This window comes from Cannabis sativa, chromosome 1 (genome assembly GCF_029168945.1).
Source record: "Cannabis sativa cultivar Pink pepper isolate KNU-18-1 chromosome 1, ASM2916894v1, whole genome shotgun sequence".
NCBI lineage: Eukaryota > Viridiplantae > Streptophyta > Magnoliopsida > Rosales > Cannabaceae > Cannabis > Cannabis sativa.
The window spans coordinates 71368294-71440382 of NC_083601.1; the positions used below are offsets into that span (position 1 = coordinate 71368294).

Genomic DNA, 72089 nt, shown 5'->3' on the forward strand with positions numbered 1-72089 from the left:
TTGCTTTCTCCACCATTACTTCCTTTGTGTTCATAAAACATTATGCAACATCATTTTCTACATGTATTACTCATCTAGGGATACTAAATTCTTTACTGTTTATTAAGTGCGTCAGAATATACAGAAGACTTGTCTCTAATTCTATCCAAAATAGAATAGAGATAACATAGTAAGAACTTTCTTTATTTGAATAACTTTCCAATGCTTTTCAAAAGCAACTTAGTTATGTATCTTCACTAATGGAGCTTAAATTATTATAGATGGATTTTTACATCCTTTTAGAAAAATTCCTCCACCCCCAGAGTAACCACCATCTCGAATAGGTTATGAGGTTGTGTAGATATATGGATTCTAATATACACCCTTATAATCTAACATATAGGTAACTTACAGAGATTTTTCTTGCCTGTCTCCTAATGTTCCTTGTTTGATTACATCTTAGATGGCTCCCACTCAATAGTAGGAGTCTAGTTAAATTCATAAATAGAAGTACATTTAACGTCTTACTATTATTTCTCAGGGACATCTTGTTGTGACACATTATCTTAGTCTGAAACTATAAGTTTCTTCAAGACTAAGTTATCAACATAGCATTCTAGTATAAATATTAATGTAAAATACATGCTTAAGATTAAGTAATCATTAAAGATACCATAAAACATTTCATGAGGACTAGAGATTTTGCCTAAGTCATTGGAATAGACTTTGCAAAATTTCCTATCTTATCCTCAAAGTTCTGATAAGTTATTTTTATCCATATGAATGGTTAGACTTACATTCTCAGTTGTATTCTAAAGTTCATATCATGAGCATAACATAGTTAGCTATCACAAGTGTCATCCAAATAAAGAGGGGCTTCGAATTTTAAAATTCTCCCACTCAGATAAGATACTGTAATACTACGTCCAAGAACTTTATTGGTATCAATTTCTTTTACAACAGTAATATAATAATTGGAACAAAAATACAGGATCAAGAATAAGTTCTAATAAATTTTCTAATTTGTTCATTATATTACATCCATGTTTAATCAAAATATGTGTGCCATAGAGATACTATGATGTATTAAGTATAGTCTAAAGTTCAAAATGAACTACATATGTCAATAGTTTTATCCACCCCTAAGTGTTATAGAGATCATGTGGAGTTATGAATATAGTCTAGAGTTCAAAAGATATAAAAGATCATTGAATTGCATATATTACTCTTAAATTTTTCCACCCCTATCAGATCAAAAGATCCTTTACATTTTCTTCGTCTTTCTTTACATTTTCTTCTACCAAGATCACCATCAACTGATGACCGACTTTTCTATGCTGTAGCTCAATGGATAGCAATCGCGAGCCAGGATTTGGTCGCCACGCACCACTCCCACGCCTTCTAGTGTTTGGAATTTTAAGGATAGGTGCTTGATCAAACTGACTGCCCCTAGTCTGATCAGTGCTGGTCGACCCAACAATATTTTATAAGTTGGTGGCAGGTCGACAACTAAGAAGTCTTGCGTAACAGTGGTAGATAGAGGTGCCTCGCCTAAGGTTAATGGGAGCTCGATTATGCCAAGACTGGCAGTTCTGTCTCTAGTGAATCCGCAATGATTCGCCATACAAGGCCTTAATTTGGATTTTTTTTTAGCCGTATCTTTCGTAGAGTCTCCTTATAAAGGATATTTATCAAACTCCCATTGTCTATTATCACTCTCTTGATCCTTTTATTGGAAAGTTGAATGGTAATCACCAATGGATCGACGTGAGGATACCACACATTTTTCTCGTCTTCCTCCGTGAATATAATGGGAGGTTCCTCAGTTTTCACCTTTTTTGGAAGATTCTAAGGCAAATGTCGACTGCTCGTTCTTTATATATTTCACATATCTTTTTAGGGCATTATTGCTTTCCCCTGCGATATGTAGCCCTCCCAAAATAACAAGGATGTCCTCTCCTTCAACAGGAAATGGATGTAAGCCCTGGTTGTTTGGGCTATTGGGCAGACTGGGCTGGTTGTATCCATGACCCTGTCTTTTCACGTACTCTTTAAAATGGCCTCGAGCGATGAGACTTTCTATCTCGTCTTTCAATTGGCGACACTCATCGGTCGTATGCCCAATATCCTTATGGAATTTACAATACTTGTTAGGATCTCTTTTGCTCCTCGCATTCCTCATGGGCTCAAGCTTGTCGAAGGCAACCTTTTGCTCATGTGCGAGGTAAATATTCTCCCGAGTTTCATTAAGCTCGGTATAAATAGTATACACTGGCACGTACTTATTGTGCTTCTTCTACTTCTTTTTATCCTTCGACGGTTCCTTAGTACCATCCTTTCTCTTCGAACCAGAAGCCCCCGAGTATCAATTCTCGTGGAAACAGTGTTGGGTTTTGTGCCCTAAATAAAACTCATTTCAATATAATCAAATTTACATATTAATAAAGTTCAGAAATAACATTTTATGTTGCATGGTTCACATGATTTATTTCATGATTATATGTATATAATGTATGAATTCTTTTTAAGTCTAGAACATATGAATTTGTTAAAGATTATAGTGTTGTCAGCACAGTGGAATATAATCTTAATTATATGTTCAAAAGTTTATTCCCTGATTTGTCAGAACACTGGATTTAGACTGACATGGTATAATCAGCGATAGGTATTCTTACACCTTAGAAAAGTGTTATGTCCTTTCCAGGACATTGGCAAAGTTTACCAGATCGGATGTATGGAGTATACATCGGAAGGGACCGATATTGAACTTTGATTAGATATATTAAAACTTACCGTAATATCTATTCAATTAAATATCACCAGTTGATCCTAGATCAAATGACCTTAATCCTGATATGGTTAGGTTCGATCTCAAGAGTACTATACATGTTCTTTGATTTGTTAGTTAAGCCTACTTTTGGGTCAGGGTGATACGTACATTTTGGGAACATGATAGTATAATTGAGTGGGAGCGCTACCATAAATATGGAATCTATAACTTCTATAGGAACTTAGAAGTGAAACGATGATATCCTTCGAGCTTGGCTAGATAGAGATAAATGGTGGAGATCTCATATCACTTTGATGAAATATCATTTATACAGAGCTAAGTGTTTTAAGGATACAATACATTGAAGGTGTAACGGTAACTTAGTGCCTTTTCAATGTAGATCATCTATTAGAGGGTCATTGATCACATTAGAGTTATAATAATGGATAACTAATGACGTGTATATTATGGAACATAAAGAGCGTTCTATATGATTGAGAGTGCAATTCCAATTTCTAAGTATGGATTCAATGAGGAATTAATAAGTTAGGGAATTTACTTGGTAAATTCAGTTTGACTTATTGGAAGTTCGGTTATATAGACCCATGGTCCCCATACTAGTTGAGACCATACTGCTTGTAAGACTCAGTTAATTGATTTTAATTAATCAATTATAATTCTAAAAGTTAGACTATGTCTACTTTATGAATTTTCACTAAGCAAGGGCGAAATTGTAAAGAAAAGAGATTCTATGTTTATTTATTGATTAAGACACTTTATATGTCTAAATTAATAAATATATTAAATGACAATATTATTTAATAATTATTATTTAGTTATTAAATAATTAGAATTGGCATTTAAAAAGGTTAAATTGGAAAATTGACATTTTTGAGAAAATGGAAATGGAAAATAACAAAATGGGAAAGTTGCAAAGTGAGGCCCAATACCCATTGTATGGCCGGCCACTATGCACAAGAAATACCATTTGTAGTTTCCATTATTTTAATGCCATACAATTCTAACCTAAGCCTAGAGGGTATTCTATAAATAGAAAGTGTTGGCTTCATGAAACAAACAACTTGCACACAACTTTGAACATTCGTTTCTTTTAGAAAAGCTACAAGCCCCTCTCTCTCTCTTTTCTTCTCTATAAATTTCGAAACACTTGAGTGAATGAGTAGTGCCCACACACATTAAGTGGTATCTCAATCATAGTATGTAAGACTATGGAAAATCTGCATCAAAGAAGGAGAAAAGAAGATCTAGATTCAGATCTTGATTATGCTCTACAGAAAGGAATCAAGGGCTAGAGATCTGAATGGAAGGAGTCATAATATTTCTCTGCACCCACTGTAATGTTTTCTAAACTTTATATGTGTTTATTTTCATTGTTTTAGATTTCATATTAGGGTGTTAATGAAACATACTTGTTAGTAAATCTAGATCCTGGTAAAATAATTTCCAACAACTGGCACCAGAGCCATGGTAATGATTTACTTTCATGTAATATGAATTAAAACGATGTTTTATATGTTTTTGTGTTGATTTGGATGGTTTCATGTGGTTTATGTGTTAGTTGATGAATGTATATGTTGTACAGTACCTTTTTCCATGAAAAATATTTTTTTGATTTTTGAAAATATTTTATTTGGATTCCTTGTGAAAAATTAAGCAATTTTTGTTTTTACAGAACTCGATTCTGATAAAAATTGAGAAAGTTATGATTTGGAAAATCGGGCTTTCAGGTATGCATGGGAGCTCAATCGCACCCATCAGGTGCTTCGGACTGGATGCCCATCCGCGCGCGTGACACGCCCGTGTCACCCTGCAAGCGTCGGGGTTTGCTGCCCAAGCTGACCCGGCCTGCGCCGAGTTTTCTCGGCGTGCATCCTTCCTCCGCGCGCGCATGAAGGCTGCGTGCAGCCTGTTGCACGCCAAATCCTGGGCAGCAACCCGAAATTGTAAATTTTGGGATTTTTCCCCAAAAATCTAATTTTTTCATGGGATTGTTTCCCAAAATTCATTTTTCCTTTTTTAAATATTTCCAATTTTAAAATATTTTCAATTTGGAATTCTTTCCAATTTTAAATATTTCATTTTTGGAATATTTCCAATTTTAAATATTTCCTATTATGGTTAAATTTTAAAAAAATTTGTTAACTTCTTTGATATTTATTTATTCTTTAATTAAAAGATTAGATATTTCGATACTTAACATATTTTAAATTAAAAGATAACTTTGTCTTTTTTATTTAAAATATTATATTAAAATTATCTTTTATGACAAATTAAATAATTAATAAATTTGAAATTAACATGGATATTTTTATATATATACTTACCATAATATTTTCAAATTCAAAATTTGTTATTTTGTTAAATATTTAATTATTTATAAATTATAAGTTTAAAAATGATATTTTTTCTATATATATATCATTTTTTTTATTGGAAATTATAAATCATATCTTAAATATTTAAATAACTTAGATATTTTGTAGAAATTTGAATATTGCTTAATTTAGATATTTTGACATATAATTATGGTAATTATTATTCATTTATTATTTTATTCCTAAAATAATAATTATCTAACCAAATCTATATTAAAATTTGTTTATTTTATTAAATTATAAGATCTGAAAGCGATATTGAAGATTCTTTCCTTTCAAATCATTGATCTTATTAGATATTTAATTTAATTTGATTCAAATAAACCTAGATATTTTAAAATTAGTTTCCTTTATTTGGTTAGTTTAAGAATAATAATTTAATTATATTAATATCTTATTTCACATTTGTTACATGGACAATGTTTGTTTATTTATATTGTTTATTCAAAAATTTTTAATAAACCTATTATTTATTTGATCTAAATTGCTATGATTAACTTGTTGACAGATCCAATGATCTGATTTTAATCATAGTCCAATTGTCAATAGATCTTATAAATAATTTGTAACAGGTAAATTTTGTACATCTTTCATCTGTGTAAACCTAGTAACATGATATGGCCCATCCAAATCATTTGACCTGTGTGAGCCTATATGTTTGCTTTTGGGCTTAGATGCATATAGGAAGCCCATTTAAGTTTTACTAAGTAAATGGACTAGGTTGCTAAAATAAAATTTGACATAAGTAATTTTTAGGCCCAATTAGATTTGGGCTTATTCAATGAATAACAATTATTTATTTTAAGGTTAAATTCCTCTCTTTTGGGCCTTGTGTGAGAGTTGGGGGCCAATAGAAGTGGGTACGACATACTGAACCCAGCTCCCCCTCACATGAACTATCCCAATTGTGAAGGCCCATTTGCCTTATTTAAATAATTGTATTAGGTTAATTATATTAGTCTAACCTAATTAAAATTGAATTACCAACATAATTAACTTTTAAAATATATGAAATTTATTTTTCATTTAATATTTTAAAGTTAATTTTAGAAAAACACTTAGTTAATGATATATATTCTAGATAGTTATTTCTAGTACTAATTATTATTTATAATATTAAATGGGAAAATACCATTGATTGTGAAATTAATTGTTTAATAATTAATTTTGGTACAATCTATGTTTAGTATATTTTCCTAGTATTAGACTAGAATTAATAATTAAGTTTCCTCTATATTTAATTATTTATTTCTTGAATTTAATACATTTAATTAAATTGAAAATTTCAATATCTAAGTTGATTTTCATCATGATACTTAAATATTGTTATTTTCATGTTATTTAATTAAAATTGGAAATTATTTTAAGTTTGGAATCTTAATTCAGAATAACTTAAGTTTGAATAATTTTCAAAGTATATATTATTTTATTTTATTAATCTTTTTCCCAAAATTTCGAAATTGCATTTTTTTAATGCAGAAATTTGGAATTTTATCTAAAAAATAGATTAAAGTTGAAAATTATTTATTTTAATTTTGGACCAACTTAAATCAATGATTTTTGCATTTAATGATTAATTAAAATAAATAAACTAAAATATATTATAATTAAAAATTGAATTAATTAGTGTATGAAAGTCTAGATAGTTATTATCTGTTTTGCTTGAAGTATTTTTCTAGTGTATTTAATTAAATAGAAAATTAATATTTAAGTTGATATTCATCATGATACTTAAATATTTGAAATTTTTCTTAAATATTTAATTAAATAGGAAAATAATATTTTTTGTTGAAAATTAATTTTTATTAATTAATCTTTGGCCAACATAAAATTAGAGTAATTTTCCAGGATTTATTTTTATTTTATTTTAAAGCATTTTCGAAAGTAGTATTCTTATACACTTCATTTTTTTAAATGTAATATATATTTATAGAAAATTAAATTTGAAGTTGTAAATTAATTTAAATTAATTTTGAAACAACTTAAATTGAATAATTCTCTAAATATTTATGGAAATTATTAGTAAGATGGAAATAATTCACGTTATTTTCATATCCATCTAAGTATAATTTATAAATATTACATTAAAATTTATATTTAGAATTTTTCATTGTAAATTAGAAATTTTAATTAAATAAATATATTTTTAAAATAAATATTAGGAGAAAATACAACCTTCATTAAATAATGAGCTTTATTATTATTAGGATATTCGATCTCCATTGTTGGTTTTACATAGCTATTGTTTTAGTGAGTAATCCTCCCTAATGGAGGAACGTTCATTAGCAAGTTAGCACCGTTTAATCTCGAAAGATAAGTATATTTGTAAGTATTTTATATGGTATTGATCACCCTAATGGTGACGACTGTATTTGACTTACAAAATATGAAACAATAAGCTCATGAAATAGGAATGACCTTGACTCTCGCCTAAACGGGACAACGTCGGATTCTCTTTTCGATCAAATAAAAGGTTGCTAGAATAATTATCATTTTAGATGAATTGACAACTCTATTCAATGGATGAAGCTTTGACTCTCGCCTAAACGGGACACTGATATCAGTTTGTTGAAGACCTTGGAAATTATTTAGGATTGTATGTTTTAGTATTTTCACTTGTCATTCCTACTTGCTATATGCTTAATAATTTCTGAATTGTGTATGAATTTATATTGAACTATGTTATTTTCTGTTATTAAATTGTAGTTTTATTTCGAATCTTCATTGTTGGTCTAACTTGGTTTGTTTTTCTAATGAGATAAATCCCTAATGGATTTTCACCATTAGACTAAGATAATAGTGTTAGATCTCGAAAGATAAATATTGTATATGCAACATCTAGCTGTTCATCAATTGATGACTCCTTGGACTAGTATTTTACAATATGAAACAAGAAGATTGTATAAATAAGATTACTTTGACTCTCACTAATCGGAGCATCGTTGGATTCTTATTTAAAATGAAATTATCGTAATTCCTCTTAGCTTAGTCATTTCGAATTAGCTCAATAACATATCATTGGATGAATGGTCTATAAATCATTTCATGTCATTTTATATTTTCACTTAATAAATTAAATGACAAACTTGATTATACTCCCGAAATTCTATCCCAAAATGATATAAATCCTCAATCTTAGAAATCTCCTACTTGTATAGGCAAATCATAGAGTTAGATTAGTAGTGGTGGTCCAAGAAAGAATTACTAATTATACAGTTACACTTTCACAAGTGTTTCATAACTATTTTCTTTCAATGGATTTAAACTGTATGAGTTTAGTATTCTGTGACCAAAATCCACTTGCACTATTCTAAGAACTCTTTGTTGTAACTAAAAGATACAACAACATTTTTTATAAATCTATGGCATTTGTATCTTGTTCATAGTGGTTTTGACAAGATCATTCTCTGCAAAGAGTTAATATGCCTATATCCACTGAAAGTATAATCATCTCATTCGTAGATGGATGTACATTCAATGGTGGATATGAGTTTTCGTTGTATTCTTAAAACGATCACTCTAGATTTTACCTTATGCAAAAGAAATTTGAAATGTTTGCAAAATTTCATGAATTTCTAACAATGGTAAGTGGTTAAAGATCTTGCGAACTGATAGGGGTGAAGAAAAAATTAGTAGATATGCAGTTCAAATATCATTAATTTCATTTTTGAATTATATCCAAACTTACCTCCCCAGAAATTCGAGTTGCATATTGATGATTAGTTACTAGTTGTTGCCTAAATCCTTCTATGGTAATATAATTTCAGAATGATGCAATGGTTGTATACTTAATGTAAATCATTACTAGATTCATGGATGACCTAATCGAAATTTTAAGAAAAGCTAGAACTGCTAACCCTGGTTTGCATGTTTGTTAGCTATTTTAAGTGATTAGGGGTGGATCATCCCATAGTCATTAGATAAGAAAGTATTTGTTTAAACAAATACTACTTTTCTAAGAAAATGACTAAGTCTGAAAATAAAGTAGCAAATAAAGGAGATATTTTTTTCTTGGTTCCATAAGTGTTCTATCATCTTATTCGTTACAAGATGATCCCACTACCTCTGTTGTCTTAACACAACCGAAGAGGTCAATACCATTTAGTTTTCTTAGACATGATTCACGGTACCTTGTCATAGTGGGAGAGTTTCATGGAACTTTACCTTGTTATGACTTGGAAGACACTAGTGATTAAAATCCATTGTGAGTTTCAACAAGTAATGGATTGTCAAGGTAAGAAACTAAGAAGAAAGCCAAGAGAACTATGGTTTAATCCATTCACATGGAATAACCTAAAGTTTTCTATTACAAGGACATAAAAGGAAATTTTCATTAATAAGTCTATTCAATGGACTTAACAAAACTTCATGTTCCTAGTATTATAGGTTTGAGTTTATCTAAACCTATGGCTTGTGGTATACCTGGTAATTACTTACTCTAATGCAAGCATCTTACTTTAATAAGATGCTGAAGCATTTCCTTTCCAATGGCAATCTATAGAAGCTTCACAACTTCTAAGCATAGATTTTATTTATCTAAGGAAAAGTTTCAACTATTCCAGAAAAGATAAAGCCATGAAAGAATTTCTTAAATCAACAGTGAGAGGTCTCAGATATGCTTTTGTATGCCTTAGACCAGACACCTGCTGTTGAGTGGGAGTAATGAGTAGATATCAGATTAATCCAGGAGAGGAACATTGGAAGACAATCAAGTAAATCTTAAGATTAAGAAGAGGAACTATATGTTAGTCCATAAGGGTGTGTTTAAAACTCTTAGACTACACCACATCAGATTTCGAGACTTGCCTTTGTGCTAGAAAGTCTGCTGATAAGATGGTGATTACTTTGGGGGTGGAGTAGTGATTTTGGAGAAGTGTAAAAACCTATCTGAAGTCTCTTAGTCTACTAGAGAGAGACTGAATGTTAAAGTTGCAAGAAAGATACTTATTCAGTCTATATACAATTGTGGCACCGTTCCAACCTGTCTTAACTACTAGTGTTATTTCCTGAATAACCAAAAGTAGTTTCCAAAGGTATAGAAACCAGTATCCCAAAAGAGTAGACATATAGAGAGGAATTTCACAACATCAAAGATTTTGTGATTAAGGGAAAGTAAATGTGGAGAAAAGGTTGTTGTTAATTCAACCTGTCAATCCTATTACAAGGAGTTTACTACTAAACTTGATTTGTATATCAAGGTGTTAATAATTATTTGAAATGCACATTTTGTTTTATATTAGTGCAAGTGGGAGTTTGTTGGGTTTTGTGCCCTAAATAAAACTCATTTCAATATAATCAAATTTACTTATTAATAAAGTTCAGAAATAACATTTTATGTTGCATGGTTCACATGATTTATTTAATGATTATATGTATATAATGTATGAATTCTTTTTAAGTCTAGAACATATGAATTTGTTAAAGATTATAGTGTTGTCAGCACAGTGGAATATAATCTTAATTATATGTTCAAAAGTTTATTCCCTGATTTGTCAAAACACTGGATTTAGACTGACATGGTATAACCAGCGATAGGTATTCTTACACCTTGGAAAAGTGTTATGTCCTTTCCAGGACATTGCCAAACTTTACCAGTATGGGATGTATAGAGTATACATCAGAAGGGACCGATATTGAACTTTGATTAGATAGATTAAAACTTACAGTAAAATCTATTCAATTCAATATCACCTGTTGATCCTAGATCAAATGACCTTAATCCTGATATGGTTAGGTTCGATCTCAAGAGTACTATACATGTTCTTTGATTTGTTAGTTAAGTCTACTTTTTGGTCAGGGTGATACGTACATTTTGGGAACATGATAGTATAATTGAGTGGGAGCGCTACCATAAATATGGAATCTATAACTTTTATAGGAACTTAGAAGTGAAACGATGATATCCTTCGAGCTTGGCTAAACAGAGATAAATGGTGGAGATCTCATTTCACTTTGCTGAAATATCATTTATACGGAGCTAAGTGTTTTAAGGATAAAATACATTGAAGGTGTAACGTTAACTTTGTGCCTTTTCAATGTAGATCATCTATTAGAGGGTCATTGATCACATTAGGGTGATAACAATGGATAACTAATGACGTGTCTATATCATGGAACATATAGAGCGTTCTATATGACTGAGAGTGCATTTCCAAGTTCTAAGTGTGGATTCAATGAGGAATTAGTAAGTTAGGTAATTTACTTGGTAAATTCTGTTCGACTTATTGGAAGCTCGGTTATATAGACCCATGGTCCCCATACTAGTTGAGACCATACTGCTTGTAAGACTCAGTTAATTGATTTTAATTAATCAATTATAATTCTAAAAGTTAAACTATGTCTACTTTATGAATTTTCACTAAGGAAGCGCGAAATTATAAAGAAAAGAGATTCTAGGTTTATTTATTGATTAAGAGACTTTATATGTCTAAATTTATAAATATATTAAATGGCAATATTATTTAATAATTATTTTTAAGTTATTAAATAATTAGAATTGGCATTTAAAAAGGTTAAATTGGAAAATTGGCATTTTTGAGAAAATGGAAATGGAAAATTACAAAATGGGAAAGTTGCAAAGTGAGGCCCAATACCCATTGTATGGCCGGCCACTATGCACAAAAAATACCATTTGTAGTTTCCATTATTTTAAAGCCATAAAATTCTAACCTAAACCTAGAGGGTATTCTATAAATAGAAAGTGTTGGCTTCAGGAAACAAACAACTTACACACAACTTTGAACATTAGTTTCTTTCAGAAAAGCTACACGCCCCTCTCTCTCTTTTCTTCTCTCTAAATTTCGAAACACTTGAGTGAATGAGTAGTGCCCACACACATCAAGTGGTATCTCAATCATAGTATGAAAGACTATGGAAAATCTGCATCAAAGAAGGAGAAAAGAAGATCCAGATTTAGATCTTGATTATGCTCTGCTACAGAAAGGAATCAAGGGCTAGAGATCTGAATGGAAAGAGTCATAATATTCTGCTACACCCACTCTAAGGTTTTCAAAACTTTATATGTGTTTATTTTCATTGTTTTAGAATTCATATTAGGGTGTTAATGAAACATACTTGTTAGTAAATCTCGATCCTGGTAAAATAATTTCCAACAAATAGTACTTGTTGAAACATTGCTGGGTTCGCTTCCCTAGCTTGTTTTCAACAAATTCATTTCCTTTCGGGCATCTTCCTTCTGAACGAATCACTGAGCCGTTTCTTTGAACTCAGTGATGCTTTTTACTGGATGACCTTGTAAGTCATGCCACAACTCGCCCCCTGTGGTTAATGGATCAGTAGAGATCCCCGCCTAAAGGGCTATAAGTTGTGTGCTGTCATCCAAATTCATAACCCTAGCTGAAGCCGTGCTAAAACGACTTAAGTATGCCTTAAGTGTCTCACCGGGGTGCTGCTTTATATTGGTTAGCGAGGCCGCTTTGGGTCGTTTATCCCTAGCAGCTTGGAACTCTTTCTTGCAATTCCTGGACAAATGCTCCCAGGAAGTTATTGAATGATGAGTAAACTTGTTAAACTAGCTGCTCGCTGCTCCAACAAGTGAGGTGGGGAACAAAATACAGCGTAAATTGTTCGTCACATTACTCCCTCGCATTATTGTGTTAAAGTTATTCAAATACGAGACCAGATCAGTGGTTCCATCATATGACGACACATGCGGGTTTTTGAATCCCAAAGGAAAAGGGTATTCATTATATTTGGATGATACAGCTCAAGCTTCTCATCTAAGTCGTATCCAGATTGTCTCCCTAGTTCCCTCGCTTGATATCTCCTGAACTTGTCCTTCAGCTCGTTTATCCACAATTGGATGGGATCCTCTTACTTTGGACCAAGCTCTTGGCAAAGGTCAGGTTTCTTGCGATTCAAGTGCTCTCACTGATCCAGTTGGGAGTAATTGCTGCCAGACCTCATCTTACTCACAGATCGCGTACTACTCATACACTTTGTCTTCGAGTAACTCACAGATTTACTGGTTCCCATACTTTCTCGATCATTAGCTCATTGAGTACTTTTGCCTCTTCGAGTTGATTGACTGTGGGTTCTTGACCGCCTTAAGGTTACGCTAGCTTCTTCATGCTCTGTTCTCTCCCCCTGAGTGCAGTTCGTTGTATTTCCCCCATTAGGGTCTATACGAGTCCTCACTCTATGGGTTTGGGAAGAACGTTGGTGATTTCTCGCAGGTGACCTACGTTCTCCTGATTGAGTCCCAAGATCCTCCTCATTGTCATGAGAAATTTCTCGTTCATCAGTTTCTGGTTTCCTTCCATCTGGTTGTTCGTTCTGATTTTTAGGGGATATCTCATTTTCCCTGGGTTGTTCTTCCCAGGCATCTTCCTGTCTCCTGGTTTGTGAGCCACGAGGCCTACCTTGAGGTCTTCTCACTCCAGGTTTAGGTTGATTTTGAGCATTTGTCCCCTATGCCACCCTGGCAAAGGCTGCATCACGCTCTAATTCAGCGTTTTGACGCTGCGCCTCTTCTAGACGGCATCTCAGGTGGCAGTTTTCCATTTCATAAGTACCTTCTCCCATAGACTAGACACCTCCACGATTGAGCTCTTTATCCCTTGTCCCAGGGTTCTGGCCACTCCCACGTTGAGTTCTCCTCGAGCGTGTTGTCTACGTACTAGGACCAACATTGGGTTGGGTCCTCTGAGAACGTGTGGTCCGTGTGCTAGGGCCACCCTCACGTTGAGTCATAACAGAACCGGTGGTCCATCTGGACCGCGGGTTGGTAGACCTTCTGGAGCCCATGGGCTCTTTCCCAGATCGATGATTAGTTTCCCCATGTGGAATATTAACATTTTCTAGATTTTCAGCCATGAAGGAGGTGGTTTTTCTTCAAAAGAATGGAGGGTTTTTCTGAGCATTTGCACAGAAGCTCTCATTGAAAGCACCAAACTGTTAACGCAGATTTTCGTTAACTAAATATGAGGCTAACCATTAAAATCTCACACAGAATAAAAAGTTATAAAATAAAAATTACGAACACACAAGGCTTTTTACGTGATTTTGCAGTTAAAATTCTGCATAGTCGACGAGTCAATCTTATTCAGATTTCTGATTATCTTTCAGGGCCTCTTTTGTATGAGTTTTTCCCCTCCTCCTTTTTTGATCTTGTTTGCCACTATTTATAATTACATAGTGGGCAGCTAATTACAAAGTTGACTGTAATTTGTCTACAACGATCATCCCCTAAAATCACGGGGTTTGATTACATATCACGTAGTTTAAATACGGTTATGATTTGAAAATCACATAGCTGTGATTTTCCCGCTTTTACTAGGTCAAAATGATTGTGTATTAAACACATCTTTAATTGTTGTATCTGCAGATGTCTCGACAGAAGCTTGGTTCCAGTGATCTTAATAGCGAACTGGGGCCCTTTTTCCTTCCGAGGTCGACGATGCACGTCTTGTGACAATCGTGGTTCTTATTTATAAAGAGTCGTTCGAAGCTCATTTGAATGTTAGCTTCTGATTCGCTAGGGTTGTAAGCCTCGCTGACGTAACTAGATGCAATTATAGGAAGCCTTCCCATAGCGAGACGGGCACCTAGCTTACTTGGTCTCGAGTCGATCCGAATGTTACACTTAGTTTGTAAATTATACACTAAGGACTTTTGCAATTGATATGTGTCGCTGTCCTTGATGCCTCGCTATTCGCATTCAGCAACATATGGTTACTCGATAATATACTAAGTGCCAATTTGTCTATTGATTCCTCGCCTAAGACCTTACAGTCAGCAAGTTACAAATATACTCTAATACTTACGTAATTGATGAGTTATTCCATAAAAAGCGATTGCATCGATCTATATTCTCTTTATCTTGACACGTGTCCACCACTGAGATGACAGTCAAATTTCAGGTGTAACAAATATACCCACTTTTATGTGTGAGTTACCCAATATACCCTCACTCTCTACTTAAGGCTAGCATAATTTATATTAACTTAAGGGATCTAATGGCGACATCATCTATAAAAGTTAGTATATCTTACAGAATATGAAAATGAATGTAAAAATTAAAATAAGTAAAGTAAAGGTAGCATACAATGTAATTTCCTCCAATTTGTTAGTTAACTATGGATTTATTGTACTCTATTTATTATACAACCCTTTGAGATTAGTGAAATAATTCACATTTTCACTCCTATTTTTCCTGTTTAAAATTTTCGCTAACTGTCATCTTTTATTAATAAAAGTAATTTGCAATTTTTATATTATTTATAATAATATAATATATAGATTAAATATGTATAATAAACTAATAATATGTAATATATATTAGTTATTATCTTTTTGTAACATTTGGGAGAGTTACTTGTTACTATGAGTAACCTCAACTATTTTCACCAACATTAAGAGTGTAAAAGGTGTTACACATCTTAATTTGAAATTCTTAATGATATATGAGTTATGGTATGTGTATGAGTTACATCTCTATTGGAGTTATGGTGTACATGAGTGTGTGCATGAGTTACATCTCTTTATTGAGTCCATAACATTCATGGAGGTTATGACTTATGAATTCGAATTTTAAATGGTGATATCTTAAACATTATATAAAGAGGTCTAAGGTGATCATATTAGAGGATCAAGATTTCTATCAAAAAAGTCCCCTCTCTCTATGCACTAAGGGAACTCTCTAGAAAATAGCTTTGGGAATTATCAAAAAGGTACTTTGGTAGAAAACCGTAAGGCTTGATAATTCCCAAAGCTATTTCCTAGAGAGTTCCCTTAGTGCATAGAAATAGGGGAAATAAGCTTTTGGACAAATGTAATACCTTGTTCAAGTCATGGTGATCCCCACTAATGTACACTCAAGGTTGTGAGTAAGTGTATATATATTATATATGTATTATATTATATGTGTTGTAATCTTCTTCTTCTACCATTCATATATATATGCAATATATATTATATATATATGTTGTTGTAATATTTATTTAATCTCTTTGTTGGTCCTTATATTATATTACAATAGTGTTGTAATGTCTTAATTTTCTTCTATTGTAATAAAATCTCTAACAATTAAAAGCTTTTTTTTTCCTACTTTGCTTCAATGGAAGGTAAGAAATTAACTTGTAATAATACAAGGGTAAGAATTGTGATATTTTGTGATTTACAATTTTTTATATAGTAAAATATATATTAACATATTTTCTTGTGTTGTGATATGGGTTTTTTTATGTTATTATATCTAAGATATATATAATATATAACGTGTATATGAGTTATATATATTATATATGTTGAACATATGATAATATATATTTATGATGAGAATATTTATGTATGTGATACATATATAATATATAATATGTGGAGATAATATATATTATGATATGTATGCATGTTAAAATACATATCTTATATATATATATATATGGGTGGACTCTTAATGGGTATTACTCATGAATGGGTAATATTAAAAAAATTTGAGTTTTTATGCGTAATTTTTCTATTAAATTAGAAAAATCTCTCATTTTTTCATTATATGGGCTGAGGTTAATCCATCGGCTAAAAAAAATTCGGCAAAAAAATGATAGAAAAATATTGAGTGTTTTTAATATTTTTCATATAAATTTATATTTGATATAGTGTAAAAAGATGTATTTTTGATATTTTTTTTAATTAAGTAGTTAATTTAAGCGTAGAAATTCAAATTTATCTTTTATTTTTCGCCATCGGATCAAAATCTAATGACTTGATATTTTTAAAATTAATATTTATAGTTAAATTTATTTAGTACCCATCAATGGGTCTACCCATTAAAAAATGTTCCATATATATATATATGAGATATGTAACATATGTATTTGTGAATTTAATATTGATATTATGTGTATGTTACATATGAGATTATATTAATATATGAGTTATATAGTATGATAATAATATTGATAGTAATATAATATTAATATTATTTGTTATTATTGATGTGAAAATTATTTTTAATATTTTGTGAATAAAGAATAGTTTTGAATTCTTTTTTAATTTGGTGGTGAATATCTCACTTTTATGAGATAATAAAAGATCCATTTTGAAAAGTTACATCTTTTATTGGATTATAAGAGATAATAATCTCATATTTGAGATAAGGAAATATGGATTATGGGCGTTACACTTTTATTGGACTTGCATTGTCATAAGCAAGAACAATGATCTAGTGGATCTAAACTTGTGAAATGAGTCATAAATTAGAAGAGTAATTTTAGACTCAAGTAAAGTGAATCAATGTGGATTCAAATTATGAAAAGATAACAAAATTGGAGAAGCAATTTTGAATCTTAAATAATCAAAGTTGTGAACAAAATTGATGAGAATTATGTTAACTTTGGTATAATTTGGGCTAATCTCAATGAGTAGATAATCTTAAAATTATGGGTAAAAATAATCACATTATTTTGTAAGTGGTAATGTGAGTTTGATATTTTAATTTTTTTGAGAAAATTAAAAATATCAAATGTTATTTTTTAAGGTGGCCTTAAAAATTCATTTCAAGAGGAAATACACAAAAGTGATATTTAATATACACTTTATGCTAGAAATGTGGGGGTGAGCCACAAATTTAATCAAAATGTGTTGAGATATTGTTGATTAATTCATTTGATTTTAAATTCTAATTCTAAATCAAGTTTCTCTATGTGCATAAGTATAAATATTGACATAATTGGTGTCAAATTTTGGTCAAAATAATTTGAAGAAGGAAATTAAATTTAAGAGAAATTATAGAGACCGAGTGGTCTTTAATATTTTAAAATCAAGATATTATCTTGATAATGAAATGTAAAAGTGTGGTGATGATATTCCAACGTGAAAAGTTTAAGACATGTTTGTTGTCTTAAAATAAAATGTAATTTAGACATGTTTGGTGTCTAAATTAGTGTTTAATTTTGATATGCTTGGTATTAAAATTATTGAGAGTTTGAGTTGTGTGAAAATTAATTTTTTTATGATTGAATTTTCAAAGCTTAAGTACTTAAGGAGAATAGTGGTCACAAAGTGAACACTATATTTTGGCATGCATGATTCACATGGAATCAATAGTGAGAAGTTATAACAAATCGCTTAATCTCTGTACAAGATTAAAGCATGAATATTCGAGGGATGAGACCTAAACTCCCTTCGTATTTTGGTCATTGAGGGTAACCTATCTTAACACTAGTAAAAATCTAGTGTTAAGTTCAATAGGTAATAAGAAGTCAATAGAGTGATGTTGTGAAAATTATATACGCAAGTATACGCAGTCAAACAACTAATAAAGTGATAAGTAAGATCGTCTCCACAGGAATTGCAAACAAAGTTTGATGTAAAACAAACTAATTACAACTTAAAGCAAGAGGAAATAACATGCGAATGGTTAAGTAATGATTCAAAATAAAAAATGTCATGAATTAAACTTGCTAACATTAATACTACTACTTCTAGAAAAATTATTTGCAAGATGAAAAATGTAATATGGCAAAAATGGCTTAAATAGCTAATTCCTTCTACTCAGGTTTTTTTCCCGATGTTACAACATTGGTTCAGCATTACTCCAGCATTCTACACAGAGATAACAAAAATTCCTCTAGGCTTGTGAGAATTTTCCAACACTCACAAATTTCAGTCTACCACTTAACTCAATATATTCCTATATCAAACCAACAAGCAGAACACTATTCAAACATTAATTTTATAAGTTATGCAAGGTAAATGAAATATTCTTATTCCACTTACATAAAAAAACCTAAATCTAGGTTTTCCACTTGCTCCATTCAAGTTGAAGTACTAGATCTAGCCCTTCTGGTACAAGATCTAGCTTAGCAAATTGTTATTCATGGCCAAGAAACAACAATCTAGTAAAATGAAACTCACTTGAATGAACAAAGGAAAAAATGCTAAAGTAAGTTTAAAAATTAATCATACCCAACATAAAAGTTCATAACCATTCAAGCCTCCAAAGTCTAGCTCATATTCAAGTAAAAGATTAACATCCAAATTCGAAATAGTTTAACCATGGTTGCAGCCTCTTTTTAGTTCAATAAGTTTCTTCTAATTGCTAAGTACAAACACAAAGAAAAGAGAAGAGAAAGAACAATATTAAGAGAAGGTAAAAGAAAATTCAAACGCAAAAGGTTGGTCCCCCTCTCTTCTTTCTTCTGCTGTGTACTTTCTGCAATTACTCCTCTTCAAAAAATTGCAACTGCTGCTCACGTAATGGAGGTTGATGGTGGTGTACTTCTCCTCTTTTTTTTTAGTTGTTGGGTTTTTAGGGTACAAAATTGATACCCCAAAGTAGAAGCCCAATCTTTTCCCACATTGGCCCACTAGGTTTAGTCCCTCTCCTTCCACAACAGCCACTTGGTGTATTTTGAGTGACTGGGCAGAATTTGCTGAGGTGGATAAGTGAAACTCGTGTTTCCACGTCGCTGCCAAAATGCTGAATTTGCTTCAGCATTGCTTCACCAATCTGCCTCAATTTCAGCTTATGTTCCACTTCTTCCTTGCTTCCGTTTTCAACAACAAACAAGCACAATTAATTGCAAAATCACACCTAACAATATCAATATTTACAAGACTTAAAAGTTAGCTTACTAAATAGAAAATGACACTAAAACTAACTAAAATTAAGCAAACAAACACATTTTCACTACTCATCTCACAATACTTTTAGTTTAAAAGCATAAAAATAACACTATACCATAGAGTTATCACACCCCAAACTTAGAATATTGCTCGTCCCCGAGTAATGAAAAACAAAAAGAACTAAACAATAAAAACATAAATTGACAGCGACACTAACATGCTTGCACCAGATAAAATACTGCTCTTTCACACTTTGTTTAGCGACGAAAAATGCTCTCAGAATTAGATAAAATAGAAGTGTAATTAGTGGTAGTGAATATGCATTGAACTTGTGTGTTTCGATCGAGTTTTACATGCTATCTATGTCCTTAATAATTATCAAGAGTAATTCAATCAATAAAGTGTGCAAATACTTCCCACCAACACCTTGAATTTTTATAACAACTACCCTCGATCCTCAAGTTTAAAAAGTTTGCTTCCATAAGTTGAACTAGTGCAATCCTCTCCACTAATTTAGCTTAGCTTTACAACTTAGATCAAAAGGACTTGATTAGGCTTGAAATGTGAGGTTTAGGTTCCGGTTTTGTAAAGGATGACATTTCTTAGGCTCATGACCTAATTACCTCAATTTATCAAGGACTTTTTTTTTCTCAAGCGCTCACCTAAAATTTCATTCTCAACCCACAATGTTCATTCAATCTAGTTCCCACTCTCTTGCTATATGTATGTACTATATATACATATGTATTTTTTTTTTTTCAAATCAACTAGAAAAAGAGAGGAAAAAAAACAACCTTTTTCTTTGGTTAGGGGAGGGTACACCCCAAACTTAGCCTTAAACTTGCCCCTTTCTTTTTTCCTCTCTTATTCTATTTAATACTATGATTGTACATATATGTATATATATTTATTTTTTTTCTTTTCTGTTTTTTTTTTTCGTTTTTTTACATATCTATGTATAGCAAGAGAAGGAATATAGTGTTATGTGAATCAAAACTCTCACCACCCCAACTCACATCCCATCATCATCTCTAATGTGAACCTGTTTCACCACATTTTGTAAAGTTGTATCCTCACTTCCCTAACCCCATTAATGTTTGATTAGTCCTTGATAACTTAAGCAATTAGGATTGGATTGTGAAGGATAACATTTTGTGTGTATGTGTGGGTATAGTGACTTTGATAGGTGTTAAGAAAAACTAGGCTTTTGGCTTAATTAGGGGTGACTATTGACAATTAAATATTCTCAGGTTGGCTTGAAAGGCTCAATCATCCAAGAATGGCCTACATCATTTCCAAGTTATAAAGCTTGCTAGGATTTTGCCTCAAGGATTACACTAACCAATTCTAGATGCTTAAGCTCTCTTATGGTGTTAGCTATTCTAAAAACTCAAAGTATGGGATAACATAAGCACACAACTGTTGAAAGCATTCCTCATAGGCTAACATTTAGACAAGAATAACACTTAAAATTAGCATTTTCAACACACAAACCAAGGCACTCCACAAATGGAGGAAAATGAATATTTTTCATCATCGAGCGCTACCCTAAACCAAGCTGAAAATACATGCACTATTTTCCTCATTCGCAAGCTAAAACAGAACATAACAAACATGACAAAATAACATGATGAATACACATCTAATCCACACAATGTTTATTACACACAATACCAAAGTCAACAACAAAAGTAGACTCACAAAGTAACAAACACAAACAGTAGGAACACTTAAACTAACACACTTATTTCAGCACACACAAGCACAATAACATTTAAACTAGGTTAACTAACTAAGGAAAAAGAGATACTCCCTCAAGATTCGAACTCTTCCCCCACTAGAGAGTCCCTGCTTGAAAATGCTGAAGCGATGCTGATGCAATGTTGTAACAACTGGGACTTACTGCTTCAGCACACAAATTTGCTTCACACCATATTGCAGCAACCTATTTTTCTGTCATTCCCTGCTTTGCACCAGCAATAAAGATCACCACAGCACAGCAAAATCATTAGTAACTGTAGGAAATTGAAAGTTATATATATGTAATTATATAAGTATGTATATAATAATTTTTTTCTTTTTCTTCTTTTCCTCTTTTTTTTTCTTTTTTTTCAAGGGGTGGCACACCCCAAACTTAATTTTAATCACACTCTTCTCTTCTTTTTTTTTTTACGAGGGGTGGCGCCCAAACTTATTATATAATATATATAACTAAATATAATCTTGTTCTTCCGCTCTTGGGTTGCCCAAATGTGATACAATAAGGCCAAGGCAACCCGAAGTCCTTCTTCAAGCTTCTTTCAAAGTGATGGAGGTCTTTGCTTGGTTGACCTCATCACCCCCAAACTTCACTTCTTGGCTTTTCACCAAGAATTTTCTTCTTGAAAGTGCATCACGTAGTTCCACCACCCCATCGGGATATACTCTCACCACCAAGAAAGATCCATCACACCTTGAATCTAGTCGTCCATGAGTAGCCTTCGTTAAAGAGTTGGCGAAAATCACTTGTTGCCCAACTTCAAACATTCGAGACCAAATTTTTCTACTAAGCTTCTTTTTCTTTCTCTTCTTTTTGGGTGGGTTTTTAGGGTCAAATGATGTTTTGTCTTTGCTTTCTCGCAGCTCGTGATCCTTAGCGATTTCTTTAAGGAGAATCTTCTTTCTCACATTCTTACTATTTTTTTAATTTGGACTCTTCAACCATGTTAGGATCCATATCTATAATTGCTAAGCATTCTCCTATTGCATCAGGAGCACGTATAGGATGAAAGACCTTGAATGTGGCTTGCTCATCTTGAGCTCTCATGGTAAGCTCTCATTTTTCAACATCTATCAAAGTCCTTCCCGTAGCAAGAAATGGCCTCCCTAAAATAATTGGAATTTCTCTATCTTCCTCATAGTCAAGAATAATGAAGTCGGTTGGAAAAATGAACTTATCAACTTGTACCAAAACATCTTCAATTTTTCCATCTAGATGGGCCATAGAACGATCCGCTAATTGTAAAGTGACGATGGTTGGCCTTGCTTCTCCAATTCCCAACTTCTTGAAAATAGACACGGGGATGAGATTAATACTAGCTCCCAAATCACAAAGAGCTCTTCCAACATCTCGACCCCCAATAGAAATTGGAATTGTAAAGTTGCCAGGATCTTTCAATTTGGGTGGAATTTTACTTTTCAACATAACACTACATCCCTACGTCAAAGCGACAGTTTCAAATTCGCCAAGCCTCCTTTTCTTTGTCAAAATATCCTTCAAAAACTTCACATAAGTTGGCATTTTCTCCAAAGCTTCCACTAATGGTATATTGATGTCGAGCTGCTTTACAATATAAAGAAATCTCCGAAATTGACCATCGTCTTGTTGTTTCTTGAACCGTTGAGGAAATGGTGGAGGTGGCTTTTGCAAAGACTTTTCTGCAGCAGAATGCTGACTGGATGCTGTAACTACTGTGGGGAATTTCAGCAGCTGAAATTGCTGGTTTTTTCTTCATTTTCCCCTCTTTTTGGATTGAAGAGGGCTCCTTACTGCCTATTGCAGCCACATTTAACTCAAGAATTTTTCCACTTCTCAAGGTTATCGCTTTGCAATGCTCTTTGCCATCTCTTCGTGGGTTTTCGGCGTCACTAGGCAAAGTGCCTTGTGGTCTATTCTTCAAATCATTGACCAATTGCCCAATTGAAATTCAAGATTCCGAAGAAATGCTGCCTGACTTTGAATTACAGCGTCATTCTTGGCCATATAGTCTCTCATTAAGCTCTCCAAAGAACTAGTTTCAGAGCTTGAGGTTGGTGTGGTTGTTGAGGTCTTGGTTGTTGAGAAAATCCCGGTGGAAATGATTGTTTTCCTTATGCTTGTGCTCCACTTGAAGTTGCCCCTTGACCTCCCCATGAAAAATTCGGATGATGCTTCCATGCTGAATTGTAGGAGTTTGAGTATGGATTGTTGTTGTGGTTAAAGTTTTGATTACCCACATAGCAAACCGAAGCTGGATTTGAAGGGCAATTTTCAAAAGTATGCCCATCACCACAATACACACAAGAAATTTCTGCCCTTTGAATGGCAGCGACTGGTTGTACACTTCCTCCCATGTTCATGTTCTTCAAAATGTTGGTCATTGAGGCCATTTGAGCGGTTAGAGCTGTCAAAGCATCTACTTCAAGAACACCAGCTACTTTTCAGCTTGTAGGAGCTCTATTAGTTGACCATTGATAGTTGTTGCTAGCTATCCTTTCCAAAATCTCAAAAGCTTCATTTTAGGACTTAAAAAGAATGGCTCCATTAGCCGAAGCGTCCAAAACCATCCTAGATGTCGCATTGAGACCATTGTAAAATGTCTCAAGTTGGATACAATGAGGAATACGATGGTGTGGGCACTTTCTCAACAACTCCTTGAATCTTTCCCATGCGTCACTAGTAGTCTCATCTTCCAATTGTTGAAAGGACATGATCTCACTTTGAAACTTTGCATTTCTTGTCGGAGGAAAGTACTTTCTCAAGAATTTTTCAGCCAAGTCATTCCAATTAGTCACTGAATCGGGAGGAAGAGTATTAAGCCATGCTGTAGCCCGATCCCTCAAGGAAAATGGGAACAACTTCAATCTTAAAGCCTCTTCACTTACTCCTTGTAGCTTGAAAGAATAACTCACCTCCAAAAATGAGCGAATATGGAGGTGAGGATCTTCCTTTGGCGACCCACCAAATTGACCAACCGTTTGGATCATTGGAAACATGATGGGCTTGAGCTCAAAGTGAGGTGCTTGGATTTTGGGTCTCACAATACCCGAATTAAGCTCATTGAACATAGGGGTTGCATACTCTCTTATTGTTCGGGCTCTATCATCAGCCAAAGCAATAGGATTGACATCATTATGAGCACCCCAACTTCAAACCCATCGGCCATATTGCAGCGTTTTTTAGCCTTTTGTTCCTTCCTTCTTTGTCTGAAAGTGCGTTCAATTTCGGGGTCAATAGGAGCAAGTTCAAGGTCCTCTTCTTCCTCGTTCATGCACTAGATAGCACCTGAAAAAGAAAAATTCAGCGCAACAAAATGGGATTAAAATCTCAAACTAGAAAATAAATTGTAAAATAGTTGATAATACACAATTTTTAGTTTCAATCCCTGACAACAGCGTCAAAAACTTGTTGCGAAAATTATATACGCAAGTATACACAGTCAAACAAGTAAGAAAGTGATAAGTAAGATTGTCTCCACAGGGATTGCAAACAAAGTTTGATGTAAAACCAACTAATTACAACTTAAAGCAAGAGGAAATAACATGCAAATGGTTAAGTAATGATTCAAAATTAAAAATGACATGAATTAAACTTGCTAAAATTAATACTACTGCTGCTAGAAAAATTATTTGCAAGATGAAAAATGTAATATGGCAAAAATGGCTTGAATAGCTAATTCCTTCTAGTCAGGTTTTCTTCCAGGTGTTAAAACATTGGTTCAGCATTACTCCAGCATTCTGCACAGAGATAACAAAAATTCCTCTAGGCTTGTGAGAATTTCCCAACACTCAATAATTTAAGTCTACCGCTTAGCTCAATATATTCCTATATCAAACCAGCAAGTAAAACACTATTCAAACATTAATTTTATAAGTTATGCAAGGTAAATGAAATATTCCTATTCCACTTACATAGAAAAACCTAAATCTAGGTTTTTCACTTGCTCCATTCAAGTTGAACTACTAGATCTAGCCTTTCTGGTACAAGATCTAGCTTAGCAAATTGTTATTCATGGCCAAGAAACAACAATTCAATAAAATTAAACTCACTTGAATGAATAAAGGAAAAAATGCTAGAGTAAGCTTAAACATTAATCATACCCAACATAAAAGTTCATAGCCATTCAAGCCTCAAAAGTACCCTAGCTCATATTCAAATAAAAAATTAACATCCAAATTCAAAATAGTTTAACCATGGCTGCTGCCTCTTTTTAGTTCAATAAGTTTCTTCTAATTGCTAAGTACAAACACAAAAAAAAAGAGAAGAGAAAGAACAATATTAAGAGAACGTAAAAGAAAATTCAAAGGCAAAAGGTTGGTCCCCCTCTCTTCTTTCTTCTGCTGTGTACTTTCTGCAATTACTCCTATTCAAAAAATTGCAACTGCTGCTCACATAATGGAGGTTGATGGTGGTGTACTTCTCCTCTTTTTTTTTTAGTTGTTGGGTTTTTAGGGAACGAAATTCATACCCCAAAGTAGAAGCCCAATCTTTTCCCACATTGGCCCACCAGGTTTAGTCCCTCTCCTTCCACAACAGCCAGCTGGTGTATTTTGAGTGACTGGGAAGAATTTTGAGGTGGATAAGTGAAACTCGTGTTTTCACGTCATTGTGAGAATGCTGAATTTGCTTCAGCAATCTGCGTCAATTTCAGCTTATGTTCCACTTCTTCCATGCTTCCTTTTTCAACAACAAACAAGGACAATTAATTGGAAAATCACACCTAATAATATCAATATTTACAAGACTTAAAAGTTAGCTTACTAAATAGAAAATGACACTAAAACTAACTAAAATTAAGCAAATAAATACATTTTCACTACTCTTCTCACAATACTTTTAGTTTAAAAGCATAAAAATAACTCTATACCATAGAGTTATCAAGTGAATATTGTACTCAATTGTCCCACCTATGGATGAGTACATGTTGTGAAAATTGAGGGTTCATGTCGAAAGGTTTTTTAATGGAGCTTAAACTTAAGAAAACTCACTTAAGCTTAAGCTTAAGAAGTGTCTGAAGAGTGGTGAGACACTAAAACTCCACCTATATAGACTAGAGGTGGTGCTGCCTCTTATGAGAATTAGGAGTTATTCTCTAGAGAGTTCATGAATTGGAATTTTGCACGTGGCCATTAACGGTGTAAGAGTGAGACATGCGGTCTCAAGTGAGCATAAGCAAGGGTGTGTGTGTTATCACCGGTTTGTACTAAAGTAATAGTGGTTCAATGCTATGGCAATAAAAATTTCATCAAACTTTGGGGTAATTACACTGAAGTAAAATTCAAATCGAAAGATATTTTACTTAATACACCTAAGCAAGATTTTTTTAAAATTGTGTATTTAGTCAATCAAAGTGGGGAAATGTTATATTTTGATATAATATTTTTTATTGATTAAATAAATGTTACAAAAGTTACAAATTTGTTATTAAAGAGATACTATTTAATCTAGTGGGGGATTGTTATATTATTTATAATAATATAGTATATAGATTAAATATGTGTAATAAACTATAATAATCTGTAATATATATTAGTTGTCATTTTTTTGTAATATTTGGGGAAGTTACTTGTTACTATAAGTAACCTCCACTATTATCACCAACATTAAGAGTGTAAAAGGTGTTACACATCTTAATTTGAAATTCTTAATGCTATAGGAGTTATCGTGTGTGCATGAGTTACATCTCTATAGGAGTTATGGTGTACATGAGTGTGTGCATGAGTTACATGTCTTTTCTAGAAAACCTTAAGACTTGATAATTCTCAAAGTTATTTCCTAGAGAGTTCCTTTAGTGATTAGAGATAGGAGAAATAAACTTTTGGATAAAGGTGTAATGCCTTGTTCAAGTCAGGGGCAGACCCACATAGAGGCGAGGTGGGGCAGAAGCCCACCCTGAAAAAAAAATTGAGAAAAAAATATATATGCATTTTAGTTAGTTACAACATATAATTATAAAAAAAAGTGATATCTATGCACATAAAATAAGCTTTGGTATAATGGTAAAGTCATTCCATACATGTATAGGAGGTCATGATTTCTAATCCAATAAAAGTATGTTTACTTTAATATTTTTATTTTACTTTTTGAACTTCTATCAATAATATTTATATTTAATCTCTTAATACTAACATATAAATTTACATTAATTTTTAACATGTTATGCAATGTAGAAAAAAAAAAAGATGCACCCCTCACTTATAAAAGAATGGTATCGCCACACCTCAACTTAAATCCTGAATCCGCAAGTCGTAGTGATCTTCACTAATTTACACACAAAGTTGTTAGTAAGTGTATATCTATATATGTATTATATTACATATATTGTAATCTGTTTTTTTTATCTTTTATATATATGTATGTAATATATATTGTGTATATGTGTTGTTGTAACATATATTTAATCTCTTTATTGATCTTTGTATTGTATTATAATGTCTTGATCTCTAAGATATATACGATAAACGAGAATCATTTTGACTACAATGTGTGTCTTTATATAATACATTGCATGTATATAATCAAAATGATAAATGGTTTTGTATATTTGTTAAAAAAGAAGAGTTTTGTATTTAGTTTCCAGATCGATATGTTACCGACAGGAAAATACTGTGTGTCTCCCAGGTTAATAATACATGATTTTATTGCAAAATACAGATTTGATGCATTAATTAATTATATGAACTCCAACTTAATTGTATGTTGTATACATTAATTATAATTACCAATTACAGTACCAACTGTTCATATATAATAATTTGATTATATTTTATTTATATATACATATATAAAGTAGTACATCTGCGATTCGCTTCATTATAATTCCATGTTTTCTGGAGTTGTTCCCTTCTAAAAGGTCATTATCAGACTAATTGAAATTACATAAATCTTATCTTACCAATGCTTCGTAATTAGTTCACATAAGTTAAAATGATCTTCATTATTATATAAGATTCTCAAATTGGGGCCTGGTCGCCAGATTTTAACGCGTACTCATATGAAAAGCAATTAATTTTAGAGTGAAAGAAAAAAGCTTTGGCTCTATCTATAACTCGATATATAGCAAGTTTAGCTAGGAAACAAATCAAAGTAGTGTATTACCCGTGGCATTATTTGCACATGCAACATGGTACTTTATATATCAACCATATATTAATGACGTGGTTTAATGATGAAATGTCAAAAATTTATTTTCACTTTCAAAAAAGTGTTAAAGAAACATTTGGTGCTTGTAATTAATTCTTCTCATTTTAGAAGTCTTGATATGAATTGTTATTTTGAATGGAATACATACCAAACGTTATAATTCACATATGTAAAATAATATATAAGCTAAAATAAACTAATTTTTTAGATAAATTAGTTTAATTAATTCTTGTTACCTTAGATTTTTCCCAAAATACGTGGCAGCAGCTGAGGGTGACACGTGGACTTAAAAGAGCATCCACTCACGAAAATCAATTAAGTCTTGGCCAGAAAAGTACATCTTATGGAGTGAGCCTCCCGGAGGAGAGCATAAGACACGCCTTTTCTCCAGGAGGCTAGAACTGTAACAAGGCATCTCCGGGAAGGAAAGAGATTGTTCGAACAGTCACTTCGCATTCAATGCCGCATGGGGGGAAACGTATAAAAGGATTTGACAGATGGCGTAAGCCCCTTTTTACGGCGATTACACAACAATCGACGAGTCTAGTGACGGCTACATTGAGGACTCACATCAATCAAGGGAGGATAAAAGATTATATCCACCTAATCGCTAAGATACCTACGGTATAGGTCACGTATTTCTTATTTTGGATCTGCTAGGAATTTGTGCCATTAAGAGGCTAACACAAAAAGACAAGTGCTCCCTTTGTAGGGATCCCCCCGAAAAATACTGTAAACACCATAGGCAGAATGGAAAAGGGTGATCGATTAATAATGAATCAAGGGGAGTAAAGAAGAGAGAGAGAAATTCACCAAGAACATTCTCTGTAAAAATACTCTCATCAATAACAAAGACTCGTGGAGTAAGGCTCATTAATATCCTAACCACGTAAAAATCACCTGCGTTAAACTTTCGACGGCTCTTCTCATTCTACTACTTAATTAGTTGCTGAAAACCTCGGTCAATATTTTGGTGCTTTCATTGAGAACTGAAGGAAGCGTCGTCAGATAGACAATAGTCAAAGGAAAAGTCAGATTAACAATGGTGGAAACTCGTAACAATAAACGTCAGCCCTGTCCTCCTCAGGATGCTCAAAACCCAGAAGGCGAAGAAGTAACCTCAAGAGTGAATGTAGGGTCTGAGGAGCGAGATGAGGCAGACGATGAAGAATTCAAAGAAAACTTCGAAAGGTACAACACTTACGATGAAGGTAGCTATACGGAACTACTGGTCTCGAGGCAAAAGGCAGCTGATCATGAAGCTGAGCTGGTAGCTCAAAAAGAACAAAATAGAAGAATGCAAGAGGTGATGGTTGCCATGCAAAAAGCCATGGAAACTGCAGGGATACACATACATCCCAAGGCCATCCTAACAGGACCTGAGGAAACACCGAAAGATTCCTCACCGAGTACTTAGAAACCCAAGACCAGGGCACCAAGCCTTATACAGTACCCTTCCGAGGAAAACCCTAGGAAAAATCAAACTTCAATCCCCAAGAAAGAGAAAAAGGTACAAGATCCGAGAAAAGTCCGCTTGGATTTCCCAAAAGGGAAAGGTCTGTAGAGGGGCAAGCTCCCTCGAGTGAGACTTGGCCCTCAGGACCGAGATGATTAAAAAAGCGTACCCATGCACCAGGAACCCGGGAAGAGAGGGAGGAAAAATTGGAGGTACCCTCCAGTTGACCTAAGACAAAAAATCAACGAAAAACATGGTGACTTACGAGACCATCCAGACAAAAAGAAACATGCACTAGCGGCTTCCGCGGGCATGCTAAATGAAGGAATTCTGGTTGAGTTAGCAATACTACGCAAAGACATTGCCAGGGTCTCCCGGAGGCGAAAAGGGGACGACTCGAATTCTAATTGCGAGGACCGGGAACCGTGCACCTGGCACATACTGGATGCAGAGCTCCCCAAGAATTTTAAGATGCCCGAGATGGTGGCATACACCGGAGACTCGGACCCCAGTGACCATTTATCCCGTTTCAACTGGGTGATGACTGTCATGAGGGTCAGCAATGATGTAAAGTGTTTATGCCTTCCACTAACGCTGAGCGGTTCCGCTGAAGAATAGTTCAAAAATTTGGAACCCTGATCAGTAGACTGCTGGAACAAACTACAAGTAAGCTTCTGGAGACAATTTGTGGCGGCGAGAAAGATTAACCTTGAAGTCAGCGCCCTGACTAACATAAAACAATTGCCTGCAAAAACTCTAAAGAACTTTATAAAAAGATTCAAAGAAGAGGCTTCAAAGACCAAGAAGGTGGATGACGGACAACAGCTTGCCCTTCTCCAAGCTGGGATCCGTACGGGGACTCCTTTCTTTAACGAGCTACAACAGGAGGGAGCAACCAATCTCCAAGATTTCCAAAAGAGGGTCCAAAAGTACATCAATTTGGAAGAAGCCCAAATAGTGGCTTACAGAGGATACTACTCGACCGGAGTGTCAGGATATGCCCCAGAGTTCAACTCTCGGGAGCCATGCCTCCGGCCACTCCTCAAATGAGCGACATACAGTTCTCCGCTACCCTAGGATATAATCAGAGCCTAGCCTTGGCTCCCACAACATCACACTTTGGGACACCCATGGGCAACCCCTCAGGATGAATGGTCAAGCTCCATCTTAGTCCGCGCCTGCCACCAGCCTAACAAGATCTCCTCAGAGTTCCCAGAGCAAGAGGTCCTCAAAGGGTAGCAACCGGAATGAGGATAGCAACAACGAAGGGGATACACCCCTCAGTATACTCAATACATGGAGCTTACAGACACGCAGGACCAGTTATACTTTGCCACCTGGCAAAATACACATTACTGGAAGCCTCCTCCCCTGTATAAGGATAGTTCTCGAAGGGACGCCAGCAAGAGGTGTGAGTATCACAACGACATTGGCCATAGTACCAATGAATGCAAGAACCTGAAAGATGAAATTGAGAGCCTAATCTAACTAGGTCATTTATATGAATGGATTAAGAACCGACTACCCCAAATTAACCTGGCTCTAGTAGGAAGCCCTTTACCTCAAGGAGCACCAGGGGGTATACCCGGAGAGCCATCACCCGGTGTACCCCCCGGAGGAGCACTCCCTCAACAAATCCCTGGATTATCACCGAGACCAAATGGGAGAGTGGCCATGATCTCCGGTGGACGCCATATTGGGGGAACCACCAGAAACGAGCTAAAGTGTTATGTTGGGGCCATAAAACACGATGAAGTGTGGGAAGTCACCCAACTCCTAGCGCAAAGGCCCTAACTCATGGACCAGGCCATTACCTTCACAGAAGAAGACGCCAAACTGGTGCGTTTCCCTCACCCTGACCCACTGGTCATAGAAACTTCCATCGCCAATAAAATTATGGTAAGAATATTGGTAGATAATGGGAGTTCCTTGAACTTACTGTTCAAAGAAGCCTTCACGACCATAGGCCTCACGGATAGGGATCTATCGCCCAACGACTCCCAGCTCATAGGATTTAATGGGACAAACACTTATCCCAATGCGGAAAGTAAGGCTCCCTGTCACCCTATGCCCGGATACCCCACAGAGCACTTTCAAATACTGCACCTTTGTGGTGGTGGATTGCCCAACAGCATACAACACCATCCTTGGTCGGCCGGCCTTGGTCAATTTCGGAGCAATCACCTCCATCCCGCACTTATGCTTTAAATTCCCTAGTCAGGAAGCTGGAGTGGGGACAGTGAGGGATAAGAGGCTTGAAAAATCTAATAGATAAGAACTCACCGCTGTAAGGGCCACGCTTACATCCTGGACGGGATTGGTAGAGGCACAGGCTACATATCTCTTCATTGGGAGTTAAGTTAGGGCCGATGAAGCGGTTAAACCACTTATACAAGTGATCCAAATTCAAGTCCCAGACGTTCCCGACATATTCACTACGAGTAAACATATCTCTGCATTCCCCTAGGTGTACTCCCCCATGGCATATTTGTGCTTGGCAATCCGGAGCTAAGTCCTTTACTCATCGGTAGGAATGGGGGTTAAGACAGTAACATGAGGCATAGTATACTTGTCCACCTCGGACAAAATCTCTGAGTCAGAACTGGGAGCAGGAGTATCCACGCGCCTCAGTTTTTTAACAATCTCTACCTCCACCATCTTACCTTTACGCTTGCGGTCCAGGAGGAAGGATCTCGCCTTCTTCTTCTTCCTCGTCCATTAAGACGACTTGGTCGTGGGGGATGCTAGTAGAAGATCTCCCGGGAGTCACCACCGGGTCGCGTTATTGAGGCATGCCAGACTCAGGACTGTAGGTTTGGACGAGAACATCCAAGAGGTCACCCATCGGCTTCCTTGCTTAAAGAAATAAACAAATAAATATGTTAGAACATTATCACAAAATCATGCATGCAAGAGTAATGTAATGAAACTAATCCTACCCTGGTGATCTAATTCTGCCCTAGCAAAAGTATGTACTAAAAGGCTGGTGTCGTTGTCCCCTAGAAAGATGTTCGAGAGGAGGAACCAACTGGAGGATATACAGGTGGAGTGATCCAAGGGGATGGGTACGGGAGGACCGAAACCCATCTGGGACCGGCCTATGAAATGACTAAGGTTGGAAAAATAAAAACTCTTGGCGTGATCACCCCATCGAAGAGGGGGAATTTTAAACTTAAGAAGATGGTAATCAAATTCCACAGGCCTACAAGTAGAGTAATCCTGAACAGAAGGAACATGATGAATAATCAGTGGGAACTTACTAGCTACAGAGGTGCTGGCATCGGGAGCCCCAACATTAGGAAATGGGAACGGAAACTTGAGCCGGGAGGTCGCCTGTTCTTTTCTAGCTTTTATTTGAAGAACCCTCCCTGAGGCAGCTTGGGCCTTGATGTAGGATGACTCTTGTTCCCTCTTCAAGAGGTACTTCTTGTACCTCTCCTCCGTGGAAGCAATGATATCTTCCCGGAGCGCCTTGTCGAACTCAGGGTTGTGAATGTTGGGGCAGAGAACCTTGGATAAATTGAAGTCATCTGTTGATTGGCCCTCTGAAATTGACTTCTCACTCCGGCAATTGTGTTTTGAAAACTTCAAAAACTATTTTTTGTTTTTATTTCTAAAAGTACTTTTTTGAAAATAAAAAATAAAAAATAATACCAAACATGCTCTAAGTATCGATGTGCTATGCTGAGCATTGTTATAGCAAAGCCAAGTTTTCTTCTATCTCTGGTAATATATAATATTAGTCCCAAAAGTAATTTATAATAACTAAATGTTTATTATAATTAAAATTAAATTAGTAAGAACTTGAATTTAAATATTATTTTTCAATGATAAGTGTGTGTCAATGTTTTTAGTGGTTTTTGTTTCTATAATTCATAATTAGAGAATTCGCCAAAGGTAAGTTTAGTATGTTCAAATGCTAAAGGAAATTAAACTTTTAAATGATGTTTAGTTGGAAAGAATTAAATTATAGAGTTAGGAATGAGAGTAGGAATAGGTAGGAATGAAAATATAGAATTAAGAATGAGAATAGGAATATCTATAGAAATAAAATAGAATTAAATTTAAAATGTATAAAAAATTTGATAATTTTATTAATTTTTTTTTCTCATCTTGCGTTGAAATGGTCTTTCTGTTCATTTCAAATTAGAATAGTCATTCCACAAAAATTATGGAAAAGTCATTCTATTAAATTGGCATTCTAATACTTTAAGACTCGTTTGGTACACTATATTATTAGGTTATATTGTATTGTAATATTATATTAAATTTAGTTATTATATATACATATCATATTTTGATATAATACTATTTTAAATTTTAATTTACACATACTAAAATATTACATATTTATATATTCATAAAATTTAATGTCATATATAGTTTTACGTAAATGTGACATTTAGTAACCCTTTTGTTTTAGAGTTTTTGATTACAAAAATAAAAGTAAAATTTTTATTTTTGAAAAATGAAAATGTATTCTATAACTACTTTTATTTTTTAATTTTAAAAATAAAATACAAAATGCATGTTCTATAAATTTTATATTTATTTTTATTTGTTAATTTTATTTAAGTCGGGTCTAGGTCCGGGTCCAAGTTCGAGTTTGGGTCCAGAGCCGGGTCTGGGGCTGGGATTGGGGCCAAGTCTAAGTTGGGGTCTCCAGTTCGGGTCCGGGTCTAGGTTAGGTTCACGTTCGGGGTTCGGGTTCGGGGTTTAGGGTCTGTTCTGGGTTCGAGTCTGGGATCGTGGTCCCGATCCAGGTTTTGGGTCCAGGTCAGGGGCTGTGTAACACCCTAACTAGCCTAGGCATGTCACATGATTTTTAAACGTACTGTGCAACTCGTTGCTAATCAACGAGGTTTATAGAAATCGTGATTAATTAAAATTTTGCTTTTTAATTAAAATTTATAATATTTCATACAAAGTACTCGGGATCGCGATTACAAAATACTTTACAAAAGTTAATTAATTCTTTACAAAATATTTGTCGCCCAGCGACTAACTACAAAAGTGCTGCTGTCTCGAGGATCGTACGCTCCAGGCCTAACTGCCCTGACATGTACAATCTTCATCGACTCCTCCTCACGGTTCCTCAGCTTTGGCCTTGCCCTTACCTACACATAAACATAGACTTGTGAGTCGACAAACTCAGTAAGAAAAGCATAAATCATAAAACATACATAAATCCCGGGTTATGATCAGGCGCCCATACCGTTGACCACAAGCCTAATCCCCGTGTCCCACACGGTACTGAGTCTCGAACGTTCGTACGACGGTACTTTTGACGGAGTAACAGCCTATGCTCAGTACACTGGTCATACTCCAGCTGCTAGTCATACTCTAGCCTTACTGATATGTTACAGTATCAGCCTATACTCGGTACACTGGTCATACTCCAGCTGCTAGTCATACTCTAGCCTTACCAATGTGATACAGTCAAACAGTACAGTACCATCGACCATAATATCACCCTATTCTCGGTACATTGGTCATACTCCAGCCGCTAGTCATACTCTAGCCTTACCGATGTGATACTGTCGGATGGTACGATGCAAACATACAAATCTAATGTAATCTAACAGGCTTCCTAACATGCACGCTAAACATGTAAATACATATGCATACTGTTATACTAATCTTACCTCAATTCCAAATTCTGGTGTGCCGGTCAACCTGAGTGGAACGAACTGCTCTGCGATTTACAGGCTCCTAAACCATAACAACCACAACACTAGATAAGTGATACGCTAAATCACTTTCCGAGGACTTAAACTAGAACCTAAGAGTTTCCCTATCGACAAAAAGCATGGCAATACCCTAAACAACACACAAATGGGAAGAACTAGGGTTCCCAAAAATGTCCCAACCAGTAGACTGGTTCTACAACCGGAATTCCGGTTCTACAACCAAGGAAACCATCAGCAACCCTAGTTCCTGGAAGCCCCAACCGGTCGACCGGTTGCTGATGGCTTCCCAGAACCGGAATTCCGGTTCAGTGCAGGAAATTTTTAAAATTTCATTTCTCATTCAATTCAAACCCAAACTCTTTCAAACCTTCCAGACCTGTTCTAAATACCCCAAATAACAATTCCAAAAGCATTAAAACAAAGCTTAATGCACTAAAACAAAAATCACCATGTGAGCTCCAAGCTTTGAGTTCAAAACTCAAGCTTGGTTAAATCTAATAAACATGCATCACAACCTGCTCAAATCTACTTAAATAAGCATAACTAAGTCTCTGAAAACAACCACAAACCACTACAAACAACACAGCAACCAAGTTCATCATTTTACCTTGAAAATCAAAGTTTTGGGTTTAAAATTCCACACTTAATTAAAATCAACAAACACCAACACAATCTTGCTTGAATCACATATTAAAACATAATTAAGCTTCACAAACCACTAACAAACTCACACAACAGTCACAACCACAATTTCTCAAGCATGCAATTATCAAAGAAACTTAAAAGAAAGCTATAGGAATCTTACCAACAACTTGTGATCACTAAATCTGGAGAAAATAGTTTGAATTACCAAAGAAAACACCAAGAATCCTTGCTGCTCAAGGAGGCCAAAAGAGGGAGAGAGTTTGAGAGGAAAATGGAATTTTGCTTTTCTCTTGTTTTTTTTTTTCAATTTTGTAAAATGAGAGTCAAAAGTAACTTTAATTACTTTATTCATCAACTAATAAACATAACATAACCTAAATAATTCCCAATTACTAAGTCCACTAAAGGACAAAAATATCAATGGGGCAAAATGATCATTTTGCCCCTCCACACTAAAATAACATAAAGGGTACTAAAGGGTATTTTGGGAAATTCTAAATTCCCGACTAATCCCGACATTCCCAATATCTAAATAACCATCCCACTATACTAACATGCTAAGTTGTGATTCTACTGAGCCAAACACCGAGTTCCATGTTGCCGGGCACCGAAAATGCAAAATATGAAATTTCACTATATGACATAAAATGCATTCAGAATTCAAATATATCAACATAAATAATTATTTAAATATCTATAAATAATTATCATAATTAAATCTTAATTAACTGCTAATTTCCAAATTAACCTAAGCGGTCTTTACAGGTCGGGTCCAAGATCAGGGGTCTGAGTCCAGGGTCGTGGTCTGGGGCTAGAGTCGGGGTCGAGGTTGGGATCTGGGTTGAGGTCGGGTTTTGTGTTTGGGGCATGGTATGAGTTCTGGGTCCGAGTCTAGGTTTGGGTTCGTGTCCCAGTCCGGATCTAGCGCTAGGTTAGGGTCTGGGTCAAGGTTTGGACTTCAGGTCCTGGGTTTGGGTCAGGATCGGGGTTCAGGTTCTGTTTCGGGGTTCGCGTTGGGGTTTGGGTCCGTGGTCCAATTCCAGGTTCGGTTCTAGGTTGGGGTCGGGATCTGAGTCTCGGTCCCAAGTTCTAGGCTGTGGTTGGAGTTTGAATTTTGGCTTTGGGGTCTGGGTCCGGTTGGTGTTTGGGTCCATGGTCCTTGGTCGAATCTGAGTTTAGTTCCAGGTCAGGGTCCAGGTCCGTGTCCCAAGATCTAGGTTGGCGTCGGAGTCCAAAATATTGATTAAGAAAAAAAAAATTGTTTAAAATATTTTGAAAGTTACTTTTTTTTAAAAAAAAAAAAATCAAATTTTGATTCTTAATTAAATAATTGAAGTGTAATAAAAAACAGTTAACATATTTCTAAAAAATATTTTTACTTTAATTAAGAAAACAAAAAATTAATTAAAAAAATATTACAAAACATACCAAAAAATACTACATAAAATACAGTTTAATACAATACAATATAATGCGGTGAACTATGATGTAGTAAACAAACACTAAATGCAACCAAAAGAGAAATAAAATAAAAATTATTTTCTTTTTGTTTCATTTCATTTTATTACCTGAAGTCAAACGCTATCTTAATTATTATTAATTGGAAACATTTTAATGTTCAAATGAAGAGTTTCTTAAAAATAAAAAAAAAGCATGTCACCCTAAACCAATAATGTAAAAAGTAAATTAAAAAAAATGATATTATTCTAAGCCCTAGAAGGGGGACAACAATATCGATCCAATTGAGAGTTCGACTAAGTACATATATATCTGACCGAAACCAAATATTGAACTATAACCACATTCTCATATAACAACATTCATTATTAGAGATGCAGATTCTCTATCAATTATTTTTATATCTGTACATATATATATATGTGTATGCATACACTCAGTAAGTTTCAATAACTCAATTTATTATGTTCATATATATGGTCCGACGACTGTCATAATTTTAAAATGAGATCAAGCTATGTCTCTGGCACAATTTCGGTACGATCGATGAATATTTTTTCTTTATTTATGTATAAAATCACACGAAATATATAGCTAATTTTTCAAGTACGATAATATAACTAGTTTTCTTATAAGTAATATTATGCATAGTACAATAAAAATAAGATTTTAGTTTTTGAACAAAAAATAATACTATTTATAGTTGAGAAAACTAATAAAACACTAATTAATTTCCGATCACTACGTACCATACTAGATCTCCTTAATTACCCAAAACTTTAAGTTACATGAAAAAGATTGCCTACTAATTAATTACTTTTTTTAGGAACAAAAATGAAACCTACAGGCTACAACCGAGAGTAAAGAAAATTAATTAAGTGATGGTGATCATCGATCAAAAGAGAAATTAACATGATAAACCAGACATATGTTTATATATGTATACATTGATTCATTATAGATATTGATCAAGTTGATTAGGTTGATCAATATTATATATATATATGCCGTGTCCATGTCATTTTGCATTAATCATTTTCAGTGGTTTCACTCCAATTCTTAATCGACATCATAACGGCTTGCTTCACAGCTTCAGCATCCATACTGCTTTCACCTTCTACATTCTATAAACGTACACATTTATACATTAGTGTTAGTATGTATGAAGAGAGAATGAGAGAGTTACATCATCAAGTATATAATTTGAATTAGATTAAAATAAAAGAGCAATTTAATTGTGTTTATTATTATAGTATTAATGCATGCAGTAGTAGTATAGTAGAAGTAATAATACATATATAGTAGAACTTACTTCTCCTCCTACTGCTTGTAAGTGGAAACTGTCAGCACAGGAAACCCTAGCTTCAAGCACGTTAAGACCCATATCTTCAAAAGCTTCCAAAACGGCCACAAGCAAACCTGGGCAACTCTTTTCCGAAAGCACATTTATCATAAACCCTTTATCTAGGGTTTTCACCGAGACCTGCTAATTAATATTATTTATTTAATTAATAACATATAGCAATGTAGATTATTGATCTGTAATAACTAAAATAGGGGAAATAATTATTGAAACTTGAAAGTGCTATTTATATATACCACAGGCAATGCATTAAAATCGTCATGATCACTTGAAGATGTAATTTGTGCATTATTTTCCATGTCTTGATTCAATCTTTGGACCTTTTCTTTTAAGTCTTCAATGTACTTTGACGCGTCCACTATGATTGAGGTTTTGTTGAGCTGCCACAGTACACATGCAAAGACATATATATAATTAATAAATAAATTTTTCAAGTTACGGATATATATTTATATACACACACATCTAAAATATATATCAGTGAAAAAGCTTTCTAAACAATTTTGTCCCCTGCATTGACATAAGTTAATAAAATTCCTCTCATTCACATTAGAAGTAACTCATGTAAGATATATACATATACACACCCAACTGAAATAGCTATAACTATAAATTTGACAAATTATTAAGGATATATGCAGTTGTCATGAGACTTCATAAACCATTTTGAGAATTTGAAGAGATGATATATCAAACCAGATATTATATACATATTCTTATTAATTAACCCATCCGAGTAGAATAATTAATATCACATATCTAAATATTTGACCGCACTATATTTTCCCTTGAAAAATTCTAACGAGCAAGAGGAATGAACAGTCATATTAGGAAATTATTAATTGTTAATTGTCATCATGCATGAAGCCAAGAATAAATTGGGGAACATATATATATATATATATATATAAATAGAACAGGAAATATTTATAATTTTATATAATCACAGAATTAGTTGAAATTATTATTGCTTATAATTAATTATAGAAGTATCTAAGGTGTCATATACACAAGTAGCTAGAAAAGAAAAAAAAATTGAGAAAAAAATGAATCTTAAAAAATTGTTATTACTATAGTGAAAATAAAGATGAGGGGTACTATAATGTGTATATATATACATATATATAAGGAAATTTAGCCAATAGAAGAAAGGGAGTATAAGAATTAAAAGAATGCAGAGGCCAGTATGGGGAAAATTACAGCATGAGAGTTAGTAATAGAACGAAGAAGCTGCAGCTTCTCATGCAGAGTTGCGGCTGATCTCTTGTGCTCCCTAGAAACCATTTTTACTATTGATAATGACGATGATATATATATATATATATATATACTTATGTATATGTGGGTGTTGAGACTCTAGAGGCTTTTTATTCTCTTATTTCTCTGCTTTCTATATATACATAAGGACAGTATGTATTGCCCAGCAACCTCTCTTTGATCCTCTGCTAAACCTGATCTGAATTAGGCGCTCATATATATAGATATAGAAATAGATGGATATATATATATATATGTAAAAAAAAAATAAAAACAAAAAGTGATGAGAGAAGAGATATACTTATGAGCTCTCAAATCTATGCGATGATCTCCTGTTTGCTTCCCACATGAGTGCCTCAGTTTCTTCACAACATTTATAATTATAATAATATATAATTCACTCCCCGAACTGCCCTTTATTATGCGGTGATAACAATATATTGATTACTATTGCATTTATTTTCTACTCCAAAACAAATCATTTATTTTTTTGAAACAAAACAAATAAATTAATCCTTTTCTATATTTCTTTAGGCAATAGGACTTCCAGCCTGAAATGTGAGCATTAATTTAGAGTTTTGCACCTTCAACTTTTTGTGTTACAAATAATTCTCCCTAAATTACACAGATGATTGCAAATATCTTCATATTTACTCATATTTTCTTTTTTTTTTTTCGAAATAATTTAGTTTACTTATGTGATTAGTCACACATGTATAATTTAACAAGTTCAAACTACGATCAACATATAATTTATTGATATTAAACAAAAAAAAATATATATATTATTTTAAAAAAATATGTATACAAATATTATCATAATTTATTATAAACTGCTAGTTTTAAATTTAAATTGTATACATATTACTGCTACATCAATAAATTAAATAAAAAAAAAAGAAAGAAAAATATTTGTCGATTTTTATAATTCAATGGAAATTATTGCAAAAAATAGTTCTTGAAGAAAAATTCTACAAGGATCATAATTCGAATGCCAAATCCATATTTTTTATTAATTAATATATATAATAATATTTGGGTATTATTGAGAAATGTATATTTATAGAGGATTGTCAAAGGTATAAGTATGTAATCTTTAATATTATAATGAAATGTTATATTATTATTGATGTATTCGTTTTTTTTTTTCAAAAATTTTGTTAGTGTAATAGAATATTAGTTTGAGTGTATTTTAATTTAATAATTAATATATATTTAAAAATTATTAACTAAGTTTGTCTTTGCCTGTAGTGTCTAAAAAGTTTATATATGTACACATAATTTATACAGCTACAAATAAGTGATATAATGCAAAATATAATTTATTTTGTCAAAATTTTACTAATGATGTACCAAATTGTAATGTAAATATCTCAAATCTAAATTTAGACAATATAGCATGATACAAAATTTGTATCATAATAAATGTTATACTTTTATATTTACTATTATACTATTTTTAATATTTATTATTAAAATTTAGTTAGCATGTCAATTTGCATAAAATGACTTTCTTAATTATTATTATTTATTAATAAATTCGATATTTACATTTATATTATTATTTTATATTATTAATAAAGTGTTAGATAAGTATTAAATGACATATAAATTTTGTATCAAGATTCGCAATTATGTATTAGAACATAATAGTAAAAGTTGATATAAAAATGTCACAAAATTATATTTTATGCCAAATATAGATCTATTTTTGCATCTCGGTCTAAACTTATTAACACATATATGATAATTAATTTTAACCAATTATTCTTATCTAAGATAAGACGTTCCACTTATTAATTGTAACTTGCTACATAAATATGTATCTTGTTTTTTTTTTTTAAATTGTAACTTGCTACATAAATATGTATCTTGTTTTTTTTTTTAATTAATGTGTACACATATTATTATTCATATCTATACATAGTAATCTTGTGGTTGTGTAATAATGTGTTTCTTGCTTTTTCATAAAAATAATATTAATGATATCATATTTCAATGATATTTTGATAATAGTTTATTACATCAATATTGTAAATTATATGCAATGATTAATTGTGCATGAATTCCCTGAAAAAAAAAGTGTGTACATGAATTTCATTTCACTTAATGAATGTACCTAGCTAGTACTATACACATACTGTACGTCTGTTTTAAATGTGATCTAATTATAGTATTCCTTATAAAAATAACTTTATAGAAAGTAAAAAGAACTTCTATATGGCAAAATTTGTTGATCAAATGTATTATTTAATATTAGTGGTATAAGTACTCAAAATATTTTGAGTTTATAAAGGGCATAGACTTATAAATAATATTTTAGCAGCTATAGTAAAATTGTAATTTTTATCCAACTTTATTAGTATAGACACTCTAAGACTTAAATATTAATGTTTTTGAAGAAGATTTAGAAGTAATTGATTTTGGTCCAATAATTTAAAATTTATAACATGTATTTTATTTAAGACACTAACAAAGTTTGTACTTACAAAACTAAACAAAAATTACATCTTAATTTATTAACATTTTGTACTTATAGCTTTGAAAAATTAGATTTATACTAGTTACAAACTCAAAATTTTAATCACTTATACTACAAATATCTCATATATTATATATATTTTAAAATGGTAAACTAACAATTAATATTAATTTTTTTATTCAATTTTGAATTTTGTTGAACAAATTTCTTTATTCGAATTGATATACTATACTTTTTGAATGTAACAAATAATGAAAGTATGCGCGTGCAAATAATATGCTTATTATTAATAGTATTATAATTAAATTAATTAAGTGTGTGATACATTGGTATGGCACTGCTTCTTAGTTATAGGGTCTTCTGTGTCCATATAGTTCATGTGTACATATTTAATTCTAAATCATAAAATTTATAATTCAATACTAGGGTTATTAATCCAATTTAATTTACACTAATTTATTTAAGTGTATATGATTAATATTAATGATATCTCCAACCAAGTAGCTCCATGTAAATGTGATCTAATCCAATATTTTTCTCCTAATCTAATATAATTTAATTAGTAATTGAATTTAAAAAATTATCATCTAATCGAATCCAATTAGTCTTTGTAATTTAATCAAATCCAATGCAATTTTGGATCAATTTTCTAATTAGATATCCAAGCACATGAAAAATTACATTAAAATTAAATATTACCCTTCATTTAAATTTAAGACTATTAATATATCATTCTTACAAATTTAATGTAACTATATATTAAAAATTAAAAAAAAAAACTGTATATATATATTTACATATTTTATTATATATAAATAATATAAATATTGTTTTGGATCCATTTTGGATTGAAATTTGAAATTGATGACATCAATAACTAATCCAATCTAATTACAATATAATTTTAACATCGGCCAATCCAATATTTTCTTAATACCCCTATTTTAAAATATCAATTATGTAGATCTATATATGTGATCTGGTAATAAATAAATCATAAATTTTCGCACTCCTTTCAATTTTAAAAGATTAATAAAGATTAGAAACCATCAATTCAGTATTATTAATATAAATGTGATATATATATATATATATAAAAGTAGTGCTTAAGCATCAAAATCTCTCGAAAATGTTATATTCCTTCAACGGAATGCGTACGTGTCATCAATTATAAATATGCATTGTGATGCATGTATACTTGTTTTTTGGATTAGCAGTTCATGACAACACAAGTTGATAATGCTTATATATATCTAGTCAAAAAAAGATAGCGCGCTACTACTATTTACGAAACAATAAATTATAACTAATTAATAATATTGATTAGTAGTACATATGCATATATATATATAAAGGGTAAAAGAGGAAAAATATTGAATTATAATTGGAAAGAAGTTATACATATATATGAATTAAGAAGAAAGGAATCATGAGCTCGTGATGGGAGTGTGAAGTGAAATAAGCCATCGAAAAGAGCGAAGGGAAGAAACAAAATGATGTTTAGTTGTGATTTGGGAATGCCTCCAAACACTCCTCACGGGGGCTTTTTTAGGCCATATACATATCTCATATCTCTCTCTTCTCTCCTTCATCATCAACTCATCTCCCCCACCCCAGCTTCTTCTTCATCCTCTCTCTCTCTCTCTCCACCCGTCACTCTCTTGTCCTCTCTCTCTCTCTCTCTCTCTCTCTCTCTCTCCACACGTGCCTTTCTAACCTTTGCTTGTACATGTACATTTTATGCTACTTAATTTCACAATCACTATTCCTGATCACCCGTACCCATCTCTACAGACAAATTGCATTTGATGAAATATGGTAGTACTATATATATATATTTTCATCTTGGAAATCGGTGCATTATTCATGTATTTGTTTGTGTATGTACATACCGTGCAAATTATAATTACTATTATGCAGATATGTCTTCTATATACTTATACCAATCCAAATGGCACATAATTATGCTATATTATTAATTGATATTGGATCTAATTAAAAAAAAATACCCCTTTGAATGTAATGTAATGATAGAATAGTACTAAATAAATAGTTCACTGTTTGACATAATGTTGAGAAAGTAAAAGTATATACATAAATTAATTTATTTTCCACATATATTATATATGTGGAATATATAAGTGATAATTGTGTCACGAGACTTTATATATGTGTTTATATATATAGTAGACAGAAACATACATATCGCAGTGCAGAGACAGACACACACACTGTGGCATACATATATATATAAGCAAGTTAATTTGGAGGAAGGGTGGTGCGTATATGCATTTGCATCCAATTAAGATTGTCTTCATTCCATAGAGACAAACAAAGTACCCACCCACCTCTATTCACATGTGTGCCATTAATCATTACAACCAAACAATAATCTCCATACATACACATATATATATGCTCCTCTGCTCCAATCTTTGTCTCTTCCAAGCCCTAGCTACATTCCCCTTAACTTTTTTTTTTTCTTGAACTTCCTATACCTAGCTACTTAAACCTAGCTTGGCTATTTTTTTATTGACTAGTATATTACTACACATTACACATATCTACATGTAAGATCATTGTTATAATTAAAAAAAAAAAAGAAGAAGAAGAAGAAGAATAAATTAAAGAAAATATACTTTATGATTTCTAATTTTCTAATATTAGTTTTTTTTTTTAAAGCTCAAAACATATTAATGATTCCCAAATTAATCTATATACAATTTTTAATCCATCACAACTTACTAGGAGTAAACCTCTATATATATAACATTAGCTTCGTGGTTTTTAAACATTGAAAATTAACTGAAATAGTTAACAGAATAAAAAAAGGTTAAAAACTGCTAAAAAAATAACAAAATGGTTAGAATTATATATATATAACTATAACACACAACACTTCTCGGTGGCATAAGTATTGCTAGTGCTATAAATATCCCTTGTCGTACCATGTATGAATCCCAATACGTACAGTACGCTTTTTCAAATTAATAATTAGGAGGCAGGTCTCAAAATTATGAGTATATGTCAAAATATATCCACTATTATTGAGTGTTTTTTTTTTTATTTAAGCTTTTATATATTATAACCTTAGGACTCGAATCCAGTACCTCTAACACACACCCTTCTATGGCAGCTAGCCACAAGTGGTTCCACTATTATTGAGTATACATATATATTTTTACATAACATAATAATACTTTTTCTGTATTAATTTGTACATGCAGGCTGCAGCTATATCTGAATATAATATATATACATATATATATAAGACTGTAGAGAAACCATTATTATGATGATGATTAATTATGCATATACAAGTACTAATTAATAAACCTTGTTTTTGTAGTACTAAGTTTAAGCAAGGCTGCTGTCCAGTCTATAAAGCAAAAGTAGGTATGTAAAGCATGCACCCTTTATTACAGCCTGGTTCCGGAAACTCCAAATTACATTGATCCTCGAAAAAGGCAGACCTCCAAAACGATCGGAGTTTGAAATTACATAAAGTCTCTTTCATGGGTACTTTATATATATATATATATATCAAATATATATATTTTTTCACACATGTACTTTTGTTGAGACATTCATTTTATACTACATTAAACTTTGACACACACACACACATATTATTTCAAACTGCTATATTCTATTCATCATGAGTTTTTATTCAAGAGGGTCTTGATTGTTCCTTTTAATAATTCCTTATGTACAATAATCTTTAATTGGCTAGTTAAGTATAATAATATCTTGAAAAACTTATTTTTATTACTGGCACCACATGTAAGAATTGTAAGATGTTGATGAATGGTATGATTCAGAATTTGACAATAACATTTAACATTGTCAAATGAGCGCGACTGGATGCTTATCTATATGATAATAAGGCGAAAAAAAAGTGGCAAAAATACAAAATTTAACAGATAAGCAATTTGTCTTCACACCCCACTACTATATTACAATTTATTTCATCAACTTGAAAGAATGAGATTGATTTGTATTTGGCTCATCTCAGTACGAATCTCTACTCTCAACTTTGTTCCACGACCAATAATTCATGATTGATTATCAGTGAACAACATTTGCAGGCAGAGAGAAAGAAAAAATACATGCCAATATATATATATATATATATATGTTTTATGATTCATATCCATTAATTCATATGTATAATTCTCCAATAAAAAAACCACACTTAGAAAAAAAGACTGCAACTTATAATAAATATATATATATATATATATATATTAATGAGTACACACACAGAGAAAGTTTAAGCTCTCTTCGTATTTCAGGTTTTGGTTTCCAAAAAGTTGGAGATTTTGATTTAGCAGATTCTATTGTAGGCACTCTCTTTTGAACTTATATTCACATGTTCTTGTAAAAGAATGAATACAACAGAAAGGAATGATTATGGTATAAACCAGACCCTGACATATATGTTATTATTATTACTCTTGTTTAATTTCTTATTTATCTTTAATTCAATAATATTTATATAGGACACATGTACACAAAAAGATATATATCTTATGAAAACAATATTATTGTGGTTATGGACATATTAAGATCTATTTCTTTTATAAGTAATACAAATTATATATAATATAATAGCAACAACAACAATTAATAATAATAATAATTCCATTAGCAAGTGTGAGTACTTATGCATGGGTGTAGAAGTGAATTGGTGACCAGCTGTATGCTTTTTCGTGTCTATCTATATATATAATTGTATATTTCCAATCATGTGTCAAAACAAAAAAAAAAATATGAAAAAAAAAGAGCGAAAAAAGAAAAAGCAAAATAACAACAAAATAAGGAGCATATTATAATGGCCAATAATGCATTAATGAAAGCAATACTGACTTTAGAAATGTTTCTCGTGACATGTATCCCATATATATACTACATTTGAAAAATGGGAAATTTTTTAAAATAATCTCTGATATATAATATGGCAAAAACAACGTATATCAGATGAGATTTACTAATAAAATGGATAAAATGGTTCCTGCTGTAGTTGATTTAAAATCAATTTTGAGAGAGGAATGATATGTATATTGCTTACAATGGAAGAGCTTTAATTATGTTTGTTTTTATGGCACTGTGTTTTCCTTTTCTGTTGTAATTTTCTTATAAATATAAGCAATCTTGAATATATCATATATAATATATAAAGGATTCTTGTGACTTGCTAGCATAAAACTCACGTGAGTTGCACTTCGGGAAAGTACATTCACATGCAATTGTGACAACAGAAACAAAATAAATTCATTTAAAGTATAAAGTTGAGTGATAGGTGCCTCTGGAATTCATATAGACAAAAGAGAGAGTTCAAGTTGGCAATTCAAGAATCTTCATGAGATATATAATATATAAACAACAATATTAAATGCCCAGCTAGCTAGAACTAGAAGTATATACATTGTTGGTGTATATACATATATATAATATAAATTTGTGTATTATTTCTTTTACACATCTGAAAGATAGTTCATTAATTGAGAGAATACATGATGAGGACGTATAACATAGAATAATATAGTCATCACTACCATTGCAAAAATATATATATTGAGACACGATTTTATTCCGGCCGTGATTGTACTTACACGGAATGTATTCCGTGATGTACGGTAGCCGTTAACTGGGGGAGTTATTTGATGTGAGGGCTGGGAGTAATCTAGAGATAATTAGGGTTAAAAAATAGTAATGTACCTTGAGACGCATTATTATTACGTACCCTGAGATCCATCTAATGTATTCCCAGTGGCGGAACTATGTTATTGTATGGGGTCGCCATGGCCCCCCCTAATATTTTGGGGAATCATTTTTTATATATTTATAATTTATAAAAATTAAATTTAGTTATTAAAGAAATACAATTAGTTTAGTTTACCTCAATGTACATAAATAGATGGTGTATTATTATATAGGGTTGTATAGGTGTATTTTATTTCTTATATTAATTTAAAGGCTATGTGTAGAATTTGTCCCTCGAATTAATACCGTTATCAAATCGTCTTTTAAATTTATTTACTATTCCCTTTGAACTATGTCACAATGCTGAAATATAAGTTTTCTAATAAGTTTTATCCAATGTTGCTAATAAAATAGTAATGAGAATTGTGTGTTATTGTCATATAAGTGCCACAAGTATAATTTAAATAAAAAATAATTTAAAATTTAAGAAATTTATTTTCTTATCAATAATTTTGAAGAAAATTTAAGATTAATTTATTTTTATTCATATAATTTAGGGTAAATACTATTTTGGATCTTGTATTTTGTAAAAAGTTACTAATTGGACTTTCTATTTTATTAAATGATAAAATGGACCCTATATTTTTTGAAAAATATACAAATAGAACCCTGAATTGATTTTTTGTCAAAATAAAACTTAATAATAATCTAATCTAAATATGTTATAACAAATCTAGTTACATTTTTTGTATCTGTTTGTGTTAGAAATTATCTTAAAGTTAATTATATTAAAAAATAAAATTGTTGAAAGAGTTCAGGTCCTATTTTTACCATTTTAGAAAATATAGGGTCTATTTTGTCATTTAACAAACAGAGGGTCCGAAATAGTATTTATCCTATAATTTATAGGTGATAAGAAAATATTTTTTAAAATTTTAAATTAACTATATGACACTGACAATAATATATCAAATACATTGACATGTTTTAGTAGAAAAATTTTAAGGGGTATGATACGATCATTGATCATTGTAATAATTCAAGGTTATAAAATTTTTAAATAGCCTAATTTTATTATTATTTTCTAAAAAGAAAAAGGTAAAATTACAATTTTCTTGACCTTCATGTTTGGTCCCTCCTTGGGTCTTTGTCTAGTTCCGCCACTGTGTATTTCGTACATCACAGAATACATTTCATGAAAGTACAATAACAGAAAAAAATTGTGTCCCTATATATATTCATCACTACTTTAATAAATTATAAGACAAAATGGTATTTCATAAATGACTAATTTTTTAATTTACCATGAGGAAACTATATATATCAAAGAAGATATGATAGAAGTCACTTTCATATATAACAAGTAAAAATCTCTATCTCCTATATAAGAAGAATAAAGAAAATGTCACTTTCAAGAGTTCATCATCATTCATAGAATTATGATCATCTAATATTTTCTACGGTTGAATTTACTAATTAATGCTTATGTCTACGTAGTAGAGTAGTGGATATCCAACAAATACATATATCTATGAAAATATTAAATTTAATTTAATATAATTAATTTCTAGAATTTTCTTGTTGCTACTAAAGTTTTTAGACTATTCTTATATTTACTAAAACATCTAGAGTTTTCTTATTTATTTGAGTACTCTTGAATTTTCTAGAATTATCTTTCACATGTATTAGTAGAGAGCCTTATGTAGAACAATGTAGAAGCACGACTACAATATGGGCTTTTAGAGGCTGTTTTTTCAACCCATTTTTTAAAAAGGAAAGCTAAAGGGTGTGAAAATACTCACATAGTATGAAATTGACATTTAGAGACAGTTTTTCAATAAAAATTGTAAGTATAGAATTTATATATAGCCTATGTCGTCGATTGGGGGTTGGAAAATATTCAGAGTTTTTTATTAACCCTATGGCGTCAGTTATTGGGTATTAAATGACGCCATAGGTGCACACGTGTCGTGTAACGAGTGCACCTATGGCGTCATGTAGGGATTTTACCCTTCTGCCCTACACACAACAAAGAAGAAATAATCAAGATACAAGGTCAAAACTGACCTTTCCCACTGAGTCAAAACCAAGTTGACTCAATTGATTTAAGCCCAAACGACAGCCCCCTTTTTGATGAGCTACAAGTCGTTTCATAACCCTAGTTTAGCCCTAATACCTCAGAACAAAATAGAACCCCATTCATATACACAAACACTCAAACGACTCACAAACAATAACCCTAGCAGAGCTGTTCTTCGTGGTTCTTCCCTGAAGAACATGAAGACAGCAACCACAAACCAGAACCAAATTAACCCCTTCCGAAGTCGATTCGAACCACACAAACATACACAAAACAATAAACACAATGAAAGAAAAACAGAGAAGAAAAATGGAAAGTGTGCACCAAATTTTATAGAGGTTCCCCAAAATTGTGTTGGGTGCGTCCTCTTCGAGCTTGCCTCGATTCCACTATGGATCTTCAAAGATGAAAGATTACAAAGCTAGTATTCCAAAACACATAGGTACGAATTGGTAATCCCTAATTGTTTACAATGTTTTAATCCTCTCTTTTCACTCTGTTTCTCTCTAAGTCAGTACTGATGTTCTTCTTCTCCTTTCTTTTTGCATGAACAACTCTCCTTGAAATTTGGATCTCCGAACCCTAACCCTAGAGTTCCAAGGTTTACCTCACTGTAAGCCTCCTCCAAAACTCAATCTGATATGTGTATTTTTCCTGTGTACAAATCTGGTTTTGTTCTGTTGTTCTCTGTTATAAAATATTTTTTGCTGTATTTTATATATCGTAGAAGAGAACAGTGACTCAGAGAGTTAGTTATAAAGTTATAACAAACTTTGTAACTAACTTAATGACCTGTCATAGATTAATAGTGTAAAGACCGCTTAGCTTAAATCTTGAAATTAGCAGATAATTAAGATTTAATTATGAAAATTATTTATAGATATTTAAATAATTATTTATGTTGTTATATTTGAATTCTTAATGCATTTTTATGTCATATAGTGAAATTTCATAATTTTGCATTTTCGGTGCTCGGCAACATGGAACGCGGTGTATGGCTAAGTAGAATCACAATCTAATATTTTAGCATAGTGGGACGGTTTATTTAGACATTGGGAATGTCGGGATTAGTCGGGAATTTATATTTTTCCCAAAATACCCCTTAAGTGCTTTTTCATCCTTTTAGTGTGGGAGGAGCAAAATAGTCATTTTGCCCCATAAGCTTTTGTCATTTAGTGGACTTAGTGTTATGTAATTATGTGATTTATTTGATATATGTTAGCTGAAATAAAGAAAAGATTTATGCATTGTATCATTTATTCAAAAATTGGAAAATATGCAAAAATAAGGAAGTTCTTCCTCTCAAGCTCTCTCTCTCTTTCTCTTTCGGTTTTGCTTGGGCTGCTAGGGCTGGGATTTTCTCTCTTTAATTCTTGTTATTTCAGCTAGTTGGTAGTGATCTCAAGCTAAGGTATATTTCTTTAAACTTCTCTTGTTGTGTTCTTGAATTCTTAGGAAGAAAATATTTGCATGCTTGATGATTTTGATAGTGATAGCTGCTGTTAGTTGTTGTTGTTGTTGTTGTTGTTGTTATTGTTTTCTATAGCTTAAATATGTTTAATTGAGTGGATTGGAATAGGTTTTGATGCATGCTAGTTAGTTTTAACCAAGTTTGGATTTTTTAACTCAAAATCTTCAATTTCAATGGTGAAATGTTGAAATAGCTTGTTGTGCTTGTTGTATTTGATTCCTGTTCTTTTCAGAGGCTTGTTTATGCTTAGTAGAGTGGATTAAAGTAGGTTTTGATGCATGTTAGTGGGATTTAACCAAGCTTGAGTTTTGAACTCAAAGCTTGGAGCTTTAATGGTAGTTTTTGTAATTTTGCATTAAACTTTGTTTTATTGCTTTGGATAGGTTCTTTGGGGTCTAAATAGCAGATCTGGAGGTTTTGGTATGATTTGGGGTTGAATTGCATGAGAAATGAATTTTTTAAGGTTTCCTGCACTGAACCGGAATTCTAGTTCAGAATGGCCTGTAGGAACCGAGTTCGGTTGGTGTCACGGGTTCTCCCGAACCGGAATTCTGGTTGTAGAACCAGTCTACCGGTTGGGATAAATTTGGGAACCCTAGTTCTTCCCATTTTTGTGTTATTTAGGGTATTTCCATGCTTTTTATCGATGGGGAAACTTTTAGTTTCTAGTTTAAGTCCCCGGGAAGTGATTTAGCGTGTCGCTTATCAGTGTTGTGATTATTATGGTTTAGGAGCCTCTAATTCGCCGAGCAGTTCGTTCCACTCAGGTTGACCGGCACACCTGAATTCAGAATCGAGGTAAGATTAGTATAACAGTATGCATATGTATTTACATGTTTAGCGTGTTAGGAAGCCTGTTAGATTTCATTACATATGTATGTTGGCTTCGTACCATTCAACAGTATCACATTGGTACGGCTAGAGTATGACTAGCGTACCGAGTATAGGATGATATTATGGTCGATGCTACCGTACTATTTGACCGTATCACATCAGTATGCCCAGAGTATGACTGACATACCGAGTATAGGCTAATACTGTAACACATCGGTACGGCTAGAGTTTGACTAGCGGCTAGAGTATGACTAGCGAACCGAGTATAGGCTGTTACTTTGTCAAAAGTGCCGTTGTACGAACATTTGAGACTCATCACTGTGTGGGACACGCGGATTAGGGTTATGGTCAGGGGTATGGGCGTCTGATCATAACCCGGGATATATGTATGTTTTATGATTTATGTTTCTCTTACTGAGTCTGTCGACTCACAGTGCTATGTTTATGTGTAGGTAAGGGCAAGGCCAAAGCTGAGGAATCGTGAGGACGAGCTGATGAAGATTGTACATGTCGGGGCGGTTAGGCCTGGAGCGTACGATCCTCGAGACATCAGGGCTTCTGTAGTTAGTCGCTGGGCGACAAATATTTTGTAGTGAACAGTAAACTTTTTGTTAATGGGATCCCAAAGTATTTTGTATGAAATGTTATAAGTATTTAATTAAATAAGTAAAATTTTAATTAATCACGATTTTCATAAACCTCTTTGATTAGCAACGAGCTGCACAGTACGTTTAAAATCACGTAAACACGCCTATGCTAGTTAGGGTGTTACAATTTGGTATCAGAGTCGCCAGGTTATCTTTCGAAGAACATCACGACATGTACAATCATCATCAGCAGTTAGCTCGTTCTATGGTTCAGTAAGCTTTTATTGCTTTAGTAGCTTATTTTAATTATTATGAATTAAGAAAAGCCTGTTAGAAGACTGATAGTAGAATAGGCGCATGTTTTTAACTTCCAAATTAAGCGGCATTAGTAGGCTCTCGTTGATCATGATCTAATATGCCAACTCTTTGTTACGTAGGCTGTTCAGACTAGATGGACGCCAGGCAAAATACCAGGAGTCAGGGCAATTCAGTCGGGTCAAATGAAGGTCAGGGAGCTTAGTTTCCCCCAAATGCTCGGGGTCGAGGTAGAGGTCCCAGGGGCAGGGCTCGTTGTCGCGGTGATGCTAACCCGCCTCAGGCTGCCCAAGCTACTCAGGAAGCCCGGAATTGACAAAACAGGTCTGCAGAAATGCAAGCCAGAATCGAGGAACAAGATAATCAAATTCAGCGATTAAGACAACAGGGTGCTCCTACAGTGCCTGTTCTAAAAATTCCAGTGGCACCTGCCCCTGTTGTCATGTCGAACCAGTGTTAGCGGTGAATCGAATGGAAGCTCTGTATGAAAGGTTCTGCAAGCAGGCACCTCCAGTTTTTCTGGGAGGTCTGGACGTCATGAAAGCCGAGCAGTGGCTAATTGTGATCACCAAGATATTGAATTTCATGGGCGTCACAGGGAATGATAGAGTAGCCTGTGCAACTTTTCAGTTTCAGGAAGATGCATTGGTCTGGTGGGACATGGTGTCCATGGTACACGACGTCAAAACGATGACCTAGGAAAAGTTCCAGGAACTTTTCAATGCGAAGTACTATAATGAGGCCGTCAGAAGTGCCAAGAGAAAAGAGTTCACCCACCTGACCCAGAAAGAAAATATGAGCGTTACTGAGTACACAACGCAGTTTGATCGGTTGGCGAGGTTGGCCTCGGGAATTGTGCCAACCGATTTAGTAAAAAGGAAAAGTATCTATATGGATTGAATGTGAAGATTTAACATTACTTGATGATTACTACCGACGACAAGACCACCTATGCCGAAATGGTTGAAAGACCACTCGAGCTGAGGGCGCAGTTGGGTGTATGACTGAGTCAGCTAGTACTCCATTGGGTGGCGGGGCTCCCAGCCCTCCTGCATCAGGCTTTAGCAGGGGAGGTAGTGGTTCGGCCATGGACCAGAAAAGGAAAGCATCCATTGCAACCGGTGGCTCAGGTCAGAACAAGAGGTTCCGGGGGAAGCAGGGTCGAGGCAGTCGTCAGGGTAGTTCTGAGACCTGATATACCTACCCAGAGTGCCCCAATTGTAAAAGGCACCATCTGGGTGAGTGTAGAGGGCAGAGGTGCTTTTAGTGTGGCATGCCAGGACACTACAAGAGGGATTGCCCTCAACTTAGAGCAGAAGCACCAAAGGCTCCGGCGAGACCCACTCTAGCTAGGGTGTTCGCCATTACTCAGGCTGATGCAGAAGCCAGTCCTTCAGTGGTCACAGGTCAGCTCTCGGTTAACCACTCTTTTTTACTCCGTATTGTTTGATTCTGGTGCCACACATTCTTATGTGGTAGCCAGAATCTTTATTAAATTGGATAGACCGCATGATAGTTATGAATCAGGGTTTGGAACCCTATTACCTGGGGGAGAGTTAGTTATCTCCAAAAGGTGGATTAGGTCTATGCCGATCAGAATTGACGATAGGGAGTTAAGTGCTGACCTAATAGAGATGAGTTTAGCAGATTTTGATATCATACTGGGGATGGATTTCCTATCTAAATACTCAGCCAGTATTGACTGTAAGAGGAAGATGGTAAGCTTCCAACCGGAAGGAGAAGAACATTTTGTTTTTGTCGATTCGGTTCAGGGATCTCGGATCCTGGTGATTTCGGCCCTGTCAGCTAGGGAATTATTGTGTGGCGGTTGTCTAGGGTTTCTGGCCGTGGTGGTGGACACCACTCGTCCAGACACTATTCGGCCAGAGGATATCAAGGTGGTTCAGGAATTTCTAGATGTTTTTCCCGAAGAACTTCTGAGTTTAACACCTCAGCGAGAAATTGAGTTTGTTATTGATTTGACACCCGGAGTGGAACCGGTTTCCAAGGCTCCTTATAGAATGGCTTCAGCTGAGCTTAAAGAATTGAAAATTTAGCTCCAAGGGTTACTTGACATAGGGTTTATTCGGCCTAGTGTATCACCCTAGGGAGCTCCAGTATTATTTGTCGAGAAGAAAGATGGGTCTATGAGAATGTGTATCGACTATCGGGAGTTAAACAAGTTAACAGTTAAGAATAAATATCCATTACCTAGGATCGATGATCTTTTCGATCAACTCCAGGGGAATACAGTCTTCTCCAAGATTGATCTCCGGTCCGGCTATCATTAGTTGAAAATCAGAGAGGAGGACATTCCAAAGACAGCTTTCCGTACTAGGTATGGACATTATGAATTCTTGGTTATGTCGTTTGGACTAACCAATGCTCCTGCAGCATTTATGGACGACATCCTTGTGTACTCTCAATCAGAAGAGGAGCATGAGTTGCATCTTTGAATGGTTCTGCAACGGCTTCGGGAACACAAGCTTTATGCCAAATTCAAGAAATGTGAATTTTGGCTATCGCAGGTGTCTTTCTTAGGGCACATTGTTAGCAAAGATGGGATCAAGGTGGATCCTGGAAAAATAGAATCTGTAAGGGATTGGCCTAGACCAAAAATAGTTACAGAAATTAGAAGTTTCTTGGGTCTAGCGGGTTATTATCGTCGGTTTGTGGAAGGGTTTTCTAAGATCTCAACACCCTTAATCGAGCTTACTAAAAAGAACCATCGGTTTGTATGGTCAGAAAAATGTGAGGCTAGTTTTCAGGAGCTGAAACTAGATTGATTACAGCTCCAGTGCTAGCTTTGCCTTCTGACAAAGAAAAGTTCGTGGTTTATTGTGATGGATCCAGACAGGGTTTCGGGTGTGTACTGATGCAAGCCGACCAGGTTATCGCTTATGCCTCCCATCAGTTGAAAGATTATGAACAGCGATACCCGACACATGACTTAGAATTGGTCGCAGTAGTATTTGCTTTGAAGATCTGGCGGCATTACCTTTGCGGAGAAAGGTGTCAAATTTATACTGACCAGAAAAGTCTCAAATACTTCTTTACTCAGAAAGATTTGAATATGAGACAAAGGCGTTGGTTGGAGTTACTAAAGGATTACGATTGTGAGATTCTTTATCACCCCGGGAAGGCCAATGTAGTGGCCGATGCCTTGAGCAGAAAAGGTTCCGGGCAGGTAGCTAGTATGATTCAGATCTCACCCTAGTTAGCAGAGGACATGGTCAGATCTAGCATTAAAGTCGCTCAGATGACTAATCCAGAGTTAGTAAAAATTAGAGAAGAGGTTTCCGCTGGTCAAGCTAGGGATTTTTCAATGGCAGACAACGGGATACTATTGTATAAAGCTAGGGTTTGTGTTCCAAATAGTTTGGAACCCAGGAATGAAATTTTTGAAGAGGCTCATACTACTCCTTATTCCCTACATCCCGACACCACCAAGATGTATCAGGATCTTAAACCTTACTTCTGGTGGAGCGGTATGAAGAATAATTTGGTAGAATTCGTATCGAGATGCCTAACCTGTCAGCAGATCAAGTCTGAACATCAGAGGCCAGCAGGGTTGTTACAGCCTTCAACCCTACCTGAATGGAAGTGGAAGAACATCACGATGGACTTTGTGGTTGGGTTGCCTAGAACCACAAGTTTGTTCGATTCCATCTTGGTTGTGGTGGATCGATTCACGAAGTCTTCTCATTTTCTCCCAGTTAAAACAACCTACTCAGTGGACCAGTTAGCAGAATTGTATGTTAAAGAGATAGTAAGACTTCAGGGAGTACCAAAGTCTATAGTTTCGGATAGAGATCCTAATTTCACCTCCAAGTTTTGGCAGAGTTTCCAACGAGCAATGGGTACAAAACTAAAGTTCAGTACAACATTCCATCCTCAGACAGATGGACAGTCCGAAAGGATGATTCAAATATTGGAGGACATGTTACGAGCCTGTGTTATAGATTTTGAGGGCTCTTGGAGTAAATATCTATCGTTGATAGAATTTTCATACAACAACAGTTATCAGGGTACGATAGGGATGGCTCCCTATGAGTTGTTATACGGTAGGAAGTGTAGGTCTCCCATTCATTGGGATGAGACAGGAGAAAAGAAATACCTAGGTCCAGAATCAGTGCAGCGGGCTAATGAGGCAATTGAGAAAATTAAAGCTCGAATGCTTGCCTCTCAGAGTAGAAAAAAAAAATCTACAGATCCGAAACGCAGGGATGTTGAGTTCCAAGTAGGGGACCATGTGTTGTTATGGGTGTCTCCAATGAAAAGGATCAAACGTTTCGGGAAAAGAGGAAAATTATGCCCTAGGTTTACAGGACCTTTCGAGATTCTCGAGAAGGTTGGTTAAGTACCATATTGGTTAGCTTTGCCTCCAGCTCTTTCTGCAGTCTACAACGTATTCCATGTCTCTATGTTGAGAAAATACGTTTCAGACCCTACTCATATACTTAGTTATGAGAGCCTTGAGCTGCAGCCAGACATGACATATGAAGAACAACTAGTACAGATCCTTGATAGAAAGGATAAAGTCCTTCGAAATAAGACCATAGCGTTGGTCAAGGTACTCTGGAGAAACAACAAGGTGGAAGAAGCCACCTGGGAGCTAGAATCAGACATGAGAGCTCAGTATCCAGAGTTATTCAGGTTAGATTTCGGGGACGAAATCCTTTTAAGGGGGGATAGTTGTAAAGACCGCTTAGCTTAAATCTTGAAATTAGCAGATAATTAAGATTGAATTATGAAAATTATTTATAGATATTTAAATAATTATTTATGTTGTTATATTTGAATTCTGAATGCATTTTTATGTCATACAGTGAAATTTCATAATATTGCATTTTCGGTACCCGACAACATGGAACGCGGTGTATGGCTTAGTAGAATCACAATTTAGTATTTTGTATAGCGGGGAGATTTACTTAGACATTGGGAATGTCAAGATTAGTCGAGAATTTAGAGTTTTCCCAAAATACCCCTTAAGTGCTTTTTAATCCTTTTAGTGTGGGAGGGGAAAATAGTCATTTTGCCCCATAAGCTTTTGTCCTTTAGCGGACTTATTGTTATGTAATTATGTGATTTATTTGATATATGTTAGCTGAAATAAAGAAAATATTTATGCATTTTATCATTTATTCAAAAATTGGAAAAATTGGAAAAATAAGGATGTTCTTCCTCTCAAGCTCTCTCTCTCTCTCTCTCTCTCTCTCTCTCTCTCTCTCTTTCGGTTTTGCTTGGGCTGCTAGGGCTGGGATTTTCTCTTTGTAATTCTTGTTATTTCAGCTAGTTGGTAGTGATCTCAAGCTAAGATATAGTTCTTTAAACTTTTCTTGTTGTGTTTTTGAATTTTAAGGAAGAAAATATTTGCATGCTTGATGATTTTGATAGTGATAGCTGCTTTTAGTTGTTGTTGTTGTTGTTGTTTTCTATAGCTTAAATATGTTTAATTGAGTGGATTGGAATAGGTTTTTGATGCATGCTAGTTAGTGTTAACAAAGTTTGGATTTTTTAACTCAAAATCTTTAATGGTAAAATATTGAAATAGCTTGCTGTGCTTGTTGTATTTGATTGCTGTTGTTTTCAGAGGCTTGTTTATGCTTAGTTGAGTGGATTAAAGCAGGTTTTGATGCATGTTAGTGGGATTTAACCAAGCTTGAGTTTTGAACTCAAAGCTTGGAGCTTTAATGGTAGTTTTTGTAATTTTGCATGAAACTTTGTTTTATTGCTTTGGATAGGTTCTTTGGGGTCTAAATAGCAGATCTGGAGGTTTTGGTATGATTTGGGGTTGAATTGCATGAGAAATGAATTTTTTAAGGTTTCCTGCACTGAACCGGAATTCTAGTTCAGAATGGCCTGTAGGAACCAGAATTCTGGTTGGTGTCCCGGGTTCCTCCCAGAACCGGAATTCTGGTTGTAGAACCAGTCTACCGGTTGGGATAAATTTGGGAACCCTAGTTCTTCCCATTTTTGTGTTATTTAGGGTATTGCCATGCTTTTTATCGATAGGAAAACTTTTAGTTTCTAGTTTAAGTCCTCGGGAAGTGATTTAGCGTGTCGCTTATCAGTGTTGTGATTATTATGGTTTAGGAGCCTCTAATTCGCCGAGCAGTTTGTTCCACTCAGGTTGACCGGCACACCTGAATTCGGAATCGAGGTAAGATTAGTATAACAGTATGTGTTGACTTCGCTTTTAGCCATCGACAATGAGTCTTTTTGATAAGCGATAAACGATATGTCGTAATAAGAATTTGTAGTCAAGCAATAATAAGACACATAAATTTTATAGAGGTTCAGCCCCGAGCAGTTCAATAATAGCCTAATCCTCGTTAGTTGTATTGACTTAAGAATAAGGAAGAAGTTTCCTTTTCTTATAGCTCTTATAGCGTTTCGGCGTACAATTTCTCGCTCCTTTGCCCAGTGAACATTCCTCACTATTTATAGGGCTGGAAACTTTAGGAGGAAGAGTTTCCTCTCTCGTTGTAATGCGCATAAACAGAAAGATCGTGTGATCAATGCTGAATGCAAGGATCGTGGGATTGAGGCTGAATACACTGATAGTGGGATCGTGTGTATGCCACATCCACGTAAGTTGATCCCTGAGTTATAGGGATTGAGCTGGTGACTCACGATACGTTTAGTTGAATTTGCTAAGTGTTGCTCATTCTGCACGGCTCGTTGAGTATTCCATTCTAGATATCCTAGCGAGGCATCCTGCTCGGCATGTTGATCCGAACAGATGCTCTAAGTAGAGTCCACGGGTCACCATTCTCGTGATGCCACGTCAGAGTGCCAAATTTGGGATAACATTTGCCCCCCAAGTCTGTACGGGACCTCTGAGGTTGCGTGTAGACTTTTTCCGAGCTGGCTCTGCCTTTCTATGGGGATACGTGTCGAGCATGACAGTTTGAGACTCGATGTGAAGCTGACTGGGCGTTCCTTCGGTTTTCGGCTAATTAATGCTCTGACAATTAATATTTTGAAAATCTAAATTTCTCTCTCCACGGCTGACGGTTGCACTCAATTACTTTTGATTTCCCATATTCGCTTTTGAGGCGGGAAGCCAAGGCGTCTAGGGTTCCTTTACATACAGTTACCCTTTTGCCTATAAATACTTGGAGTACTGGCACATTACCTCATTTCATCACCCTTCGTTGTTAAGTAAACTTTAAGAGCGAAAAGAGAAAATTTCCTGGCTTCGGAGTTGCCAAAGTTCCTACAAACAATTGTTGGCTTGCTTGAACTCGGACATTCGAATTTTTGAGTAAGTTTCTGGTTCCTTTTATGCTTTCCCTTTGCATGCTTACGCTTGCAATGTAACTTCGTTGTAGAAAGAACACTTTAGGAAAACCTAGGGTTTGAAACTTCTGCGACTCTTCTTTTCCATATCCTTGTGTTAGTTTTCAGCCGTAAGGCTTATTTTAGAACTGCATTACGTCTGTTTTCCATTTCGCTTATTCCAAGCTTCATGAACTTTTTTGTCCTAACTCAAGAAACACTTTCAGACTTCTTGAGCTTAGACTTTTCTCTGAACACGGCCGTTCTTTAATCTGTTGGGTATTCCTGGTCGGCATATTTGCTTGTTTTTCGTTTGATACTCCGTCCAACACTCATCTTGTGTGTTGTCTTTTGTAGATGAACCCAAGTGAGTCTTGGGAGCCCGAGCATCAAATCGACCAGGAGTTGCTTCAACTTCTACACGAAGTCCACCCTCGTCTTCGTCCTAATTCTCCTTCTAGAGAAGGAGATTCTTCTGATTCCATACCCAGCCATAGGATCATGACTCGTACGAAGAAAACTACGCGTCTGGCTGACGCTTCTGATCCCCATGTGGCTCGGCTCGCCACTCTGCCTGACACCGAACAGGATTTGGCAGTCCCAATAGAGAAGGACCATGAGGGGGACGCTGAAGTCCAGGAGGTTGAGGAGCTGGACGAGGAGCGTCCGGGCAGCCCTCCCGATAGTGAGGGAGAGGAAGAGATTGAACCCCCTAACTTCGGGGAGTACAATGAGGTTGGGCAACTAGTCGATGCTGACGGGGATGTCTTGGTTGAGGGCGTTGACTACGTCAGTGAGGAGCTTGCTGAGGCAGTTCCTCACAGGAGGCAGGGTGCCTTGGGCACCAGGTGGGTAAGTCCTCCATCCAAGATTTCGGAGGCACGCCTCTGCACTCTCGACCAGGACGGCTACCTGGGCGAGCTAGACTGCTACATTCCCGCCAACAACAATCGTGCCACGAACCCTGATAAGGGGATGTGTGCCTGGTCGGGGGCTCACAGACAGCAAGGGGCGCTGATGCCCTTGCATAAGTACTTTCGGGATGTGGCAGACTTCTTCGGCCTCTACCTGACCCAGATTACTCCCAAGGGAATTAAGTATTTGTCCGCTCTCTTCGTCCTCTACGCTTCCCAGGGATGGGATGCTCCTTCTCCCCACGAGATCGCTTGGTTCTTCTACCTGAAGTCTACACCCAAGCAAGGTAGGGCGGGGTACTTTTACTTCTCTCAGCCAGGCTTCAAGTGGTTGAGCGGGACGGACCACAAGGCCATCAGCAAAATAGGGCGTTTTGTTGATGAGTACTTCATGGTGAAGGATCCGAGCATAACCCGGACTCGGTTTCAGCAGATCCCGACATATCACCGTCCTCCCCTCACTCTTGCTCTTAGAGATAAAGCTCAAAAACTTGCCCAGTTGTCGGCGGAAGACAGGGATATCATCCAGTTGACCTCCGACGAGAATTTGGTGGAGTATGGGCTTTACTCAGAGGTGGGGAGGAAGGGGAAATCTGATGCTGCCCGACCTGAACGAGCTAATAAGGAGGATGAGCTCGTTCAACTTAAGCATGAAGCTAAGTTGAAGGGAAGTTCCAGGGCAAAGCAGTATGCTCAGGAGCTCATGAATCCTGAAGATGAAGCTGAGGCTGAGGCTGAGGCTGAAGCTGAGCAGGTGACCCCATTGAAGAGGAAGAAGAAACTCCCGGCCACGCCCAGGCCTGTTGAACATGCCATTCGCATAAGGGACCCCATTTCACCTGTTCGGCCCTCTCATCCCTCTGCTTGAAAAAGGAAGGCTGTTATGTCTGAGATATCAGGTGATGATGGGCTTCTGACTTTCTGGGCGGGCAGTCACTTTGCGTTTTACTTCTTTTTCAGCTTCTTGATTTTCGTGCTTTGTATTTTCTGCTGGTTTTTGCTAACGACGATGTTTTTGTTCTATGCAGGCATGTCTCGGCAGATTATCGACGCTTTAAGGAAGAGGAAGAGCAGAAGCTCTAGCGCCTCCCCTCCGGCCAAGAAATCTAAGGTGGGAGAGGGGTCTTCAGAGAAGAGACCTTCTGGAGAGGTTATTGACCTTTTCGAGGAGCTGACTACTGCGAATCCTTCCACTCCCAAATCTGCCAAGTCTAAGGAGTCTGGGCCACCAACAACTGGGTCCGAACTGGTCAGGAGAGGCCCTGAGCGGGTGCAGGCACCAACTCCACCCGTGCCTGTGCTGCCTAAGGCCAAGAAGGGCAAGGAGGTGCTGGCTCACTACATGAACCGGCGGGTTCCTGAGGTCGGTGAGCAATTGGCTGGTGCTGATGACTCATCTCTGGATGTGTTGGTGGGCGGAGTCTTGAAGGAGCTTACTAGGGTTAGTCTTTTCTTTTTGATACTTCCCTTTTAGCTCTTCATACTTAGCTCCATATGCTGACTTTTTCCTTTATGCAGGCGGGTTTGAAGTTAGCTTACACCTACTCCCAGGCTAAATCTGCTACTTCCAAGAGTGCGGCTGTTCGTCATGAGTTGGGTGAACCAACAAGAAGCTATTTTCCGCCGAGAAGAAGATCACCGTGCTGACAAAGGACCTCGAGGCTGCTGATCGCTTTGAGGAAACCATCGAGACCTTATCTGCTAAAGTTGATCGTCCTCAGGATGAGAGGAGTTTTCTGCGGCAGGTCCTTCTTCGGCTGAGGGAAGATAAGGACGCTCAGGTGGCCGAGGCGGACCGTTTGAAGGAGAAGGTCAATGCTTTGGAGACTGCCGGCCTCGAACTCTTCTTTGATTTTTGGAACGCTAATCCTCAGGCCAACTTCGATTACTTGGGCGACGCTAAGGACATGTACCTCGAGTACTGTGTGGCCGAAGTTGGCTATTGTGGGAAAGAGGTGGCTGCTTCAACTTTCGGCCAAGCTTCTGACCAGGCTGCTGATGCTTCTCCTGCTCGAACAACAGATCCTCCTACTGAAGTTTGCTCAGAAGAACCGAACCCAGAGCCTAGGACTCTAGCTGTTTGAACACTTCTCTTTTTATCTCCCCTGTTTATATATATATATATTATATATATGGCCTCAAGGCCTTTAAGACATCATGACCGGCCAAGCAGTCTTTAAACTTGGAATTATTTTTCATTTTTTGACAACGGGCTGACCGGGCAGCTTTTAATCCCACTGCTATATGGTCTTGTTATCCTTAATGAATTTCATTCTCTGATTATAATTGCAGTGCAATTGTGATTGTTTATGTTTACCAAATGCTTTGTACAGGTATAGGTGCCCCCCAAGTGACCGAGCAGACGTATGACTCTTGGTCACTTGTCTTTCGCAAATATATTACTTTTCTGTTCGGTATTTTGGGTTTGACCAAACCTTTTGTATGCACTTTAGGTAAATTATAATCATGCTGATTTTTTCGACCCAATAGAATTGGAAATGCTATCTTTATTCTTTTATTGATCGAAAATGTATTTGTAACCGTAGTAACTTACATCAGAGGTAATGATCTAATATGATCTTTTTAGCTTAACATGACATAAAACAAATAAGAAACTGTACTTTAAAGTGGTCTACCCAACCTGAGTACTTTTGTTTCTGAAGCCTTTACGCGTAGTCCGTCCAAGAGACCATTCACTTAGAAGCAAATGCTCAATAGTACTTTAATGTGGTCTACCCGACCTGAGTACTTTGAAATGGTCTATTTGACCTGAGTACTTTGAAGTGGTCTACCCAACCTGAGTACTCAATGGTTGTATTTCCTTAAATGTTTTCCATTCGAATATCGTGGTACTAGAATGAGTTGCATTTTTTCGTCATACTTACCCAGTTTTTATGCTCCGTAGTCGAGAACTTTGACCACCATATATGGTCCTTCCCAGTTGGGTCCTAGTACGCCTGACGTGCTGTCTTTGGTGTTTAGGAATACCCTTCTTAGGACCATATCTCCCACAAAGAATTTCCGAGCTTTCACTTATTTGTTTAAATACCAAGCTACTTTTTGTTGATGAGCTACCAACTTTAAGTTTGCAATTGCTCGTTTTTCTTCGATTTCATCAAGTGATTCTGCAAGGAGTATGTGATTGGTACCTTGATCGTACGTCAACCTTCTGTGGGATTGTGGCTCGAGTTCGACGGGCAGCATAGCTTCATAACCGTACGCCATTGAGAATGGTGTCTGATCGGTTGGTATTTTTTCCGTTGTACGGTATGACCATAGAACTTCGGGGAGTTCTTTCAGCCAATTTCCTTTGGCATCTTCAAGTTTCATCTTTAGTGTATCCTTCAAGGTTTTGTTTACTGCCTCAACTTGACCGTTTGCTTGGGGATGTGCCACTGCGGAGAAGCTTTTGATGATGCCATGGTTCCCACAGAAATTAGTGAAAGATTAACTGTCAAACTGTTTGCTGTTGTCCGAAAATATTTTGTACGGTAGTCCGAACCGGCATATGATGTTCTTCACTATAAAGTCTTGAACCTTCTTTGATGTGATAGTTGCGAGTGGTTCGGCTTCAGTCCACTTGGTAAAGTAGTCGACTGCTACCACTGCGTACTGCACTCCGCCTTTACCTTTCGGTAACTGTCCAATTAGGTCAATTCCCCAGATGGCAAAGGGCCACGGACTTTGCATTTGTGTCAGCTCGTTGGGCGGAGCTCTTGGTATTTTTGAAAATCTCTGGCATTTGTCGCACTTCTTAACATAAGCTTTCGAATCTTCAATCATCGTCGGCCAGAAGTAGCCTTGCCTTAGAATTTTCTTTGATAAGCTCTGTCCGGCTGCATGATTTCCACAGAATTCGTCGTGAACTTCATATAGAAGTCGTGCAGCTTCATTTTGTGTGACGCATCTGAGTAATGGCATTGAGAATCCTCTTTTGTACATGATCCCGTCTACGATGATGTACCGTGCTGCCTTTCTTCTCATTTTTCGAGCTTCATTTCGGTTATTTGGGAGTTCTCCAGAGTTTAGATAGGCTGCTATTAGTGTCATCCAGTTTGGGGATGTGTCGATCATTTCGATTTCTTCCGTGCTGGTGATGCTAGGCTTTTCAAGGAATTGGATCGGGACAAGGTTCGCCTTGTCACTTATATTGCTGCTCGCCAATCGGGCTAGCGCATCTGCTGTTGTATTTTCTTCTCTTGGAATTTTCCTGACGCTGTAGCTTTTGAATTGTGCGAGCAGATCATGTACTTTGCTCAGATATGCTATCATTTTTTCTCCCCGAGCCTCGTATTCGCCAGATACATGATTTACCACTAGCTGTGAGTCACTGCAGATCTCGATGTGCTTGGCCTTCATTTCCTTCGCTAGTTTGAGTCCAACGATTATGGCTTCATATTCGGCCTCGTTGTTGGAGGCTTTGAATCCGAATTTGACCGCTGCATGCAGGTCTTGGCCCCCAGGTTGGACAAGGGCAATTCCTGCGCCGAATAGCTGATCTCTGGCTGACCCATCCACATGCAGCTTCCAGGTCGGCTTGTTTTCAGTGTTGCTCGGCTGTGGTGTTGACTCGAGATCGCCTTCTGGGATGCTTTTAGTTTTTCCTGTGCATTCCACCACAAAGTCGGCCAAGGCTTGGCCTTTGATAGCTGTTTAGGGTTGGAAGTTGATTTCGTACTGCCCCAGCTCCACTGCCCACTTGAGTAACCGTCCAGAGGAATCTGGCTTTTGCAGTATTTGTCGTAGTGGTTGGTCGGTGTACACCCGAACAGGATGAGCTTGAAAGTAAGGTCTTAGCTTTCTTGTTGCTAAGATGAGGTAGTAGGCGAGCTTTTCTATCAACGGATATCGACCTTCGGCCTCGATGAGTCTTTTACTAACGTAATAGACTGGATGCTGCACGCCGTCTTCTTCTCTGATTAGTACGGCGCTTATGGCATTCTCCGTTACTGCTAGGTATATCCCCAGTTCCTCACCATCCAGAGGTTTAGAGAGGACGGAAGGTTTTGCGAGCTATGCCTTTAGGTCTTGAAAAGCTCTTTCATATTCTTCTGTCCATTCGAACTTTTTGTTTCCTCCCAGGATGTTGAAGAATGGGACACCTTTATCCGTTGATTTTGACACGAATCTGCTAATTGCGGCGATTCGACCAGTTAGGCTTTGTACCTCTTTGCTTTTTGTTGGCGAGTTCATATCCAGGAGGGCTTGGATTTTTTTTTCGGATTAGCTTCAATTCCTCGAGCATTGACGATGAAGCCTAGAAACTTTCCCGAGCTGACTTTGAATGAGCATTTTAGGGGATTTAGTTTCATGTTGTATTTTCTGAGGACTTTGAAACATTCGTCCAGGTCGCCTATGTGCCCCCCAGCCTTTCTGGATTTGACGAGCATATCATCCACGTACACTTCCATATTTCTGCCGATCTGATCTTTAAACATTTTGTTGACCAATCTTTGGTATGTAGCTCCGGCGTTTTTAAGACTAAACGACATGACTTTGTAGCAGTAGAGACCCATATCTTTCCGGAAACTTGTATGTTCTTGGTCTGGTGGATGCATCTTGATTTGATTGTAGCCCGAATAAGCATCCATGAAGCTTAATATTTTGTGCCCGACTGTTGCATCGATGAGTTGATCGATTCTTGGAAGTGGGAAACAGTCTTTAGGGCATGCTTTGTTGAGGTCTATGAAGTCAATACAGACTCGCCATTTGTTGTTCGGCTTAGGCACAAGTACGGGGTTTGCGACCCAAGCCGGGTAAAAGGCTTCAATGATGAAGTTGTTGTTGCGCAGCTTTTCAACTTCGTCTTTCAGGGCTACTGCTCATTCTTTATCACGCAATCTTCATTTTTGCTGAACTGGCCGGATGTTAGGATCGATATTCAGGACATGCCAAATAATAGAAGGATCGATTCCGACCATATCCGCATGTGACCAGGCGAAAACATCTAGGTTTGCTCTCAAAAATTTTATCAATTCCGATTTTACTTGGAGCAACAAACCCTTTCCGATTTTTAGCTTTCTGGCCGGGATAGCTTGATCGATCTCGATCTCTTCTAATTCTTCCACAGGTCCAACATTGCTGCTTGGGTCCCCAAGTTGAGGATCCACATCTTCATCCTCGCCTTGGGAAGTTTCCTACTTGGGAATATTTATTCCCTTCTCCGGGCTATGGCTGGAGGATACTTCCTTCTTAACCTTGGCCACTACAAGGTTGTAACATTCCCGGGCAGATTGCTGATTCCCTCTAAGACACCCTACCGCGTTTTTGGTTGGAAACTTCAAACACGAGTGGAATATTGATGTGACAGCTTTTAAGCAATACAAGGCTGGTTAGCCTAGCGTTACGTTAAAGGCTGAAGGAACATCTAATATTAGGAATTGTGCCATGATAGTTATGCTCGTCGGAGCTTGTCCAACTGTGAGGGGTAGCCGGATTTGTCCTAGAGGCGCAACTCCTTGGCTGGAGAAACCATAGACGGGCTGAAGGCATGGAGTTAAATCCTTGAGCTGGAGCCCCATCTTCTCGTAAGTAGTCTTAAACAAAATATTTGAAGAAGCCCCATTATCGATCATCGTCCTGGACACCATTTTTTTTGCTATCTGGACTTCCACGACTAGCGGGTCATTGTGCGGAAATCTTATCTGGACAGTATCTTCGTCGTTGGATGTCATAGTTGGCTCTCCTGCGCGTGGAACTTTGGGCTTCCTTTCTTCCACGGCCAGGATGACTTCTTCTTGCACGTATTTAGCTGTGCAGGCATATCGTTCTTGAGCTTTGCCCGTGTCTCTAGCGATGTGCGGGCCTCCAATGATGACTTGCAAGTGTCCATCTATTGGCGGAAGCATCAGATCCTGGTTATTCTGACCTTGGTTGGCCTTGACGTACTTCTGTAAGTGCGGGTTATTTTTCTTGATCAGAAGTTCTATTTCCCGCTTCAAGTTGTAGCATTCGTTGGTATCGTGGCCGTAGTCTCCATGGAACCGACAAAACTTTGTCATGTCCCTTTTGCTGGTATCTTTCTTCATGGGCTCGGGCTTCTTGTACGGAATTAGCGACTGAGTCGCTATATACACACTTTCTATATCTTCAGTTAAGATAGTAAATGCAGTGTGTTTGGCGCCATCACGGGGAGTCTGTCCAGGTTTTTCGGTGAACTTTCCCTTCTTCCCGTTTCCTTGCTTGTGGTTGTTGCCTAAACGCTTGCCACTTGAATTGCTGGAATATTGGGGAAGTTGGGCGGACTTTCCAGTAGAAGGAACCTTTGTTTGGTTCAGTTTTTGCTCACCTTCTGCTCGCTGAATGGCTTCTTCGAGCTTGATGAAACCTTCGGCCCGGTCAAGGAAATCACTCATTGAGTCGATCGGCCTGTTTTTCCTTATATCTTTCCACAGTTCGCCATGGATTTCAATGCCCCGAGTATCGCGGACAACTTTCCATCTTCGGTTACCCGTGATACCTTGGTCGCTTCCGTCACGAATTTACTAATGTATACTCGGAATGGCTCGCCTAGTGGTTGTTTTACTTCGACCAAATCTCCTAGATGCAATGGGAGTTGGCGTGAGGAAGAGAATTGTGCATGGAATTCCGAAGAGAAGGTATTCCATGAACTAAACTTTCCTGGAGCCTACTTGAAATACCATTGGTTTGCGGCTTCCGACAAAGTAGCGGGGAAGATTCTGCAACATACGTCTCCTCGTACTCCTTGTAAATCCATTTGCATCTCAAATACTTGAGATGGGAGAGAGGATCTTCTCTCCCAGTGTACATCTTCCACGTTGGCATCTTGAACTTGTGAGGTAGTGGCAGGAGATTGATCTCTGGTGAGAAGGGAGTTCCGCGTGCACGGTCTAACTCAAGATCGTTGTTACGCTGCCCGGCCATGCCATGAAACATATTCTTCAGTTCGTCGAGCTGGGCCTGTATGGCTGGGCTGACTTGATTGGCATTCTGGTCGGGTTGGACTACGTCAGCGTCTTTCTGAGCGGGGATTTGAGTATAGGCTCCGGACTGCACGTTCGTTGTAGTATTCTGCTCGTCTGTTCCCCTCTTCTGTTTAGATCGTCCCTTAGGTCATGGGTTGTTCCCAACCTATAAAACACAGAAGAACCTGGCTGTCTTAGCGATTGGTTCGCTTGGTTGGCAGGTGGAATGGCTCCATTATTGGGTCATCCTCGGTTTCTCCTAGGGGAATGACGCTCGGCGTTTGCTGGCCTACAGTCTGATAGGCTCTTCGTATCAGCACATTGGCTTGCCGACTATGATCTTTGATTTCTGCATGGTGAGCCCTTAATGTCTCCATCTCTTTGTCCCTCCACTCGGCGAACATACGCCTTTGTTCGTCAAACGCGAGGTTTACTGCAGCACGTAATTCCTCTTGATCGTGATGTAGGGTATTGTTGTGACCCTGCATGAGTCCAAGCGCAGCGCGGAGGTTTTGCAATTCGGTTGCATCTCCGATGGTCGTCTGGGCGTTGATGCCTAACGGAACGGTCGTGTTATGAACGCCCTGGTTGTGTGCGGAACCGTTGTTTCCGGTCTATTGCACACCAGGCACAGTTTCAATAACAGGAGTTGTCCCACCATTCACCACGCTTCCCGTGTGTCCAGGATTGACAACGGGTGGAACCCTTGAACTTCCTGGGTCCTACAACGTCGGATCCAGCGTCTGTGAGTTTGCTGGGTCGGACAGACCTATACGAGTTTGTACCATCGTGTCGAGTATTTAAAAGAGCGATCTGTGATTCTCCTCTTAATGAAAGCACCAAAATGTTGACTTCGCTTTTAGCCAACGACAATGAGTCTTTTTGATAAGCGATAAACGATATGTCGTAATAAGAATTTTTAGTAAAGCAATAATAAGACACAGAAATTTTATAGAGATTCAGCCCCGAGCAGTTCGGTAATAGCCTAATCCTCGTTAGTTGTATTGACTTAAGAATAAGGAACAAGTTTCCTTTTCTTATAGCTCTTACAATAATATCTCTGAATATATAATTCTTAGATAGCCTTAGTTTATAGCGTTTCGGCGTACAATTTCTTGCTCCTTTGCCCAGTGAACATTCCTCACTATTTATACGGCTGCAAACTTGAGGAGGAAGAGTTTCCTCTCTCGTTTTAATGCGCATAAACAAAAAGATCGTGTGATCAATGCTGAATGCAAGGATCGTGGGATTGAGGCTGAATACACTGATAGTGGGATCGTGTGTATGCCTCATCCACGTAAGTTGATCCCTGAGTTATAGGGATTGAGCTGGTCACTCACGATACGTTTAGTTGAATTCGCTAAGTGTTGCTCATTCTGCACGGCTTGTTGAGTATTCCATTCTGGATATGCCAGCGAGGCATCCTGCTCGACATGTTGATCCAAACAGATTGTCTAAGTAGAGTCCACGTGTCACCATTCTCGTGATGCCACGTCAGAGTGCCCGATTTGGGATAACAGTATGTATATGTATTTACATGTTTAGCGTGCATGTTAGGAAGCCTGTTAGATTACATTAGATATGTATGTTGGCTTCGTACCATTCGACAGTATCACATCGGTACGACTAGAGTATGACTAGCATACCAAGTATAGGCTGATATTATGGTCGATGGTACCGTTCTATTTTACCGTATCACATCGATATGCTCAGAGTATGACTGACATACCGAGTATAGGCTGATACTATAACACATCGGTACGGCTAGAGTTTGACAAGCGAACCGAGTATAGGCTGTTACTCTGTCAAAAGTACCGTCGTACGAATGTTCGAGACTCAGCACCGTGTCGGACATGGGGATTAGGGTTGTGATCAGGGGTATGGGCGTCTGATCATAACTCGGGATATATGTATGTTTTATGATTTATGCTTTTCTTACTGAGTCTGTCGACTCACAGTGCTATGTTTATGTGTAGGTAAGGGCAAGGCCAAAGCTGAGGAATCGTGAGG

The 72089-nt window shown here is 35.7% G+C and overlaps 3 protein-coding genes and 1 non-coding gene across 5 annotated transcripts; 1 reads left to right on the plus strand and 3 right to left on the minus strand.

Moving 5' to 3' along the window:
* Positions 1 to 13158: 13158 nt before the first annotated feature.
* On the minus strand, positions 13159 to 13980 carry LOC115704025 (uncharacterized). The gene is made up of 2 exons (XM_030631247.2): positions 13795 to 13980; positions 13159 to 13575 (listed from the first exon to the last, which is right to left on the minus strand). Exons 1-2 carry the CDS (start codon positions 13978 to 13980, stop codon positions 13159 to 13161), a joined length of 603 nt encoding a protein of 200 aa, XP_030487107.2.
* Positions 13981 to 22546: 8566 nt separating this feature from the next.
* LOC133035731 (uncharacterized) lies at positions 22547 to 22915 on the minus strand. The gene has a single exon (XM_061111875.1). It carries the CDS (start codon positions 22913 to 22915, stop codon positions 22547 to 22549), a length of 369 nt encoding a protein of 122 aa, XP_060967858.1.
* Positions 22916 to 24090: 1175 nt separating this feature from the next.
* Positions 24091 to 24197, plus strand: LOC115708432 (small nucleolar RNA R71). The gene has a single exon (XR_004009932.1). It is a non-coding gene; the product is annotated as a small nucleolar RNA R71 (small nucleolar RNA).
* Positions 24198 to 38717: 14520 nt separating this feature from the next.
* Positions 38718 to 40969, minus strand: LOC115704602 (transcription factor SCREAM2). Of its 2 annotated transcripts, none has more exons than XM_030631803.2 (4): positions 40425 to 40969; positions 39461 to 39604; positions 39174 to 39344; positions 38718 to 38985 (listed from the first exon to the last, which is right to left on the minus strand). In XM_030631803.2, the coding sequence occupies exons 1-4, from the start codon at positions 40506 to 40508 to the stop codon at positions 38890 to 38892; spliced, it is 495 nt and encodes a 164-aa protein (XP_030487663.1). In that variant the 5' UTR covers positions 40509 to 40969; the 3' UTR covers positions 38718 to 38889. The 2 variants fall into 2 exon arrangements, with proteins under 2 accessions (XP_030487663.1, XP_030487662.1); XM_030631802.2 differs by having other exon boundaries at positions 39174 to 39347; positions 40425 to 40965.
* Positions 40970 to 72089: the final 31120 nt, after the last annotated feature.

Bases quoted from the DNA above. Each gene is read 5' to 3' on its own strand.
- LOC115704025 (XM_030631247.2), bottom strand. From the start codon at position 13,980: ATGGCTGAAAATCTAGAAAATGTTAATATTCCACATGGGGAAACTAAT. The intron at 13,576-13,794 runs GTTGGTCCTAGT...AGGGTGGCATAG, and splicing joins CTCAGAGGACCCAACCCAAT to GGGACAAATGCTCAAAATCA.
- LOC133035731 (XM_061111875.1), bottom strand. From the start codon at position 22,915: ATGTTGAAAAGTAAAATTCCACCCAAATTGAAAGATCCTGGCAACTTT.
- LOC115704602 (XM_030631802.2), bottom strand. From the start codon at position 40,508: ATGGTTTCTAGGGAGCACAAGAGATCAGCCGCAACTCTGCATGAGAAG. The intron at 39,605-40,424 runs GTAATTTTCCCC...GTACTGTGGCAG, and splicing joins CTATTACTAACTCTCATGCT to CTCAACAAAACCTCAATCAT. The intron at 38,986-39,173 runs GTAAGTTCTACT...GTACGTTTATAG, and splicing joins TACAAGCAGTAGGAGGAGAA to AATGTAGAAGGTGAAAGCAG.